The sequence below is a fragment of the Bos mutus genome, chromosome 8, assembly GCF_027580195.1.
Source record: "Bos mutus isolate GX-2022 chromosome 8, NWIPB_WYAK_1.1, whole genome shotgun sequence".
Lineage (NCBI taxonomy): Eukaryota > Metazoa > Chordata > Mammalia > Artiodactyla > Bovidae > Bos > Bos mutus.
Window position 1 is genome coordinate 25,480,722 of NC_091624.1, and position 72,089 is coordinate 25,552,810.

The window sequence follows — 72,089 nt, forward strand, 5'->3', positions numbered from 1 at the left end:
TGATGGACAGGGAAGCCTGACGTGCTGCAGTCTATGGGGTTGCAAAGAGTCGGACACGACTGAGTGACTGTATTGAACTGAACTGAACTGAACTGAGACTTTGGGTAACTGCTGAGGATGAGTGTAATGGGATAGCATTACCGCTCCCTTCTTTGTGTGTCCATTTGTGTGTGTATGTGTGTGTGTGTGTGTGTGTGTTGGGTGGGTGTGGATGGTGTGTCTTCAAATTTTTTGGTAGAGACATTTTGACAAGAATGGTAACAAAGCCAGGCTAGGGATGATGTTGTTTTCTATGATTCAGTCACCTTTAATCCTACTGTTCAAGTGTCTAACTGACAAATACAGTTGTGCGAGGTGACAGTATAAATAATAAAAGGACAGGGCAGGTGTGTCTTCTCTCCTTTCCTACCAGAATACCAACTTCACTGTGAGTGGCCAGGTTTACCAGTAACACCCTTGCTTCCTTTGTGGAAGAGTGGCCATGGAAGACATTGCTGGCTGTGAAATTCTAGCTAAGGCTATGAGGTAGGGATTCCAGAAAGCTCCATTAAAGTGTGGCTGCCGTGGCACCCTTGCTTCCCCTTTGCCCTTCCTCTTGCTTGCTGGGTGGGATGTGGCCCTGTTCTTGGTGATGAAGCAGCTATCTTTCGTGGAACCAAGATGGAGGCATCTAGAGAAATCTGAGGACCTCTGCAATGCGTCCCTTCAAGCTTCCTGGTTACCAAGAGGAAGGTCTTAGTAATCAAGCCAGTATTGAGGAAGTTCTAGTCATTGTCATTAAGGTTTCCCTTATACACAACTAAGTATAGGCCTTCAGAAGAAGGACAGCCGAGCTCCTCGCAGCCCTCTACTAATGCTGTGTGGGGAGGGTGGCGACCTATCACAAAGACGCTGACCCTCAGCAAGGTGTCCACTGACCCCAATTGGCCTGGAAGCTGGAGAAGGAGGCCCCAAGACATCAGGAGGGGACTCTGGGGTTTATATCAGGAAACGGAAGCAAATTCCTCCCCAATTCCCCAGGAAAACTTCCTCTCAGAGAACTCTCGAAGGGAATAGGATCTTGAAAGGAAGGATAAAACTAGCTCTTTCAGAGTACCTATATTTAGCACTTCCTGAAAGCAGCTATTTTGAGTTGTGTGTGAATGAAAGCAACAGAGGACTTTAAAAGAGGGGAGAGAGAGAGATCCTGTGAAAGGAAGCAGTATATATTTAACCTAGAAGAAGACGAATTCAGAGCACCACATATTTTGGTCCAATTCTAGTTGATTCGTGGAAAGCATGGTCTTACAATTAATGAAAGAAAGAGGAAGACAGAGGAAAATAATTCAAGATTGAAGGTAGAGTTCAAGATAAGAAATGAGATGCTATCTCATGTACCCTGCCTGGGAACAGCTCTCATTGATTGAGACAATCACTGCTGTGACATTTTGAGTGTTTACTATGTGAGAACATTATTCCAAGTCTTTTGCCCCTCGGATTTCATTTAGTCCTAAAAGATATTGCTTCCAGTTTCAGCTGAGGAAATGAAGGTGTCCATTTGCCCCCAATCACAGTACAAAGCAGTGGGTCAGGCTTTGACACTGTTATTTTCCGTCTAACAGCAGAAACAGCCCTACGCTAACAGACTCTGCAGAACTTCGTTTTAAATGTGATTGCAAAAAATCTCAATTAAGAAAGTCTTCAATTAATCGAGTGTTCCGGGTAACTTAATTTCCTGGTTTAATTGAGCACTAACCAGAAAAACTTTTCCAAATGTTTTTCCAAAGTATGTAAGACACATTTTCTTGACTTAGTGAACCCAATTTAATTTTTTTTAGATAACTAAGTCACTGATGGTGCCTCAGGCTGACTGTTCTTACCATCCAATAGCACACAGTCTGCTTGGTATTGTAGAGATGTTTTTAGGTGTTTTTTTTTTTTTCAATCTTCTACTAATTAAGGCTGACAAAGACATCTATGAGTGGAAGATTATTTCTTTTATATTTCAAATTAGTTTCAGATACGCCTAAAGTGCAATGTTAGGTCACTGGGTTAGATATTTCAGCTTTTTTTAATGCTTCCAAAAATGTTTCCAAAGCCTACAATAGTTTTCACCATCAGCCCTCAGTATTATAATTACAAAAAAAAATGTTAGAAAGTAATTGTTTGCAATGAATTTAACTGTAAATTGGTAACTGATGAGTTGAAAGATCACGGAAGATTCTCGTGAAAGTAGCATGAAGATGGATAGCAACCAGAAAGGAAGAAAATGCCTGGAGAACAAAGTCTCAGAGGGGAAAAGTGGTAACACACTTTCTTACATTGCAAGCAACAGTGTCCTGATGATTGTTTCACAACCAGTGCTCTTCCCAGGTGGCACTAGTGGTAAAAAACCTGCTGCCAATGCAGGAGACATAAGAATGTGGGTCCGATCCCTGGGTCAGGAAGATCCCCTGGAGAAGGGCATGGCAGCCCAGTCCGGTATTCTTGCCTGGAGAATCCCATGGACAGAGAAGCCTGGCAGGCTACAGTTCAGACGGTCGCAGGATTGGACACGACTGAAGTGATTTAGCCCACTTAGGCCACACATGCATGCTTCAGAAAAGGGAGAGAAGGAAAGGAAAGCCCTGATTTACAGTGTTTGTTACGATGTACACATTTCTCTTGTGGTTGTTCTCAAATCACTTAGCTCAGAGTTAGGAAAAAATGGGCTCAGTTGAATCTTGTGATCCAGCAGGAGCTGGCACCATCACACCACTGACTACAAGGGAACAAGGGGACGATTAGAAGGGGTAGTGAGGATAAGGATCTTCGGGTGTGGATCTATCACCACATCCTCCACACTCTCTGCCCAAATTTCTGGACACTTACAAATTAGGGACCTCTAAACAGAGGGCTGAGGGCTGGATGCTCTGTGTGGTCAGGAAAAAGTCACACCCCTTAACCCTGGCACAGCTGAAACCCACAGGAAATTTCCTATGTGTGAGATGGGTATCCCCTAGCAACCATCATGTCCCCTAATCTTTTCATGTGATAGTTTTCAGTCTAATGAGACAACAGATGTCTTGAATAATGCATCAGACTTCATTGCATAGGCAATATCTCTTACTGGTCATCTATTTCTACCAAATTAGAAAAAACTAACAACACAAAAATAGCTCATTATAAGTGACAGTAAGTGCTTGATTATGGCTAAGTATCAAGATTAAAAATGGACCCAGAAAAGAGAAGATATTTCTCAGTGGGCCCTATTTTCAGTGCTGTATCTAATTTTGGCTGCAAAGCATGTAACACCCTAAAGACAGAGGTTAGAAGTTTCAGCAGAGTGATCATAGCAAATGGATTCTTAATCTAGTCACTTATTTCATTTGACTTTAGGAAGTGCTTCTTCATTTTTTTAGCATTTGGATATGGTTTTGAAATATTCATTGCTTTATTTCTCCAGAAAAATTAGAAAAAAAAAGCATAAAATACTGGAGAAATGTTGATGATTGAGCCATCTCACAAAATCCTGGATTCCTATCCATGACAGAGATTGCCAGTGTATCTACCTTGCCTTTTATTTTCTGTATTTCTGATGCTTTGACATCTGGGGCCTTCCTGACCCTGGAAGGACTGTGCGTCCCAGAGTTAGCCAGCTCCCAGAGATAGTAAACTACTCACCTATGAGCACACCTTTTTTGTGCAAGTCAACCAATGCAGAGCTCACATCCAAACCACCTTCTTTCTGGGGCTGTCACATTCATGCTTTTCCCTAATCACCCTAGAACTAGGCACCAGACAATCAAAGACAGCACTTTTGCCCCAGAGTCTGCTGGAAGTATTCAAACTAGCCTATTACTCTGTCCTGCTCATTCTTTCCCAGAGAAACCATAATAAAGATTATTTTCCACATTTCCCCTCTCCCTCTGCCTCATGTTACTTCCCCACATGTTCCCCTACTCACCGCATAGCATGTCATGCCCCACATCTTAGGATCTATGAGTATAACAAACTATCTTTTTAGTGACAATTGTTTCCTGATCTGATGGTCTAACCATACCTGAAAAACAATAAAGTTTACATTTTAAAACAACCAATTGTCTTGCAATACCCATTTTTCCCTTCTTGATAACAGATCCTGAACTTCTAGATAAGCACGCTGCCTCCCAGATAAAAAGATAGTCATTTTTGAGTATCCCTGGCCACTAGCAGTGGCTATATGAATAAGTTCTACTCAGTGAGGGGAAAGAGGTGCTGTGTACTCGGCATGCTTTCCTTTATGTTCATCCTCTTGCTGTCAGCCTGCAGGGACTCTGATGGCTGGACCTCCAGCAGCCATTAGTATGTGTCCCATATCCCAGAGAAAGGGGAACTGACTCATTTGATAAATCTAGATCCCTCGTGATTTCATGAAGCTATTGGACTCCTTTCAGTGACAAAAAATAAAAATCTATCTTGCTTCAGTAACTATCACTTGAGATTTTGCTCTTACATTCATCCATATAAGGTCATATAAAATATTCTTTTTAATGTAAATAATCATAATATCTTGACCTGGAGTAACTCAAGGTACTCAATATGTTCCAAAAATAAATGACTTGATCCTGCTACTGACATTATCAGTATCAAAATGAAAATAGTTTAACTCATTTTTAATGTCAAAAACCCTGCGAGTGCCTTTTCTTTCAGCTGTCAATATACTCAGTGCTGCAAAGCAGCATACTACAATATATGCCCGCCTGCTCCACTTTTCCTAAATGTAGAAGACTGCCAAGGTGCTGGTGACCATGATTTGATCACATCCCCAAATTTCACTTTTCCTTTGAACAATAAATTAGGAGCAGGAGGCGAATCATTAACCACCAACTGCTTTGGAGAATAAAGAAGTGTTTGATCTGGCATTCAAGTAAAGCCTTTACCTACTCATACTGACCACAGTGTATCTTGTCCCGACGTGTTTCCTCCTACAAAATAATCACAAATGTAACGAATAACAATGACAAACACCTTCTTTTATAGTAGGAATTCTCTGTTGACCTCTCGTGTGTTCCACTGGTACACCATGGACTGATTCAAGTGTGGAACAGAATCAGCAAAAACACTAACACTTTGGTCACTGCTTTTCCACATGGTATGCCATTAATATTATATAATATCTAACAGTGAATAAAGGAATTTTAACAGAGAAAAACAGTTTCGGTTTTTCTCTCAGAGCATCTGTGATAAACATAGAGTCTGGTCTTATAGGACTTTCTGTGATAGTATGGCTTGTGTTTCTATAGTAAAATATTACTTGTGACTTATTAATTTTCTTTATCAACAATTCACTAACTTCACACTTTAAAATATTATTTTGTATTGATTCTGTTGAAAATGAGATCATAATTGCTTTTCTCATGATGGTAAAACTTTGAGGAACTGATAACCTTTCTGAACGAACAACTCATTGACATGAGGAGTGCAGACACATAATATTAACTTGTCAGATATTTTCTTCTCATTTTGTAAACACCTTTGTATAGAAGATCAGGGGAGGAGATTTCTGGCTTAGAAAATGATCATGCTCACAGATTAACAGGTTCACTGTCTGCACAGATTTCCAGTGCTTTATGACACTGCACACATGCTCAGTTGCTTCATTTGTGTCCAACTCTTTGTGACTCTATGGAGCCTGCCAGGCTCCTCTGTCTGTGGGATTCTCCAGGCAAGAATACTTCAGTGGGTTGCCATGCCCTCCTCCAGGGGATCTTCCCAACCCAGGGATCAAACACATGTCTCTTAAGTCTATTGCATTGGCAGTCAGGTTATTTACCACTAGCACCGCCTGGGAAGACCTTTATGACATTATATGTTTATTATTATATCTTGCCATTATGCTTCATTGAATCATGAATTAGACATTAAAAAATATAATTCAACAAGCCAAGAAAGTCCATGCAAAAAGTATGAAAGCACAGAGGCCAAGGTGAAATGCATAATACTAGCCCAAAGGACTAGCCCAAGTGGCTTAGGAACAGCTGCTGAGAACACAGCTATTAGGAACTCAATGTAATTTCTGTGAAAATCAATTCATTTTATAGCTCACATTAGTAAAATTTATAGACTGAACAAAAGTGCCTTTCCCTTGAAAACTATGAAACTGCCTACAGGCCATTCAGTTGACCATATTTTGAATTTTACTGGCTTATGGAGCAAAAGCAAGGCATTCTAGAATGCCTGAAGAGTCTGATTGACCAGCTTTTTGCATCATTTCTGTAAAGTAAATCACTTTTGATTGACATTTTTCAGCCTAAACTTGAAAATTTTTTTAATTGTCCAAGGAAAATAAAAATAAAAAAACCTTTTACAAATGTGACTCTGACATACTCTAAGAATTTCATCCTTTATAGTATTGTATTTATTTGTATTGCATAGGTTTATTTATTCACTATTATTTTAAAAGGAAAAGTTTGATGAGAAGGAAACACTAAATTTTGAGCTAGTAGACCAGGAATTAGTCAAGGAACTAATTAAGAGAGAGTGGATTATACTGCTGTAAGAAACAGCCCCCAAAATCTCAACAGTACCGAACAACAAAGGTTTATTTCTCTGCTGGGCTACATATATACTACAGGTTATCAGGTGGCTTTGCTCCCATCTCATCCTTGTCCTCACTCTGAGAGGCAGGCCAGTGGGTCAACCACTGTTTGGACCATTACCATCCCATAGGAGAAGTGAAGCAGACTCAGAGGGCTTCTTATTGAGGAATAAATGTCCCAGTCTAGATATGACAAGTATTTCTTCCATGCACACATCTTGGCCAGAAGTAATCAGATCCAACCTGACAATAAGGGCACCAGGAAATGTAATCTTACCTTTATCCAGAGTGGGAGGATGGGGATATTTGGAGAACTGCACAGAATCCCACCATGAGCAATTAGGTGGGGTTGGCTGCTCCTTCTAACAAGCATTTACAGGGCATTCCAGTTGCAAAGTACAGTTCAGGTTGCCAAGAGAGTTCAACAAAACTTCAGGCTAAATGAAAGTGAAAGTGTTAGTCGTGTCTGACCCTGCGACCACGTAGACTGTAGACTGCCAAGCTCCTCTGCCCATGGAATTCTCCAGGCAAGAATACTGTAGTGGGTTGCCATTCCCTTCTCCAGGGGATCTTCCTGACCCAGGGATCAAAGCCAGATCCCTCACATTGCAGGCCAATTCTTTATGAGCCACCTCAGGCTAAATAGTATAGAACAAATAAGGAGAGATGCAAAAGTCATTTTAGAGTAACAAACATGTCATAAGAGTCAGAAAGGATAAGAAAGCATGAATCAAGAGGAATTCTGAAGTGGGTGAATATCCTTTTTTGATTTAAATGACCAGGGAAGTCTTCACAGAATTCACTGGATGGCAGCTTTAATACAGGAAAATTTTAATATGACTGGATGGGACCAAGAGACAGAAAGAAGGGATTTCTGAGCAGGAAAAATATCATGGTCAAAGTATCACATTTTGACATACCCACTTTATAACAGTGTGTTGTCAGACTTAGAGTGGCAAGGATATCTTTCTTTTTTAATATTTACTTATTTTTTATTTGGCTGCACTGGATCTTCGCTGTGGCATACAGGATCTAGACAAGGATATCTTAAACAGAGTTCAATTCCTCACCCTCCATGGAGTTCCTGATATTTACCTTATGGTCATCTTACTTAGGTATTAGGTATACTTTATAGCATCTATTCTGAAAGCTGTTTTATTACTATGGTTGACTGTGGGCTATTCGGCACTTCTTTTCTTTCTTTTAGTCGCTGAATTGTGTCCAACTCTTTGCAACCCCATGGACTGTAGCCCGCCAGGCTCCTCTCTCTCCTCCCAACAAAGAATATTGGAATGGGTAGCCATTCCCTTCTCCAAGGGATCTCCCCAACCCAGGGGTGGAACCCAGGTCTCCTGCATTATAGGCAGATTCTTTACTGTCTGAGCTACCAGGGAAGCCCTTGGGCACTTGGAGTGGTATTAATACTTCCTGAAAGTTATGTGTCTTTGTTATGAGATGAACCACAAAGAATGTAACCTTGACTTTTGACAAGAGGGTAATAAAAATTTCACATCTACTTTATTTCACCTGTTGTCCCTAATAAACTGCAGAACTTTCATCATAAATGCATTATGACTGGTTTCATATGCACTTAGCTTTTTTTCTGATCCCTAAATCTCTCTTTTTATAGAAATTCGGCTGGAAGTTGGTAGTTTACATAAACTCCCTAAACCTAAGTGTTGCTTAGGGTAAAGGGAGTGTGAGGAGTTATAAGAGTAAACCAATAAAAACAAAATTAATAATGATATTATTATTATGACAATAGAAGTTACATCAAAATATCTGAGTCACAATGTCTTCCTTTCTGGGTCCACCAATAACTAGTGATATACTAGCATGGGGAAAGACTTCTTTCAGTTATGCAAAAGTAATGGAACGAGAAAGCAAATGAGAGAAACCCAAAAATGTGAAAATAAGACGACGTGTGTGGTCATGTCTCAGTCTGCAGCAGGACAGCTGTGGGGCAGAGCCATTGTCTTAGGTCAAAGGAACATAGCTACCTAATGTTGAATGTAAGAAGCACCGAGCACTGATCACATCTGTGGTACCAGAACCAGGACAACAGCAAATCAATGAAGTTAAGGCAGGATTGATAAGGCGGCCAGGGGACTTGGTATTTGCAGGCACTGAGGAAACATGAGGAGCTGTGAAGATTCCAAGCTGGGGTTGGGCCAGGCAAGGATGGGACACTCCAGGCCATTGCTGAGGTTCCAACTTAAGACCAGAGAGATCACTTCACACTTAGAGCTGACCAAATTTCTCTAGGTGGTATGGTGGGTGGGAGTGCTACCCCGGATCATAGTTTCCTCTTCAGGCCAATCGGGAGGGGCTGCACGTAGAAGAAGGAGATCATGACCCTCACGCCAATTTCACCAGTTTGCTCCCCGAAAAATATTTACTGAATGGGAACTTAATTTAATAAGCATCTCCCCTACCCCAGGAAATTTATGAAGCTGGCAGACCTTCCCAATTAAACCTGTCTAATAGCACTGGTTCTCAAACTTTATTCTCTATTCCAATTACAAGAACTTTTAAACATCCTAAAATCAAAGCCACGTTCCAGACCTACTAAATCATGATTTCTGGGTGGGGCATGGATATTGATGGGGTTCAAGGTAGGCTGTGATAAAATATGTCAAAGTGGCACATTAATTACTTTAAATTAAATTTTCTTAACAAACTGCCTGTGCAAGAAGGATGCTTTGACCCTCCCTTGTTCCCCTGAAAGTAGGAAATAAATCTTCCATGTGAAAGTACCCTTCCTTTCACAGAGAGATCTTTATCACCAGAAAAGGGAACTTAGGGCCCAGTATATAAAGAAACTCTGCTTATATTCTTCACTAATTAGTACCCAAATATATTTCTTTGTCATGTCCATTCTCCAAAAATGAAGTTTCTTTGTCTAAAAGGTGTAAGAGCTGTCTGCTTCGGGGACTTCTCCGGGCCTCATAGTCTTATGGAGCCCCCATACGTACAGAATTACATTTGGTTTGCCCCCTGTTAAGCTCATATCAATTTAATTATTAGGCCAGAAGAACCTAGAAAGGAAATGTAGAAGAAAGTTCCTCCTTTCCAATTATTGGCTTAGTTGGCAGGATCCTCAGTGGCTGGAAACTGCTTTCTCTCAGGACTGGAGCAGATAAAGAGATTCTGGGAACTCTGACAAAAAGCCAAAGAAGGTAGGAATCCATATCACATCAGCATCCTGAATCTCTGTTTGCAAGATCCAATGGAAGCAAAAGTAGTGAGAGTCCTTTTTCTAAATATCCATAGACAGACGAATGGGTAGAGAAGGCATAGTGCGTATATAAATGGAATATTACTCAACCATGAAAAGGAACGTAATTGGGTCATTTGTAGTGACGTGGATGAAACTAGAGTCTGTCATAAAGAGTGAAGTAAATCAGAAAGAGAAAAGCAAATATATAGATTAGCAGAAATTAGTTGTGGAATTTGTTCCTTGGGGATAATAACTCTGGTAAAAATTTAGTAATGAGTACTCTTGACTTGTATTGATCCTTTTTTAAAAATTTTTCTAGAGATGGTCATGGTTTTTCTTTGTTCTGTTGTGTTTTTCATCAAAAGGAGGAAAACAAACAAGCAAATGTAGGGCAGAACGGTGGCATGCGCCCTTTAAGGCTCCTGTTCAGGCTTATCTCTGGTGAATTCAGGGGTCTCATCAGACCCACATCTGTTTAGATAAACTTTACTGTGGGTCTCCTAGGTAAAACCTAGATGAGGTTTTTCCTTTTATTTTTGCTTATGTTATGAGAGCTTGTCTTAGTGACCAGCAACAATATTTTCTCTGGCTTCTGCCATTTGGAAGGTGTACTTACTAGAGTGCATCTGGTGGCCAGTTGAGTAAATAGACTGGGATTCTGAGACAGGAGGTCACAAGCATCACTCTCTTTGGCTGTGCCAGCTCCCAGGGAAATTTGTCACAAAGGGTCACAATCCAGCAGGGCCTTTGTTGTTCCTCTGCTCATGTGTGCATGCTCAGTTGCTCAGTCGTATCTGACTCTTTGCAACCCTATGGACTGTAGCCCACCAGGCTCCTCTGTCCATGGAATTCTCCAGGCAAGAATACTGGAGTGGGTTGCCATTGCCTTCTCCAGGGGATCCTCCTGACCCAGGGATTGAACTCATATCTCCATTTTTGGACGGCAAGTGGAGTCTTTACCACTGCACCACCTGGGAAGGGCCCTGTTGCTTTTCTAGTGCTGAGAAATACCACTCCGTTACCACCTGCTTTGTGTCATACATCATCAGGTTTGTAACTAGAGGTTTCTTGAATACACCATTTTCACCACATCATCCTAACTTAACCACTTGTGCAATTAAAATCTTTGCTTTCTTAGGCCATCTTTGAGAATGAACTTGCTGAATCTTGTGAGGCCTACATTCTTTCACCTTTCCCAGAAAAGCCCTTAAACTCTCAGCTGCTTATTTTCTACTTCCCTTTCTCTACAAGATTTATAGAGGCACTCCAGCCTAATTTCTAGGGCCAGGGTCTACAGGTTACTCATGTTAAGACTCTAACCAGGAAATAAATTAAGCAGCACCATGGGAAATAAGGCTATTTAGCTGGGCCCTATAATCAGTTTCAAGCCTTCCTTACACAATGTCCTTTGCAGATATATCCTAGACTGCCCATCCAAATAAGTAACATCCTCTAGACAGCAGAACATAAAAAGCATAGAAATATTTTGATCCCCATCTTAGCTGGAAATTTGTTCTCTGATATAAAAAATCAAATTCAAAATACTGTGATTGAGTGAGCAATCAACCTCTAAACATTATGATGAAAAAGCCTGCCCAGGTCCTTGAAGATAGCTTCAGTTCAGTTCAGTTCAGTTCAGTCGCTCAGTCGTGTCCGACTCTTTGCGACCCCATGAATCACAGCACGCCAGGCCTCTGTCCATCACCATCTCCCGGAGTTCACTCAAACTCACGTCCATCAAGTCAGTGATGCCATCCAGCCATCTCTTCCTCTGTCATCCCCTTTTCTTCCTGCCCCTAATCCCTCCCAGCATCAGAGTCTTTTCCAATGAGTCAATTGTTCGCATGAGGTGGCCAAAGGATTGCAGTTTCAGCTTTAGCATTATTCCTTCCAAAGAACACCCAGGGCTGATCTCCTTTAGAATGGACTGGTTGGATCTCCAAGGGACTCTCAAGAGTCTTTTCCAACACCACAGTTCAAAAGCTTCAATTCTTCGGCACTCAGCTTTCTTCACAGTCCAACTCTGGCCTCCATACATGACCACTGGAAAAACCATAGCCTTGACTAAACGGGCCTCTGTTGGCAAAGTAATGTCTCTGCTTTTGAATATGCTATCTAGGTTGGTCATAACTTTCCTTCCAAGGAGTAAGCATCTTTTAATTTCATGGCTACAGTCACCATCTGTAGTGATTTTGGAGCCCAGAAAAATAAAGTCTGACACTGTTTCCACTGTTTCCCCATCTATTTCCCGTGAAGTGATGGGACCAGATGCCATGATCTTTGTTTTCTGAACGTTGAGCTTTAAGCCAACTTTTTCACTCTCCTCTTTCACTTTCATCAAGAAGCTTTTTAGTTCCTCTTCACTTTCTGCCATAAGGGTGGTGTCATCTGCATATCTGAGGTTATTGATATCTCTCCCAGCAATCTTGATTCCAGCTTGTGTTTCTTCCAGCCCAGCGTTTCTCATGATGTACTCTGCATATAAGTTAAATAAGCAGAAGAAGAGATGTGAAGAGATATCCCACATCCAGGGTAAGAGAAACCCAAGTAAGATGGTAGGTGTTGCAAGAGGGCATCAGAAGGCAGACACACCAAAACCATACTCACAGAAAACTAGTCAATCTAATCACACTAGAACCAGAGCCTTGTCTAACTCAATGAAGCTAAGCCACCCAAGACAGGCAGGTCATGGTGGAGAGGTCTGACAGAATGTGGTCCATTGGAGAAGGGAATAGCAAACCACTTCAGTATTCTTGCCTTGAGAACCCCATGAACAGTATGAAAAGGCAAAATGATAGGATACTGAAAGAGGTATTCCCCAGGTCAGTAGGTGCCCAATATGCTACTGGAGATCAGTGGAGAAATAACTCCAGAAAGAATGAAGGGATGGAGCCAAAGCAAAAACAATACCCAGTTGTGGGTGTGACTGGTGATAGAAGCAAGGACCGATGCTGTAAAGAGGAATATTGCATAGGAACCTGGAATGTTAGGTCCATGAATCAAGGCAAATTGGAAGTGGTCAAACAGGAGATGGCAAGAGTGAACATGGACATTCTAGGAATCAGCGAACTAAAATGGACTGGAACAGGTGAATCGAACTCAGATGACCATTATATCTACTATGGTGGGCAGGAATCCCTTAGAAGAAATGGAGTAGCCATCATGGTCAACAAAAGAGTCCAAAATGCAGTACTTGGATGCAATCTCAAAAACGACAGAATGATCTCTGTTCATTTCCAAGGCAAACCATTCAATATCACAGTAATCCAAGTCTATGCCCCAACCAGTAATGCTGAAGAAGCTGAAGTTGAACGGTTCTATGAAGACCTACAAGACCTTCTAGAACTAACATCCAAAAAAGATGTCTTTTTCATTATAGGGGACTGGAATGCAAAAGTAGGAAGTCAGGAAACACCTGGAGTAACAGGCAAATTTGGCCTTGGAATACGGAATGAAGCAGGGCAAAGACGAATAGAGTTTTGCCTAGAGAACACAACTGGTCATAGCAAACACCCTCTTCCAACAACACGAGAAGACTCTACACATGTACATCACCAGATGGTCAACACTAAATTCAGATTGATTATATTCTTTGCAGCCAAAGATGGAGAAGCCCTATACAGTCAGCAAAAACAAGACCAGGAGCTGACTGTGGCTCAGATCATGAACTCCTTATTGCCAAATTCAGACTGAAATTGAAGAAAGTAGGGAAAACCACTAGACCATTCAGGTATGACCTAAATCAAATCCCTTATGATTATACAGTGCAAGTGAGACATAGATTTAAGGGACTAGATCTGATAGATAGAGTGCCTGATGAAGATAGCTTACAGAAATGCAAACAAAGAAGTTAAAATCAGCAATACTTAACTCACTACTCCAGTCTTTATAAAAACAAAAGCATAATTCTGAAATGTCTCAAAATCCACTCAGACATTTTCCTATTTACCTTCGTACATTTTCAGATATTCCAAACACCAGAACACTGGAGATAAAATTGCTCTGTACTTACAAAACAAAGAAAAAGTTGAAATAGTAATTACCATAGACTTCTATTAATAGTTAAATACACCCCAAACTCCTAAGAGAAAACTTGCATTCTTTCTCTGTCTTTTGAAGTTATAAAATTCCCTGGGGCTTTGAAATGTAAACATCCTGGAAGGTAATTAAAACTTTGCCCAGACTGAAGGAAAAGGGGATGGAGTGGGGATGTTGATTTAAAAAAAAAAAAAAACACCGCTGAAAATCCTCTCTTGTCCAAAATCTAGTTTATAACCTTCTTAAAATTACATGTCAAAGACAAATGGAAATCTTAAAAGAGTACAAAGCTTTAGCCATCTGGACATATAAACTTAATTTATTCCAACTGTTATGTATAAACTAGTGAGTTTTATATCATTATATCTAATTCATGACTGAAATTTTAAGATGAAAACTATAAGATCTCTATTTATGTTTACATGTATGTTTATATATGTATACAATAGATATACATACAGATACCTTCAGATACAATTACCAAATTAATTTGAAAAAGAGCTCTATTTAGTTGGCTCAAAATTAAGTTGTTGTTCAGTATCTCAGTTGTTTCTGATTCCTTGAGACACCATGGACTGCAGCACACCAGGCTTCTTTGTCATTCACGATCTCCTGGAGCTTGATCAGACTCATGTCATATCCTTCTCCTGCCTTCTGTCCCATCATCAAGGTCTTTTCTAAACGAGTCAGCTCTTTGCATCTGGTGGCCAATGTATTGGAGGTTCAGCTGCAGTATCAGCCCTTCCAATGAATATTCAGGACTGATTTCCTTTAGGATTGACTGGTTTGATCTCCTTGCAGTCCAAGGCACTCTCAAGAGTCTTCTTCAATCATACCTCTGTGAATGTAAAATATCTTGTACCTGCTTTATGATATGTAGTAGTGACCGTGCTTTATCAAATCTGTTTTTAATGACGTTATTCTAGAATGTTTTCTTTCCAGATGATGATTGAGAAACGTGATTAAAAAATGGTGCCAGGTACCACAACAGTAACAGAACTTTGCTGTTTTCTGAGGTTTTGTTTTTTTACTTTTTTTTTTTTAATGGAGTGTGCTGGCTGTCTCTATAATTTTGTTCAGATGACTGCAGAACTTGGAAAAGCTGTTGCTGCTATTGATGCATAACATACTGCTATTGGTCTTTTATATAAATAAATAAATCTATATATATACATATATATATATAATTTGAATTTTGAAACTTCAGCTGTGCTGTCAACTTTGGAAAAAGTATCCCAGTTGTACCGTGTTGGGTTGGCATTGTACAGAAATTAACAGCCGTATTGGTCTAGAAACTTTAAACAATTTTTTCCATTTGTACAGGGGTAACACACTGTATTAAATATGTAAGGTCTTATCTACATGGGTTTGATTACAGAAACTAATGAAGTATTCTCTAAAAAAAAAAAAGAGTCTTCTCCAACACCTCAGTTCAAAAGTACCAGTTCTTAGGTGCTTAGCCTTCTTTACGGTTCAACTCTCACATTCATGCATGATTACTGGAAAAACCATAGTTTTGACTAAACAGACTTTTTGTCAACAAAGTAATGTCTCTGCTTTTTAATATGCTGTCTAGGTTTTTCATAGTTTGTCTTCCAAGGAGCAAGTATCTTTTAATTTCATGGCTGAAGTCACTACCTGCAGTGATTATGGAACCCAAGAAACTAAAATCTGTCACTATTTCCATTATTTTCCCATCTATTAGCCATGAAATGATGGGACCAGATGCCATAATCTTAGTTTTCTGAATGTTGAACTTTAAACCAACTTTTTCACTCACTCTCCTCTTTCACTTTCATCAAGGGGCTCTTTAATTCCTCTTTGCTTTCTGCCATAAGGGTGGTATCATCTGCATATCTGAGGTTATTGATATTTCTCCCAGCAATCTTGATTCCAGCTTGTGCTTCATCCAGTCTGGCATTTCACTTGATGTGCCCTGCATATAAGTTAAATAAGCAGGGTGACAATATACAGCCTTGATGCACTCCTTCACCAGTTTTGAACCAGTCCATTATTCCATGTCCAGTTCTAACTGTTGCTTCTTGACTTTTTTCAAATACAGGTTTCTCAGGAGGCAGGTAAGGTGGTCAGGTATTCCCATCTCTTGAAGAATTTTCCACGATTTCTTGTGATCCACACAATCAAGGACTTTAAAGTAGTTCAGTGAAGCAGAAGTAGATGTTTTTCTGGAATTCTCTTGCTTTGTCTATGATTCAATGGATGTTGTCAATTTGATCTATGGTTCCTCTGCCTATTGTAACTCTAACTTGAACATCTGGAAGTTATCATTAAAGTATTTCTAAATCTCATGAATAGAAAATAACCCATATGTTTCTCTATGTGATCTAGGATAATTTTTGGTAAATAAAAGCCAGTTTGTTCGTTTAATTAATACAGACATATCTTTAGAGTTATCATTAAGCGTAATATTTTTTTTCTACTTAGATTTACTAAAACTCAAATAAGCTTATCTCTGTTACAAAATTGTTAACAATAAAAATAACTTAAGATGATGGTTAGTTGCTTTAATGTCTCATTAAATCTTCACTCTTCAGGAGTAATCTATATACGATTGTTTTAAAAATGAATTAAAGAGATGTAAATAAGATAAGAGTTTTTAGATGAACTTTTTAAGTTGATTGTTTTATGATATATTCACTTACCCAAATCTCTTTGGCTTCCACCCTTAGAATTTTGCTGATTGAAATAAGGTACATTTCTTAAATGTTTGATAATTTCCAGATAAGATAAAACACTGAGACATTAATTGTTAGACAAGTTATCTACTTTTGATTTCTTATTATAGAATCTAAAGATATTTGTGTCTATTAATAAATATGGCATATGCCACTTTGAAAACTTGTGCTGTGCAAAAACGCATATATCTAGAAATTATGAAACACATTCCATAAATTTGCCAATCTAAAAACCACTGTGTAATAGTTCACAATTGTTTACTTCTTAATTTTCACTAGAAATTAAAGTTTCTAGGGGTTGAAAATTCTAATTAATACATATAATTAAAACTACTGGAAATTATAAGGGAAACAATTTTATTTGCAAGGAAAGTGGGATGTAGTTTCAGTTAGAAAATGGATAGGATGTGAAGATGTATTTCTGTTGAGGAAAAATAAAATAGTTTTGTCCTAAAATAAAGCTGAATGGAAAAAAAAAGGAATAAATTTAAATGGATGTAGAAAGTTGAAGAAGGTTTATACAAAAGGAATCTTAGGAAAGATCAGTGAGTTTGTTATAAAAATTTTTAAATGAGTTTGTTATAAAAATCTTAAAAAACAAGTTTTTCTATCAATAGTGTACTTAGATAAAACTAAAACTTAATTTTCCTTCATCTGTTCTCATGAAAGATTTCCCTGTATCTTTAATGTAATTTGCCTAGAAAAACAAAGGTTCTCTGTTTTGCCTTTATCAGGTTTTGATTACTTTTAAAAGTTAAATCTTTCCTATATTAAAATGACTTTTTACAACTATTTAACTTTTTACAACTATTTACCTTTCTGTATTTGCCTATGAAATTTTTAATTGTTGCCATTGTTAAATGAAGAAGTATTGTTTCACAATAACCTAAGATCCTAGGGTTTCCCAGGTGGCATTAGTGGTAAAGAACCTGCCCGCCAATGCAAGAGACATAAGAGACATGGGCTTGATCTCTGGGTTGAGATGATCCTCTGGAGGAGGGCATGGCAACCCTCTCCAGTATTCTTGCCTGGAGAATCCTATGGACAGAGCCTGGCGGGCTACAATCCGCAGGGTTGCAAAAAATCAGACAGGACTGAAGCAGCTTAGCATGCTTGCCTGCAAGCTATGATCCTATTTAATCAAATGTTCTATAATCTCTTTGATATTTTTGATAAACTTCCCCCAAATTCAAATTCTAAATGAAGCGTTTTAGATCAAAAACTAACTTTGAGAATTTCTAGAGGGCTTCTGGCTCCCCTGAAAGGATTTACTGTGTGTCCTTACAAAAAGAGAGAGATTAAACTAATTAGGTATATTTGATATGTTAAATTACATGGGAAACATTATCAAATAAGTGATAATAAACCTTCTTAGGTTATATTGCATGGGTAAATGTTATTAATGTAAGTGCTCTAGAAATTATATAAAATTCCTAAAAATCTGATGTTTCCAAGCATAGTGTTATTGTTTGTGATTCTAATTGCTATTTTTAAAGTGTATGTCACAGAAATAATGTGATGTCAATTACATCAATGAATTTTCATTTGATCCTTAATCGTGGTCATTTTTAAGTCTTTTTGCTCTTGCAACTATGTTTCATCTTCAGAAAAATTCATGGAAATGACTCTAAAGTTTTCTAAAATACAGTCTGATAACTTTCAGATCGTACCACTAAACTAGGTATGAAGTTATAATAGAGAAACCGATGGCATTGTAAAACTGCTAGCTAAAGATCAACAAGAATTAATCACATGGGATTGAATGAACAGGATGATTTTAACTTTTACGACTTTTTTGTTTGAAACATTGCTAATTTTTGTTAATGTTTTGTTTTCCAGATATAAGGAAACCTTTCCTCTTAAACTATGACTTACAGAGATTCGGTAAATTATTCCTTTGTAAGGAAATTGAAACACTTATCTTTTTCTCCCTACCTGATTCCCCTAGAACTGAAAACTCATTGAGTACTCTTTATGGCAATATAGTTATTCGCGTAAGTTCACTAAGAATCTGTTCTTATGCCAGGACACAATTGGAAGCAATGGCTATATGACCAAGGCTTTGACCAGAATGTCATGTTTCAGAGAGGCATGCATAAACTCAGATATGATTAAACAGATTTAAGAAACTAAGTGAAAGTCGCTCAGTCATGTCCAACTCTTTCCGACCCCTTGGACTATACAGTCCATGGAATTCTCCAGGCCACAATACTGGAGTGGGTAGCCTTTCCCTTCTCCAGGGGATCTTCCCAACCCAGGGATCGAACCCAGGTCTCCTGCATTGCAGGCAGATTCTTTACCAGCTGAACCACAGGGGAAGCCCAAGAATGGAGTTGGTAGCCTATCCCTTCTCCAGGGGATCTTCCCACCCCAGGGATCGAACCCAGGTCTCCTGCATTGCAGGCAGATTCTTTACCAGCTGAACCACAGGGGAAGCCCAAGAATGGAGTTGGTAGCCTATCCCTTCTCCAGGGGATCTTCCTGACCTAGGAATCAAACTGGGTCTCTTGAATTGCGGTGGATTTTTTTACCAACTGAGCTATGAGGGAAGCCCTTAAGAAATTAAAGTTGACTGAATACAGCTAATAAAACCCCTTGAAAAAAATCTGATACTTTGTGTCATGGTCTGTGCACGCACACACACACACACACACACACACACACAAGTCACTCAGTCGTGTCCGACTCTTTGCGACCCCATGGATTGTAGCCCACCAGGCTCCTCGGTCCATGGGATTTTCACAGGTTAGAAAAGAATTTTCAGACATGAGCAGGATTAGGGAAGAATAAAGTTTATTAGAGCAGGAGACGCTGCTGGAACAGTGGGCTGGCTGAACGAAGAGACAACTGAAGGGACAATAATGAAGGTGCCAAAAATGCAGCAGGTTGACTTCCTGGCAGACCAGGGAGAGCTGATGCCTTTCACAGCTGCTGCTGCTGCTAAGTTGCTTCAGTCGTGTCCAACTCTGTGCGACCCCATAGACTGCAGCCTACCAGGCTCCTCTGTCCCTGGGATTTTCCAGGCAAGAGTACTGGAGTGGGTTGCCATTGCCTTTCTCCAGCCTTTCTGAGGCTGGAGGCCAAATTTATAGCCTCAAGACAGAGAAAATTCCTATGGGAAGGGTGGCATTAGGTAATTGATTAGAAAGCTATAGGATGGGTAACAGGGTGGGTATTGTACTTAATATGAGGTCAGGGAGCTGGCCTGTTTAGATCAGGAGGCTTATGGCAGCAGTTGCTATGGGGCTTGGTTAATTCCAGAGATAAAAGTCCTGTGATCTTGGTATAAGACTCCCACTCCTGTGACATTGGCATAGAGCTTTATATAGGTTGCTTACACCTTTCCTGACAAACTAATCAGGTAAAAAAAAGTCACTTTCTGGCAAGTATAGGGACCTCAGAATATGATGGGAATTTCAAAATCAAAGGAATTAATCCAAATCTTTAGATCTTACAGGGGAAATCTGAAGACAAACAAGTCCTTGGCTAGCCTCCTAGCCTTGAGAAGCATTTAGAAGTTCAATCTGAGATTCCTTATGAAAAAAATCCAGCAAAGCAGATTTTAAAAGATTCTATATGGTCAATCACTATTCTTGCTGCACTCATGTAAATAACCAAGCCAAGTGTAATGAAGCTAAATTTTTCAAATAAACTAATGTGTCTATGTTTGGAAAAATGAGGGTGATGTTTAGAGAGAAAAATTATGTTTCAGTAATACTCTTTTGTGGGTATTAGATTCTGTTGCAGGAAAAAGGAGCACATGAGAATAGTCATGTCGCAGCTCTTGTAAGAGTTGAGTGAGTTTCTGGTGTGGGCTGCCAAATGAAGAAAGAACTCCAGAGCAAGCTATAGTAAAGTGGAAGCGAATTTAGACATATAAACACATTCCACAGACAGATGTGGATGTGGGCCATCTCAAGTGAGAGTGGCCCTGGGGTATGGGGGTGGTTAGTTTTTATGGGCTGCTAAGTCACTTCAGTCATGTCCGACTCTGTGCGACCCCATAGACAGCAGCCACCAGGCTCCTCCGTCCATGGGATTTTCCAGGCAAGAGTACTGGAGTGGGGTGCCATTGCCTTCTCCATTTTATGGGCTGGATAATGATATATGCTAACAAATGGGAGGAATAATCTAGCAATTTGGAAGAAGAGGTGAGGATTTCCAGGAATTGGACCACTTACTTTTTTATCTTTTTGATCAAACCCCGGGTCTCCTGCATTGCAGGTAGACTCTTTACCGTCTGAACCACTAGGCAATCCCATAATTAAATTTTGTTTTTCTGTTATTCTCATGTCCATTTAATTATTAGGCCAGCCAGAAGAACCTAGAAGTGTAGAAGAAAATTTTTCTTCTCCAACAGTAAGTTTCAAGACTCCTCCACACAGTTCCAGTGTGCAGCAACATTGGAGTATAAGTAGGTTACAGCCTTGCTACTCAGTGGCCAGAAGCATCCATATCACCTGAGAGCCTGTTAGAAATGCAGATTCTTAGGCCCCCACCCCAGCCTGCTGACTCAGACTCTGCAGAAGCACGTCTCAAGTGCTTTATTTGCACATGAAAGCTTGATAAGCACTCAATGGGATGCCCTTTAATGGGGCGTAATGGGGCCTGCCAGTTGTAATTATTTCTGTAAATGGAAAAATCCCTGAATAATGTAGCATTAATGACTTTGAGAGGGAAGCAGACGGCAGTACTCTGAGAGTCAGACTGGAGAATGCTGTTATAGACGCTTAAAGAAACTGAAAGGTTCTGGTTGATTGTTGTATCTGTATGGATTAATTTTCACAATGCTTACAGACCTTCCAAACAGTCATACATCGTCCAGGGATTTCATTTCGCTTGAAAGCTCGGTGTGTGACAAGACAGCTCCAAGTGCTTTGTGCTTATCGTTAATATAATTCTCAGGGCCACTCAGGCTGTGGATGTTAATGATTCCCAGTTTGCAGAAGCACAGAGTGGTTAAGAGCCTGCCCCCAGTCATCTAGCTATTCATTGGCTAAATGATGGTTCTGTTGTGTTGACAGCTATTGTCTTTCAAAATCAAAAGTAAGGTTTATTTCATAGTCAGTATTGCGAAGAAGAAGTAAGGACCAAGGATGTCAGACAGAAATTGTGCCCAGGAACAGCACTGGGCTTTTTATATCAACTCCACTTAATAGCCTGGCCTTTGAGAGGAGGCAAGAGTTTGGGGGAAACAAAATTAAAGAGGAGCTTTTCTTCACTTCACTAGGCCTATTCAAAGCCAAGGAGGGCCCTGCCTCAACTTCTTTCCTCTCACCTCACTCAGCTCAGAGCATCACATCAGCCCAGTGACAGGAACTAGTGGGGAAAATTCCTCAGCACACCGCGGGGCAGCTGCTGCTGCCAAGCCCAGACCTGCAGGGCCTGACAGTCTCCCATGTGGTCATCAGGTGCAAGAAAGCAACTGTTGAAGAACTAGGTCAAGATCATCACAGACGCGCAATGTCATGAAGAGTAAGAAATATCACCACCTTCCAGCTGTGTGTCAGAACCAAAGCTTTATTTTAATACGCCTATTGTTTTCAGAACATCACTGGCAACTAGAAACTCATATGCAAGAGTGATTTTTATAACTGTAGATAAAATAGATAATGGAATTGTAACAGTAAATACACCTTAAATATAAATATACACATTGCCATCCCACACGTATAAAAGTCATGCTTTGTAAATGCTCTGTCCTCACACTATCTTTGTGGGACACTGAATTTCAGGATGGATCTTCGAGGGTTTACATGTGTCCCATTAGTTATAGATACTTCCAGAGATCTTATGTAGGAGCAACACATTACAAATTTTGAAAAAAAAATTAAGTATCACAGAGCATTTTTTGAATATTTAATACTTTTGTTCTATAAAGAGTATTTCTTAAATATTACAAATGGTGAAACAAATATACTAGCTTACAGATATATACAATGTACTAATTTATACTTCAAAAAATGCAGGAAGAGAAATTATATATATATATTTTATATATATATATATAATTTTAGATCGAATGAACAATTCAATATTGCTCTTGAGTTGGTCTTGCTGTATTGCATGCATGCCTAGGGCACGCCCATGGCTTGTCACCAGATGGAAGAGGGATTGGCAGGGACAGAATGGGACCCATGGAGCCCCAAGCTTATTCCCAGAGAGCCATCTTTTAAGCAATACTTTGAGTTTTGTAACTTACTGAGGTGAGGTCAAAATCTGTTGTGTCCATACACAAGGTAGGATGTGTCCTCAAGAATCACAACTACTTATTCGAGGATGGGGCCACATAAATGCTAAAAACATCTGATTCAGTGGAACTAACTCCTCGAGCCCTGAGTGTCAGTTGGAGAGCTTTGAAAAGATTATTTTGAGATAATCATCTATACCCTCAGTGCAGTTCATAAAAAATGATCTCAGAACAAAGACCCATGATTGAGGCATCAATAGCCTTCCAGTAAACTCACAGGCAAAATACAAAGGAACAAAATGTGTCCTGAATGACATCAGATTTTCAATAATTATAAGCTTCTCACATTGATAAAATTGTAAACACTGAAAAATGTAGACATTGCCTTGAGAGGGCTAAATGAATTTCTAACTTGGATCAGGAGTAATGTGGCAGTCATGGGGAGCCTGCAAACTGGGAGCCTTGTGGACAGCTCATGGCAGACATCACATTTGACCATTAGCTTAACCCACCTAAGATCTCTACAGTTCATTTTGGCCATGAAGTCCCATTTCTTCTTCCACTTAACCCAAATCTAAATTACAAATGGATGGCATCTCTCTGAGAATGGAAATAGAACAAAAAATATATATATAGGGATAAGTTGAAAAGCAAATGTTCTAGAAAATTCAGCAATGAGATCTCACTGTGAAGGCTGTGCAACACTCACTTGGAACAGAAGGAGCCCAGCAGAGGGTGTGGCTGTTAGGACTTGGAGAGGGACTTGGTTCTGGACCAGGAGTTCTGGGTTTCCCTGATCCCCACTGGTGGCCAGGCCAGCCATCTCTACCCTCCCTGCCCAAGTTCTATTCTAGGAGGCCAGAGTGGTGGGCAGACTATCAAGCCAATGGCTTGCAAAGTGCCTCCCACACACAAAATACATCACAGAGATGAGTTATTAGCAGAGCAGAAGGGATGAGGGGAAGGCAAGAAAATCAAACCAAAAGGGGGAATTTAGGATCTGTTGAGAGCATAGAGCTGCCCAGAAGTGGCCACATCAGGAGGGGCAGGGAAAACACAGAAAGTACAGGAGAGAGTGGTGTCCATAAAGGTCCTGAACTTGACCACTCAGTACCAGCTAGCACTGCTGCCCAGCAGCCTGGAAGCATCCCTGTACTCTGCCTGCCAGGCAGGCAACAGGAAGGTGTTCTGCAAGGGAACATTCCAGAGGAAGCCAGAGTGGGATGCAGACTGGAACCAAGAGGAAAACTTATAGGCTCTGTCAGTGGGAACTTTCAGGAAGCAGCTCCAAAGCAGCCTTGATGCCAGCAGAAGAATTAGCTGAGTAGTCTGTGCTCTGCCCATGACAGAGGCCTGCCCGACCTGTCTCCAGCCAGCATGCAGCAACCAGCAGTGGTTTAAGGATGCACATGAGATTTATTCCAGAGTGAACCCAGCATAGGCCAGCTCTTAGAAGACATTTCTAAAGGAACGTGCACCATAATTGATTACTTGAACTGATTTTCCAGGAATATACTTGTTAGAGATAATAATCAAAAACACAGCAAACAACTTCTGTCTCAAAGTATTTCATTAAGGTGCAAAATATGGCACAGACGTGTCTACGTCTGTTAGAAAATGGATGTGCTTCTGGTCTTCAGAGGGCCTTTATTGGCTGTTACTCAGTTGGAGATAGAGCGAGTTATTGAAAAAAAAGATCATGTTGGAGGACAAAAAATGTCTAAAAAATAGCTACTTTGATTGCTTTTATTTAAAATCTAAGGGCTGTAAGAGTTATACCCCTCATGGGTCAAAGGAAGGAAACTTCACGTTTCTAAAACTCTCAAAATATAACACACAAAAATATTATTGTGATGTTTCAGTATTGTCACAATATCCTCACACAAACGTTTCAAATGGAAATTGAATTTTTGACAGAGTGGCATACTCTTAGTGAATTCACCACTGTATGTGAAAAGAAATACTCTAAAAGGTTAAAATGATACCTGCTAATAACTAGGCTAGTGAGGACATCCCCTCAGAGTGGCAAGGCTCACAGGTCAGCTGTATTACATTTAATTCAGTTAAAGAACCATAGAAGGGAACAGCTTTGGCCTGGTCTTCTCACCTCCTCCTGCCCCTCCCATCCCCCAGGGATGTCACTGGCTTCGGAGCAGAGGGGACGCCTGGTCTTGGGGGTTGGTGCCTGCAGCTCTGGGTTAATGTGTATAAATGCTCTCATATGTATCCAGATGGTACCTCCTGCTATCAGCAAAGCACATTCTCCTTCTGCCAGCACGAGCCTTCCTGCCTCCTGAGGGCCAAGGATGCCTCCAAAAATGGCTGATGTCCCTTGGGTTTCCTGCGATGCCAAGCGTGTTGGTTTTCATTTTAAGCATCTGTCAGATTCCCTGATTCTGGAGAGGGGGTGCTTATCGGTGGTGGTGTGAAATGCCCTCTGAGGACAGTTGGGCACATCTCAGTCAAAATGCAATATTTAACATGTGGGCGTCTGACATGCTACCCTGACGACTGCGGGTGTCACGTGGGAGGGGGAGGGGCAAAGAGGGGGGACACACAACCGTTGCTCCCACGGGAGGGTGGTTCACATGACCACGCACTTGCCCTTGAGCTTCTCTTTCCTTTTCTGCTGCTTGCTCTTTTTCCCGTCGATCTGGAGGCTCACGGTCCTGCGCTTCTCCAGGTTGAGCAGCTCCTGGAAGAGCTCCTTCACGTTGAGGTTGAGCTTGGCCGAGGTCTCCATGAAGGCGCACTTCCACTTGCGAGCCAGCACCTCGGCCTCACTGCTCTCCACTTCGCGGTTCGGGCTCTCGTCACACTTGTTCCCCACCAGCATGATGGGGATGCTCTCCACGTCCCCTTTGATCTCGCAGATTTGCTCATAGATGGGCTTGAGCTCCTCCAGAGACTGCCGGCTGGTGATGGAGTAAACCAGGATGAAAGCATGCCCTTTGGAGATGGAAAGCCGCTGCATGGCCGGGAACTGGTGACTGCCCGTGGTGTCCGTGATCTGCAGGGTGCAGATGCTCTTGTCACAGCTGATGACCTGCCGGTACGTGTCTTCCACAGTGGGGATGTAGCTCTCCCGAAACGTGCCTTTCACAAACCGCAAGACAAGAGAGCTCTTGCCAACACCACCTGCGCCGAACACGGCCACCCGGTAATCATTGCTTTGCTCCGGCATGTTGTTTGCAGGCTCCAACGATTAACTAGGAAGCACCTACCAAAGGAACCAGATGTTTGAGAGAATTAGTAAAAGAAAACCTAGGAAAAGACTGCTTTACCATTTCTTGATAGCTTAAAGAAAAAAAAAATTAAGTGGTATTATTTGCTTTCACTTTTCCTACATAACAATTCAAATTTCATTTTAAAATTCTCTAATTCTAAATCCAATTGTAGATAACCCTCAGTTTTCAACAGGGCTGTTGATCTACTGAGTGGCTACCTGAAGTCAGTCTGTTCCTCCTTATTGGACCATGGTTCTGAGCAGCTTTGCTCTCAAATCACCCAGCACCCAGGGAAAAGATGCAAAGTCAGTCCAAGGGAGAAAGAATCCAGGAAAGGTAATGGGGAGTTGGAAACTAGTCAGTCCTCAACACACACACACACACACAATCACAGCAGATCTTTACTGTTTAACCTAAAATGCTGCTGCTGCTAAGTCGATTCAGTTGTGTCCAACTCTGTGCGACCCCATAGACGGCAGCCCACCAGGCTCCCCTGTCCCTGGGATTCTCCAGGCAAGAACACTGGAGTGGGTTGCCATTTCCTTCTCCAATGCATGAAAGTGAAAAGTGAAAGTGAAGTCGCTCAGTCGTGTCTGACCCTCAGCGACCCCATGGACTGCAGCCTTCCAGGCTCCTCCATCCATGGGATTTTCCAGGCAAGAGTATTGGAGTGGGGTGCCACTGCCTTCTCCAACCTAAAGTGCTATGAACATTCAATATACCGGTCATAATACATAATTTTTACAAGTACAGAGAGGGAGTTAAAGGGGAGCAGAATGCAATTAATATTTACACAATGTTTATATTAACTCATGAAATCCTCACCACCCTGCAGAACTGGTGTCATTATCCCCTGCAAAATGAAGAACCTGAAAACACAAAAAGAATAGGATCATGGCATCTGGTCCCATCACTTCATGGCAAATAGATGGGGAAACAGTGGAAACAGTGTCAGACTTTATTTTGGGGGGCTCCAAAATCACTGCAGATGGTGACTGCAGCCATGAAATTAAAAGATGCTCATTCCTTGCAAGGAAAGTTATGACCAATCTAGATAGCATAGTCAAAAGCAGAGACATTACTTTGCCAACAAAGGTCCATCTAGTAAAGGCTATGGTTTTTCCAGTGGTCATGTATGGATGTAAGAGTTGGACTGTGAAGAAAGCTGAGCGCCAAAGAATGGATGTTTTTGAACTGGGGTGTTGGAGAAGACTCTTGAGAGTCCCTTGGACTGCAAGGAGATCCAACCAGTCCATTCTAAAGGAGATCAGTCTTGGGTGTTCATTGGAAGGACTGATGCTAAAGCTGAAACTCCAATACTTTGGCTACCTCATACGAAGAGTTGACTCATTGGAAAAGACTCTGATACTGGGAGGGATTGGGGGCAGGAGAAGAAGGGGATGACAGAGGATGAGATGGCTGGATGGCATCACCAACTTGATGGACATGAGTTTGGGTGAACTCCGGGAGTTGGTGATGGATAGGGAAGCCTAGCGTGCTGTGATTCATGGGGTTGCAGAGAGTCGGACACAACTGAGTGACTGAACTGAACTGAATGTCCCTGACTTCACACAGCCAGTGAGATGAGCTGTTGCTCAATTGCTCAGTTGTGTCCAACTCTTTGTGACACCATGGACTGCAGCATGCCAGGCTTCCTTGTCCTTCACCTCCCAGAGCTTGCTCACACTCATATCCATTGAGTCAGTGATGTCATCTATCCATCTCATCCTCTACCACCCCCTTCTCTTCCTGCCCTCAATCTTTCCCAGCATCAGGGTCTTTTCTAAGTGAAGTGAGACCAGGATGCAAACTGATGTGTCTCTGTCCCACAGGCTGCTGGAGTCACAGAGGGCCTGAGTGTGAACTCTCATTAAGCACCAAGTATTGACAATTCCAATCCCAAAGAAAGGCAACGCCAAAGAATGCTCAAACTACTGCACAATTGCACTCATCGCACACTCTAGTAAGGTAATGCTCAAAATTCTCCAAGCCAGGCTTCAGCAATATGTGAACCGTGAACTTCCTGATGTTCAAGCTGGTTTTAGAAAAGGCAGAGGAACCAGAGATCAAATTGCCAACATCCACTGGATCATGGAAAAAGCAAGAGAGTTCCAGAAAAACATCTATTTCTGCTTTACTGACTATGCCAAAGCCTTTTACTGTGTGGATCACAATAAACTGTGGAAAATTCTGAAAGAGAGGGGAATACCAGAACACCTGATCTGCCTCTTGAGAAACCTATATGCAGGTCAGGAAGCAACAGTTAGAACTGGACATGGAACAACAGACTGGTTCCAAATAGGAAAAGGAGATTGTCAAGGCTGTATATTGTAACCCTGTTTATTTAACTTATATGCAGAGTACATCATGAGAAACTCTGGACTGGAAGAAACACAAACTGGAATCAAGATTGCCGGGAGAAATATCAATAACCTCAGATATGCAGATGACACCACCCTTATGGCAGAAAGTGAAGAGGAACTAAAAAGCCTCTTGATGAAAGTGAAAGTGGAGAGTGAAAAAGTTGGCTTAAAGCTCAACATTGAGAAAACGAAGATCATGGCATCCAGTCCCACCACTTCATGGGAAATAGATGGGGAAACAGTGGAAACAGGGTCAGACTTTATTTTTCTGGGCTCCAAAATCACTGCAGATGTTGAGTGCAGCCATGAAATTAAAAGACGCTTACTCCTTGGAAGGAAAGTTATGACCAACCTAGATAGCATATTGAAAAGCAGAGACATTACTTTGCCAACAAAGGTTCGTCTAGTCAAGGCTATGGTTTTTCCAGTGGTCATGTATGGATGTGAGAGTTGGACTGTGAAGAAGGCTGAGCTCGGAAGAATTGATGCTTTTGAACTGGGGTGTTGGAGAAGACTCTTGAGAGTCCCTTGGACTGCAAGGAGATCCAACCAGTCCATTCTGAAGGAGATCAGCCCTGGGATTTCTTTGGAAGGAATGATGCTAAAGCTGGAACTCCAGTACTTTGGCCACCTCATGCGAAGAGTTGACTCATTGGAAAAGACTCTGATGCTGGGAGGGACTGGGGCAGGAGGAGAAGAGGACGCCAGAGGATGAGATGGCTGGATGGCATCACTGACTCGATGGACGTGAGTTTGGGTGAACTCCGGGAGTTGGTGATGGACAGGGAGGCCTGGCGTGCTGTGATTCATGGCGTTGCAAAGAGTCGGACATGACTGATCGACTGATCTGATCTGATCTGATTGACAATTAACTAAGAAGCTTGGAGCGGTTCTTTCATTCATCACAATTAAAATGATTATAGATGCTTTATTTTTAAGAATGATAAGAAGTGTTACTAAGATAATAGTATAAACCACTATTAATGGTCATAAAATGGAGTAGAATGGGGTTTCCCTTCAATACAAATACCACCTCTTTCCTGACATATAGATTATTAAATATCTTTCATATTGCCCCTTTTTTGGTAAGAAAGGATACAAAAACATCCAAAAAATAGAGAATCAAGCAATATCCAACATTTTTAAAATGAAGTAGACAAGTAATATGGTAATGTGAAATATGGAACCCATTTTCTCTAGGCAACATTTGCTTTCACTTTTCACTTTCACTTTTTTTGGAGTAACTGAGGGACAATAATAAAAGGCACTCCTCAAAATCATTTTCAGAGACCAGTAAAAATTAGATATAATTAGCCATGGAAGAAAATGGGTATGTGCAGCGAATGTCTACTGGCAGACAAATCAGGTCAAAGCCCAGGACAGTGATATCTCATCTCATGATTTCTTTCTGAGTTCACTATGTACACTGGCCAGCAAATATGCTCAATTAAATACTCAGCTGTTCTCGTATGCGCTTTGGAACCCCTAACCTATCGAGAAGGCAATGGCACCCCACTCCAGTACTCTTGCCTGGAGAATCCCATGGATGGAGGAGCCTGGTGGGCTGCAGTCCATGGGGTCGTGAAGAGTCGGAGACGACTGAGAAACTTCACTTTCACTTTTCAGTTTCATGCATTGGAGGAGGAAATGGCAACCCACTCCAGTGTTCTTGCCTGGAGAATCCCAGGGACGGGGGAGCCTGGTGGGCTGCCGTCTATGGGGTCGCACAGAGTCGGACACGACTCAAGTGACTTAGCAGCAGCAGCAGCAACCTATCGAGAAACTTGAAGAAGCATTTATATACATATATATGCACACAAACAACTGAATCTCTTTGCTGTACACCTGAAACTAACATAGCATTGTAAATTAACTGTACTTCGAGTTACATGGTTACATGTTACATGGTTAGTTACATTGTTACAACTTTTTAAGAAAAGAACAAAGTGAACCCAGAGAAAGAAAAAAGAAAGATTAGAGTAGAAATTAATAAAGAATAGAAAACTAATAGAAAATAATTAATGGAACCAAAATTTGGTTTTTTGAAAATATCAACAATAATAATATTTGCATTAGATTGAAGAAAAAAAGACTCAAATTATTGAAATCACGAATGAAAGAAAAAACACTACAGATCTTATAGAAATAAAGGTTATAAGGGTATGACCAACTCCAAGATGACATGTTAGATAACTACGATGAAACAGATGCAAACTACTCAAGCCGACTCAAGAAGAAATACCAAATCTGAATAGAACTGTAATGGGATAATAATCAAAATATTATTTACAAAGAAAATGCCCAGGTCCAGATAGCTTCACTGGTGAATTCCAGGGAAGATCCCCTGAAGGAGGAAATGGCACCCCACTTCAGTATTCCTGCTGAGAGAATCTTACGGACAAAGGAGCCTGGTGGGCTACAGTCCATAGCGTTGCAAAGAGTCCAACATGACTGAGCATCTGAGTACATACACATATATACGTAAACATATATATGTGTACATATGTGTGTAATATATATGTATATATAACATAACAGAATATATCAATGAAAGACAAAATCCACAATACCTCAGTAGATACAAAAAATTGACAACATTCAGCACTCAATTATGTTAAAATAAAAACAGTTGAAAGAAAAAGTATAGTCACTGAATCGTGTCTGACTCTGTGACCCCATGGACTATAGTCTCTGTCCATGGAATTCTCTAGGCAAGAATACTGGAGTGGATTGCCATTTCCTTCTCCAGGGGATCTTCCTGACTCAGGGGTGGAATCTGGGTCTCACCCATTGCAAGCAGATTCTTTACCTTAAGCCAGCAATAAAAGTGAACTTCCTCAACCAGATAATGGGCATATAATGAACAATACCAAACTAACACAATACTTCATGGTAAAAGACTGAATGACTTCTCACTAAGATCCAGAAAAAGAGTATTCACTTTTATAGTTTCTACTCAACATGTTACTAGAGGTTTTAACCATAATTAGGCAAGAAAATGAAATAAAAGGCATTTAGACTGGGAAGGAATGAAGCAAAACTATCTCTATTGCAGGTGGCATAACTTGGTATTGCTAAGTCGATTCAGTCGTGTTCGACTCTGTGTGACCCCAGAGACGGCAGCCCACCAGGCTCCCCTGTCCCTGGGATTCTCCAGGCAAGAACACTGGAGTGGGTTGCCATTTCCTTCTCCAATGCATGAAAGTGAAAAGTGAAAGGGAAGTCGCTCAGTTGTGTCCGACTCCTAGCAACCCCATGGACTGCAGCCTACTAGGCTCCTCCATCCATGGGATTTTCCAGGCAAGAGTACTGGAGTGGGGTGCCATTGCCTTCTCCGTAACTTTGTATCAATAGATAGGAAATCCTAGGGAATCCACTAAAAACTGTTAGAACTAATAAATTAGATCAACGTTTTCAGAATACAACACCATTTAAAAATAAACTATTTCCACATACTTGAACAATCTAAAATGAAGAAACCAATTCCATTTACAATATCATCAACAAGTATAAGATACTTGGGAATACCTTTAACAGAGAAGTAAAAGTACACCTCTGAAAATTATAAAATACTGTTGAAAGGAACTGAAGACCTACATTTTTGGAAAGATACACACGTTTATGTATCAGAGGACAATGTTGTTAAAACAGCAATAGTCCCTTGAATCATCTACAAATTCAGTGCAATCCTTTAGAAAATCCCAACTGACGACATAAATTGACAAGCTGATCCCAGTATCCACAGGAAAATTGAAGAGACCCAGAATACTGAACCAATGGTAACTGAAGAAAAAAAGAAGTTGGAGGACACACACTGTTTGATTTCAAACTTATTACAAAGCTACAATAATCAAGACAGTGTGATATTGCACAGGGCAGCAAACAGATGAATGAAAAACTTCAGAGTCAAGAAATAAATTCTGACTTTTACAGTCAAATTATTTTTGACAAGGATATCAAGATAATTCAAGAAAGAATATCTTTTCAACAAATGGTGCTGGTACAACTGATATTCATATGAAAAAGAAAGAAGCCTCCCTTATACCATATACAAAAATTAACTCAAAATGGATTGAAGACCTAAATGTAAGCCCCAAAACTAAAAAAATCCTAAAAGAAAATACAGGCATAAGTTTATGATCTTTGATTTGGCATTGATTTCTTAGTAGTGATCCCAAAAACATGAACAAGATTAAAAAATAGGTAAATTTTATTTCATCAAAATCAAAGTCTGTTTATTAAATAACACTATTAAGAAAGTGTAAGGCAACCCACAGAAAGGGAGAAAATTTCTACAAATCATATATCTGACAAGTGATTAATTCCAGAATATATAATAAATTCCTGGCATTCAATAACAACAGATCAGATCAGTCGCTCAGTAGTGTCCGACTCTTTGTGACCCCATGGACTGCAGCATGCTAGGATTCCTTGTCCTTCACTATCTCCCTGAGTTTGCTTAAATGCCTGTCCACTGAGTCAGTGATATACCTAAACACCTCACCCTCTCTCATCCTCTTCTCTTCAATTTTTCCCAGCATCAAGGTCTTTACCATTGAGTTGGCTCTGACTCTTTGCATCAGATGGCTGAAGTATTCAGATGGCTTCAGCTTCAGCATCAGTCCTTTCAATGAATATTCAGGGTTGATTTCCTTTAGGATTGACTGATTTGATCTCCTTGCTATCCAAGAGGCCTCTCAAGAGTCTTCTCCAGAACCAGTTTGAAAACATCAATTCTTCAGCACTCAGCCTTCTTTATGGTCCAACTCTCACATCTGTACATGACTACTGGAAAAACTATAGCTTTGACTATCTGGACCTTTGATGGTAAAGTGATTGTCTCTGCTTTTTAATACACTATCTAGGTTTGTCAAAGCTTACCTTCCAAGGACCAAGTGTCTTTTAATTTCATGTCTTCAGTCAAATCCACAGTGATTTTGGAGCCCAAGAAAATAAAATCTGTCACTGCTTCCACATTTGCCCCTTCTGTTTGCCATGAAGTGATGGGAAATGCAAATCAAAACCACAAGGTAAAGCAGTTCACAGACACTTGGAAGACTTTAACAAAATTCAAAATTAAAAACAAAACAAAACAGAAAATAGCAAATGTTGACAATGCTGTAGGGAAACTGGAACCACTGTGCTTTGCTGATCTGAATGTAAACTAGTATAGCTGCTTTGGAAAGCAATCCATCACTTCCTTAAAAAAGTAAACAGAATTACCATAAGACCCAGTGATTTCCCTAATCCTACACCCATGAGAAATGAAAACACAGCCACACAAATAATTGTATGTGAATGTTCTTAGCAACACTACTCATAGTAGTCAAAAAGCAGGAGAATATCCAAATGGTCACCATCTAATTAAAGCATAAGTAAAAATATGGTATATCCATACAATGAAGTATTATTTAGCAATAAAATGATATGAAGTATTGAAAGGTGATCTAGCAAGGATGAACCTTGAAAACATGATGCTAAATGAAAGAAGCCAATGACAAAAGACCACACATATTGTCTATTTATATGAAATATGCAGAATTGCAGATCTATAGACACAGAAAGGATATTTGTAATTGCCTAGGGATGGAGTGAAGTGGATATTGGGGAAAACTGGGAAGTGACTGGACAGAGTTTCCTTTTCAGTGATGAAGTGTTTTAAAACTTGCTGTAGCAATGATTGGACAACCCTGTGAATATACTAAAAACTACTAAGTTGCATACTTCAGTTGGATGAATTATATCTCAACAATGCTATCATTTTAAAAAAGACTGCATAGGATAACACTCCACTGTATATGATGATATTGTCTACTGATTCAGTGAACATTCTAAAGTTAATAGGCTCAGCTTTATTTGTAACAGCCAGATGATGGAAACAACACACATCTTCACAGTAGAAATGACAAGCAAAGAATGGAATATTCATACCATAAAAAGCAATATACTGAATTACTTTATCCATACAATAAGAAAAAGCTATGAAAAGAACAAAGAATAATACATGCAACAACACAGTCGAATCTGACAGTTGAGCTCTGCTAAGCAGCCTGCTGAGCACTAGAGATGTTGCATATTTTCATTGGGCAGTGGTTACAAAGGTGTTAACACCATTTATAAGATGGTTATATGATTATTCTGAATGATTTCATTCTTTTAAATTTATCACAGCGGGAGTTCCTTGGTGGTTCAGTGGTTATGACTTCGCCTTCTAATGGAGGGGGTGCAGGTTTGATCCTTGGTCAGGAAGTTAAGATCCTACATGCCTCATGGCCAAAAAGCCAAAAGATGTGGATACTGAATAATATTACACAAACTGAGAAGGAACTTTGAGATTAAGAAATGAAGCAGGCAACTCCATGAAGTACAATTATGAAGTTTATTGAAGGTAACTTACATATGGGTTGGATGAGGCAGATGGCAATCCAGAAGCATTCATAGCAGCACTCCACCCTGTTGAAAGGGCTACAGGGGAGTTTAAAGGGGCCAATGTGAAATATAGATTCTGATGACCAAGTGAGAAGCATGTATGCACCCATTGGGAACCAATGGTTTTTCCTCCTGGAGGTTGGTTGGTGTGTCTGTAGGGGGTTGCGGAGGCGGGGGGTGTCTCATGACCATCTGTGCCAGCAAAGGCATTCATTCCACTTTTCATGTCAGGTGAAGGCTAGTGTAAAAGTTGATAGGAAACATATTCAACTTGTGAGTATTCCTTGTGAGTTAGGCAGAAGGGTCAGGAAGATTACCTGGAGAAGGGCATGGCTACCCACTGCAAGATTCTTGCCTGGAGAATCCCATGTACAGAGGAGCCTGGTAGGCTACAGTCCACGGGGTCACAGAGTCGGACACGACTGAGCAGCTCGCACTTTCACTTTCAGTTATACAGAGAAGGAAAGGGGTAGGACTGAGAACTATGACGGAGCTGCCAACAAGGACTCAGTGTGGTTCAGCCACACAGAAGGAGATGAAGACCAGCAAAGTTTCAGGTAAGTGGTGTAGGGGAGCGAAAGTCACTCTGCAGTGGACAGGAGAGTAATGGGAATTGATGAGCTGGTTGGAAAGAAAAGAAGTACAGATTCTATTTAAGGAAATTCAGGGATTAAGGAAAGGAGAGGGATAATTGGCAAAGGCTAAGATAAGGGTTAGACAAGTGCGGAAGAATATCTACATAGGTCTGCTTCTGGGTGTCCGATGGAACAAATCTGAAAGAAAACAGGAGCCAATGGGATTCAGAATGCACACACAGCAAGTTATTCTTCAAGGAGAGAAAGAAGGGCAGGTGACGGCAGAGGAAGCCCCAATTAAACCTGACAGGCCATTCCCAACTGCTCCTGTTATCTCAGCTTAAAAACTTTAAAAACAAACAAATGAAAAATAATATAATGCATGTACTTGGTTAAAGAAAAATTAAAATATTATAAAATACTCTTATCTACTCCTAGACCCCTTCCTTCAGCAGCTCTAGTCTCTAAGAGTGGAAGCTCAATTATTTCCTGGTGTTCACCTTTAAATTTTAAATAATGCATTCATTGCTTGAATAATACATCTTAATGTCCTGAGTTACTGATTTTTGGACCATCTCTCTCTCTCTCTGTCTGTAAAATTAGCACTATTATCTTCCTCCATTGCCTAATTGTATCACTTATGCTCTATTTTTAAAGCAAATATCAGTATTTAAATTTTCCAGTTATAATATTTATAATTTGTTCCAAAACTTATATTGTCTTCTGTGGTTCTTCTGCAGGTTGTTTCTAAATGCTATTAATAAACAGCATTAAAAGGACTTTGTAAAGATTTTTTACTGAGGAAGTAGACAAAATTGGACCCACTGAGAGAGAAAGGTCATTTTCACCAAACTGCTGATTGCATAATTTTCTGTGTCAGAAACACTGGGGTCTTACTTTTCCAGCTTTTTGTCTGTTTTTTGCCTAAATATTAATAATATAATTTTTGTATTTCAATTGATCATCTTAGGATTTATTTTATACTTCAGTATAAACATTACTGATAATTTCTTTTAGATGACATTAAAATTTCTGAGCTCACAGTCTTTCACTTGATTGATAGAATCCTGCAGCCAAATTAAGTTCAAATTCTTTTTTCTTTTCAGACTTTAAAAATCATTTAACTTTATCATCCAGGGTTACTGACACAAAATTCAAAGCCAGTATGATATTCTTTCCTTTGTAGGAAAGTTGTGTTTTCCCCTTCTCTTGGCAGGGTTAGGGTATTCTCTTTATTCTGGGAGTTATGACATTTCAGGATATATCTAGAACTGCTTCTTAATTGTGGTGCCTTTTTCCAGGGGCGGGGGGGGGGGTTGGAGGGGGCTGGTGTGCAGCATGTTGCTGGTTAAAAACTTAACCCTTTATGCAACTTGGGAAATTTTTCATTTGCTTTTTAAAATTACATCATCTTAATCCTTCTATCTTTTTTCTCTTTCTGAAACTTCTGTTAGATGATGAACCAAGTATACCTGTTCTTGATTTCTCTAAAATCTTTTCATTTATGTTGTAAATAAACTTTCTTGTACTCTGATTTTTTTCTTTCTCAAAGAAGCATTTTGTTATCAGGAAAGGTGATACCAGGCAGAATTTCAGTAAGACTATTAATTGAGATTTGTTGCTATTGTTCTTATCTGAAATTGCAGCCATGAAATTAAAAGATGCTTACTCCTTGGAAGGAAAGTTATGACCAACCTAGATAGCATATTAAAAAGCAGAGACATTACTGTGGCAACAAAGGTCCATCTAGTCAAGGCTATGGTTTTTCCAGTGGTCATGTATGGATGTGAGAGGTGGACTATAAAGAAAGCTGAGCACAGAAGAATTGATGCTTTTGAACTGTGGTGTTGGAGACGACTCTTGAGAGTCCCTTGGACTGCAAGGAGATCCAACCAGTCCATCCTAAAGGAGATCAGTCCTGGGTGTTCCTTGAAAGGACTGATGTTGAAGCTGAAAATTCCAATATTTTGGCCACCTGATGCAGAGAGCTGACTCATTTGAAAAGACCCTGATGCTGAGAAGGATTGAGGGCAGGAGGAGAAGGGGATGACAGAGGATGAGATGGTTGGATGGCATCTCCGACTTAATGGACATGGGTTTGGGTGGACTCTGGGAGTTGGTGATGGACAGGGAGGCCTGGTGTGCTGCAGTTCATGGGGTCACAAAGAGTCAGACACGACTGAGCAACTGAACTGAACTGAGATACTTCTGGTTCCGTTTCTTCACTGTGGTCCTTCTCTTTCACATGGTTGGTTTCACCAAATGTCTATTGGTCTCTTGTTGGCCACTGATATACAGAAGAATCATACTGGCTGGAGAGGCAGCTAGACTGGGTTCTCTTGATGCACAGATCTGTTCACCAGCAGCCTAGTCCCTGAATAGGAAGGCTATCTGGCATGACTTTACAGACAACCTTCAGCTTTTCTTGAACTTTTTTAGACTAAACTATCTCTACCGTCTCTTATACTTCTAAAAAGCTTATACATAAACAGAAAATGAAGGAAAGAATCAAGAAAACAGGGTATCCTTTCCATTGCAAAGTGTCATAAAATATAAACATGTGTGTTTTATAATAAAAAAATTTTAATGGGACATTTTAAATACTGACAGTTAAGTTAGAGGTGCAAAATTTTGGTTTATAAGAAATACATATTTGGTCTTTATCTATAGTTCTTAGCTCACAGCTTCCCAAACTCTTGAAATTTCCTGAGAGGTAAGAGCAGTGAGGGCATCTTTTATTACAGTATTTGGCCTATTGTCCTTAGTTCCTAAAAACATTTCAGAACCATAAAGATGTAATGAGTGTTTTATTATTCATAAAAAGCCCCTTTCCATCAACTGGGTTGATGCTAATAAGGTGACTTTTGGAAAAGACCTAAGACTAGAGTTTGGTTGCCAGGATAATTAAACAACCAGGAACAGAGGGATGGAAATTTCAGCCCCACCTCACATCTCTAGGAAGGAGAAAGGAAAGAGTAGGGGAAGCCTGTAGGTTGAATCAATCGCAAATAGCCAACTATTTAATCAATCACACCTCTGTAATGAAGGCTCTGCAAAAACTCAAAAGGACGGGATTAGGAGAGCTTCCAGGTTGGTTAACACATGGAGCCATGGGGAGAACTGTGAACCCAGAGAGGAAATGAAACCTTCGTGCCCTTTCCCCATATTTCCCTAGACAGCTTTTTTATCTGGCTGTTCCTTTTATCATAAACCAGTAACCTAGTCCGTAAAACATTTTTCTGAGTTCTGGGAGCCACTCTAGCAGACTAAACAAACCTAAGGAGGGACTACTGGGAACCTCCAACTTATAACAAGTTAGTCAGAAGCACAGGTAATAACCTAGACTTGCAGTTGGCATCTGAAACAGAGGTCAGTCTTGTAGGTTATCCTGTAGAGTCTGATGCTCTCTATGGATGTGTCAGAACTGAGTCAAATGGTAGGACATCCACCTGGTATCTGGAGAATCACTGGACATGTGGGGAAACCTCCTCCACACTGTAACTGGGTGAAGAATTATCAGAGGCTTATCCGCAGCCTACAGAGTCCAGGACTGTAGGGAAAATACTGATTCCCTGAGTCACAAGAGGTGCCCATTCATGGATCCTTTGGAAGACATGTTAGATTCACGTGAATAAAATGTTAAAAAAAGAAGAAATATCTCATGTAAAACCACAATCTTTATCTACATTATACCCTGAATTAAGCCTGCTTCAAAAAAAACATATAATTGAATCCAGAGAAAAATCATAGATTACAAGAATTCAGCTGTCAGTATTTGGAAAAGCCAGACAATTTAGTGTACTATCCTGCCAAAAATGTCCCATTAACAGTCTGAGATCAAGGGCACCGGCATTTCTTAAAGTTTATACAGGCTGTCTCAGATCAATTTTTGCCTTGGTTTTCCAAAATGCTTTCTCCTTGAGTAGATATGTCTTTATTACAATATTTAAACTTTATTAACTTTAGGCAAATTTCATATTTAAAGTGGGTACTTAAGAGCTTATATTTAAAACTACTAGTAATAAAAAGTAAATGGGTCATTTAAGTAAAAGTAACTGGTTCCAAATAAGAAAAGGAGTACATCAAGGCTATATATTGTCACTCTGCTTATTTAACTTCTATGCAGAGTACATCATGAGAAGCGCTGGGCTGAAAGAAGCACAGACTGGAATCAAGATTGCTGGAAGAAATATCAATAACCTCAGATATGCAGATGACACCACTCTTATGGCAAAAAGTGAGAACTAAAGAGCCTCTTGATGAAAGTGAAAGAGGAGAGTGAAAAGTTGGCTTAGAGCTCAACATTCAGAAAACTAAGATCATGGCATCTGGTCCCATCAATTTATGGCAAATAGATGGAGAAACAGTGGAAACAGTGGCTGATTTTATTTTGGGGGGCTCCAAAATCACTGCAGATGGTGATTGCAGCCATGAAATTAAAAGACACTTACTCCATGGAATAAAAGCTATGACCAACCTAGACAGCATATTAAAAAGCAGAGACATTACTTTGCCAACAAAGGTCCGTCTAGTCAAGGCTATGGTTTTTCCAGTAGTCATGTACAGATGTGAGAGTTAGACTTTAAAGGAAGCTGAGTGCCGAAGAATTGATGCTTTTGAACTGTGGTGTTGGAGAAGACTCTTGAGAATCCCTTGGACTGCAAGGAGATCCAACCAGTCCATCCTAAAGGAGATCAGTCCTGGTTGTTCATTGGAATGACTGATGTTGAAGCTGAAACTCCAATACTTTGGCCACCTGATGCAGAGAGCCAACTCATTTGAAAAGACCCTGATACTGGGAAAGATTGAGGGCAGGAGGAGAAGGGAAAGACAGAGTATAAGATGGTAGGATGGCATCACCGACTCAATGAACATGAGTTTGGGTGGACTCTGGGAGTTGGTGATGGACAGGGAGGCCTGGCGTGCTGCAGTTCATGGGGCTGCAAAGAGTCGGAAACGACTCAGTGAATGAACTGAAGGATTGTTATTGATATTACAACATAAATAAGGATATCTTTAAGAAATTAACTATTCTCAATAGAGCATATATTCTCTAGGTAAGAGAGTGTACTTTTAACAATTTTTAGAATTTCAATTTAATTAAGAATTCATTTCATGTACCTTCTTAGCTGAACATAAAAAATGAAAGATTTGTTAGTGAGAAATAGCTGCCTGATCATAAAGAAGAGTTAAACATCCCTGGCTCACCTTTATCCAAAGATGTAGAATCCTTTTTGAGTAATCTTGTTTCCTAGTGTTGTGGAGACACCCACCATGGCAATATTTCTGCAGGTGCTAAAGCAGGTGACTCATTTGCACTCAGGTAATGGAGCTCCCATCCCATAATATGGGGTCAGGGTCGGTGGGGGAGGGGGGTTCCGTAGGCACTCATCACAAGACTTGTGATAACAGCAACAGTGAAATAAGTGGAGAAAAGTTGGGACATTTCTTGGAATGGAAAGGATAGAATAAATTATTCTTTAAGAGTTTTGTTACTGAGAGCCAAATAAGCCCACAGCTTAGGCACAGAAATAAGATTCACTGATGTCTGTCTAAAACTATTTCATTCAGGAAAAACATGATGGCTAGGAATCCAAACAGCCAAATAAAATGCGCTTAGTTACACTTTTCAGCCTGACTATGTTTGGGGAATTTTCAGCTTTAATGGCTTTTCCATGTGGGTAAGAGAAATAAAAAAGCACACCATGTGAATAAGAGATAGTACCATTGTCCTGGTCAAAGGATCAGTTACCAAATTTGATCCTGAATGACCAATGCAGTATGATAACCTTGCAGGGAAATTAACACCAAAAGATGAAGACAACTGGAGGGCAAAAACTCTGCCAGCAAGGAGAAGAAAGTGCTCAATATCAGGAGTGATGGCTTAAGGTGCTACTACATGTAGCCTGGCATCCTTCCTTCACTGTCCACTTACTGGAACATGGCTCTTTGTATATGTACTTGGTTAGGTAGATTTCTATTTTTAGTCAAATGAAAGTTTACAAAATTGGCAAGTGGATAAAAAAAAATTCCATCACACAATCATGAACTAGTTTATTACTCATGCTTTAGGTATTTTAGCTAAGAATCCATTGCCATCATGAAGACATACCTCTACATTTTCTTCTAAGAGTTTTGTATCTTTAGTTTTTATATTAAGGCCATTGCTCCATTTTGAGTTAATTTTTGAACATAGTGTGATAGAATCCAACTTCATTCCTTTATCTATGTATATCCAGTATCCTGAAACTATTTGTTATGATCTTGACCCCTTATCAAAATTCAGTTAATTACAAATGTAAATTAGGTTTATTTCTGGACTCTCAATTTTAATCCATGGTCTGTGTCCATTCCCATGCCAGTACCACACAACTGGTCTACTGCATCTTTTTTTTTTATTTTTTTTATTTTTAAACTTTACAAATTGTATTAGTTTTGCCAAATATCAAAATGAATCTGCCACAGGTATACATGTGTTCCCCATCCTGAACCCTCCTCCCTCCTCCCCCCCATACCATCCCTCTGGGTCATCACAGTGCACTAGCCCCAAGCATCCAGTATCGTGCATTGAACCTGGACTGGCAACTCATTTTGAAATCTGTAAGTATGAAGCCTTGAACTTTGTTCTTTCTCAAGATTGTTTTGGCTCTTTGGGGCCCATTGTGGCTTCACATGAATAAATAAATTGGACTTGATCAAAATTAGAAACTTTTGTGCAACAAATAACAGTGTCAGGAAAGTTAAAAGAGTACCTACACCATGGAAGATATCATGTATCTGGTGTACCAGATACCATATATCACACCAGATATCATATATCTGGTAAGAATCTAATATCCAGAATACAGAGGAAACACAACGGAATAACAAAAAGAAAAAACAACTTAAAATAGATAAAGAACTTGAATAAACATTCTCTAAATAATATACAAATGGCCAATAAGCACATGAAAAGATGCTTAACATCACAAAGAATCAGGGAAATGAAGATCAAAACCACAATGAGAAATTACCTCACACCCACCAGAATGTCTACTATCAAAAATCAAAGCAAAAAAAACAAACAAAACAAAATAACAAGTGTTAAGGAAGATGTGGAGAAGTTAGAACCCTCCTGCTGCTGCTGCTGTTGCTGCTGCTGCTGCTGCTATCGCTGCTATCATGTCCGACTCTGTGCGACCCCAGAGACAGCAGCCCACTAGGCTCCTCTGTCCCTGGGATTCTCAAGGCAAGAACACTGGAGTGAGTTGCCATTTCCTTCTCTAATGCATGAAAGTGAAAAGCGAAAGTGAACTCGCTCAGTCATGTCCGACTCTTAGCGACCCCATGGGCTATAGCCCACCAGGCTCCTCCATCCATGGGATTTTCCAGGCAAGAGCACTGGAGTGGGGTGCTATTGCCTTCTCCAGAATCCTTCTAGTAGGAATGTAAAATAATGCAAAATTCAACAGTTACCATGTAATCCAGCAATTTGCTTCTGGGTATATACTCAAAATAATTTAAACATATAATATATTATTCAAACAGTTGAAAAGATATTTGTGTACCCATGTTTCTAGTTCTTAGCAGCATTATTCACAACAACCATAGCAACCTAAATGTCCATCACCAGATGAATGGATAAACAAAATAGCACATATACTAAACGGAACATTATATAGCCTAAAAGGAAAAAAATTCTGGTACATGCCACAACATGGATGAACCATGTGAAGTGAAATAAGCCAGTCATGGAAGAACAAATATCATATGACTCCACTTTCATAAAACATCCCTAGAACAGTCAAGTTTATTGAGACAGAAAATAGAATGGTGGTCTAGCAGGGCTTGGGGGGAGGGAAGAATGGGGAGTAATCGTTAATGGGAATAGAGTTTCAGTTTTGCAAGATGAATAGTTTTGGAGATGGATGGTGATACAACAATGTACATGTATTAAATGCCACTAAATGCAATTGCAATGGTAAATTATATGTTACATATATTTTACCATGATAAAAATACATGATTATAAAAATAATATTTTCAGCAAAAATAAAACTATGAATTAAAAATTGCACCCATAGTACAATTGGCATTGGCACAGCAGATAGCCCTTCTCCTTTGTCATCCACATTACAAATTAAGAGCAATAAGAATCTACTCTGATCTCACCAGGCCAAAAAAATACCTAATTTCTTGCTGCTGCTGCTGCTAAGTCGCATCAGTTGTGGCCGACTCTGTGCGACCCCATAGATGGCAGCCTACCAGGCTCCTCTGTCCCTGGGATTCTCCAGGCAAGAATACTGGAGTGGGTTGCCATTTTTTTCTTCAGCTAATTTCTTGAGACCGGATGAAATCTACACCTACTTCTAGGCCCTGATTTTATACTGTTTCAGTGCTCCTGTTACACATCACTATTAGCCACTGCTTTTAAAACTAAGCCCACAGAACTGCATTGTCCAATATAGTAGTCACTTGCCACTTGAAATTCAGCTAGACCAAACTGAGATGTCCTGCCCTGGATTTTGAACACATATAAAAAAGAGTGTTAAATATCTCATTCATAATTTTGACACTGATTCCAAGTTGAAATGATATTTCATATACATTGGGTAAAATAAAATATATTATTTGAATTAACTTCAATTGGGTCTTTACTTTTTTAGATGTGATTACAAGAAAATGCATGTGTGCTAAGTTACTTCACTTGTGTCTGACTCTTTTCAACCCAGTGGACTGTAGCCTACCAAGCTCGTTTGTCCATGGAATTCTCCAGGCAAGAATATTGGAGTAGGTTGCCGTGCCCATCTCCAGGGGATCTTCCCACTCCGGGGATTGAACCTAAGTCTCTTAAGTCTCTTGCATTGGCAGGTGGGTTGTTTTTTCTTCTCTCTTTTTTTTTTTTAACCACTAGTACCACCTGGGAAGCTCTACTAGAAAATACACAATTATAGATTGGCTCACAGTGTTTATCTATTGGGCTGCACCACTCAAACAAATTATACTTTTTAAGCAAAGTTTAACACAGTATACTTAAACCAGTATGTTACAAAATTTACACTTGATTTTTTAAATGCTTAGAATCTTTTTAATATTAAAAGGCAAAATGTCGCAAATCATTGGGAAAATACTTATTTTCCATCTATAATATATAAAATAATACACCAAAACTCTTAATAACAAACTAAAATGCAGTCCTTTCTCAGAGTCCTATAGGAAGATAATTAGAAAACAATTACGAAGGTATCAAGAACCAGTATTAGAAGTTTCACAGGGGACATGTTTACTAAACAGAGCAAAGTAGAAACATTTCAAACATACTTCAGCACATCTATTATTTACTAGAATGATTCTCTTTCAATAATAAGATGCTTTAGTCCATATCTTGTTCTTTCACAGGGCTACCCAGGTGATGCCATGGTAAAGAATCTGCCTGCCAGTGCAGGAGACTCAGGGGACACGAGTCCGAACCCTGAGTCAGAAAGACTCCTGTGGAAGAGGAAATGGCAACCCACTCCAGGATTCTTTCCTGGAGAATCCTATGGACAGAGGAGTCGGTGGGCTACAGTCCAGGGGGTCGCAAAGCTTGGATGTATGAGCTCACATGCAGCAGTACCATCCTTCTTTCAGTATTTATTATTTTGTGTTCTCTCTCTTCCTCTCCCTCCAATACCAGTATCATAAAGGCAGGATCCCTGTGGGATTCACCCAGAAGCATGTAATTTTATTTAACCTAATGCTGACACATCAGAAACACTTAGCGCATGTTGATTACCTGCTGTTGAAATACATTTTTGTGAGCTGACCAAGGAAAATTGTATGAGAGAAGATCAATGAACTCTTTAAAGAAGCAAAATCAAGTTTTGAAAAAAATCTAAGTAAGAGTAACTGCTCATAGGCTGGCAATGTCAAGAGAAATTAAAAAAATTACATGAGGATGTATGATGACATTATAGAGACAGAAGCAGAGGTGAACGAATTTACTGCACTGTTCATCAGTCAGTTCTTGCAGCAAAGAAGCTGAAGCCAAAAAGGAGCTTCTGGGTACTTTATTTCTTAATATATAAGAATAAGACCTTTACAATATTCCATATGAAGATGGTGAGCCACGATGAAATTTTTTTTTTAACCACAGGATGGTTCACTAGTCATCTTGTAGCAAGGCAAATATATGTGTTGCAGAACTAAAAGGCAAATTGCGTGTTTTTCTATTACACAAAAAGCTACTGTTCTATATTCATAACCATTTTCTGGGTGGCAGGCAGCTTTTAGCAATATGACATACAGCAGGTATTTTGCAAAAATAAGCACATTTTCTCCATCCCTGTAATAGAAAGGTGACATTTTAAAACATAAGAGAGGGATCAGTACCTACTTTGGAAAAACAACTGTCCTATGGAGAGGGCACTTTGAAAAGAGATATAACAGAGGAAACATTTTTATACATGATTTTGCCAAATGCAATGCAAATATGTCCCTTAAAAGCTCTCTTACTTGTACAATTACAAACTTGAAGAGAGATGTTTTTATCATTTTAAGTCTTCCAAATGAAGGGTTTCTGTGGGTATGGGTACATTTGGTAAGAGCATGTCAATGCAGTATCTTTCAGTTACACTTTGAGGATGTACAGTGGACATCAGAGGTGGCCAGAAGCCAGAGAAAGGCTCCCTGGAAAGTTCTTATTGGAGCAAAGATTTGAGAACAATGATGGTGTGAATTCTGAATATCTGGGAGAAGAACTTCCCTGGTTGAGGGAAGGGACAAACACAGATGCTAGCATGATATGTTCTAGGAAAAGGGAGGATTCTAGAATGGAAGAAGGGGTGGAGAGAAGTAGATGGAGCCAGCAAGGTAATAGGCAGGGAATGTGTGGGTGGGTAGAGGCAGCTGTTACTGTGGTGAGGTCCAGCTGGAGCCAGGATGGTGGCAGGGGAGGTGGGTCAGTGTCATCACTCCTAATTAACTTGCCGGTTAAACAAGCTCCCAATGGCTTAGTGTGTAAAAAATCCACCTGTAATTCAGGAGCCGCAGGAGATGTGGTTCGATCCCTAGATCAGGAAGATCCCCTGGAAGAAGAAACAGCAACTCACTCCAGTATTCTTGCCTGAAAACTCCCATGGACAGAGAGGCCTGGCAGGCTACAGTCCACGGGGTTACAAAGAGTCAGACACAACTGAGCACACATGCGTGCAAGACAAGCTCACACCTCCACCCTTGTTCCCCTCAGCCCTCACCCTCACTATGCTCACCCCCTCAACAGTGTCACCGGGTTTCACGTCTTTAGATGTCATCCATGTCCCAGCAGCAACAACCTGTACAGGCTAGGCTTCTTTCTTAAACTGCAGACTCACACTGCAGAATCATATGTCTCCCTCTCTCACCTGAACACCTCTGCTCTGACATGTTGGAGACGTCTCAAATATAGTACGTGCAAAACACAAAAACCCTCTAAATCCACCCTAAACTGCTCCCTTTATTATCTGCATCATCTTAAGCGACGCCTACAGTCTCCTTCTGGGTGTCCAGGACAAACCCCTTGGAATCCTCCCAAACCCCTCGGGTTCTCTTGGACCTCTTGCCCATTCCATCAGCAAAGTGTGCCAGTGATATCTTCACATCCAGACTTCCCCAGTGCCCTCACGATCTCCCGGCAATCATCACCTCTTAACTGGATCACTACCACAGCCTCCTAAGTGGTCATTTGCTTCAAGCCTTGAGCCACTCCAACCAGCGCCTCCCCCAGGCACTAGATTACATCATTCCTGTGCTTGAAGCCCACTGGTCCCCCTGTCTCCCTGAGAGTGAAAGGTAAAGGGTTCTGCCCCAACCTGTGCTCTCAGTTGCTGCCATTCTGCCCCCTGCTCGCTTCATTCCAGCCATCTTTGTCTCCCCATTGCAACCTGGACACACCTGTCACGGTCCTGCCTCAGGGCCTCTGAACTGGCTGTCCCCCTACCTGGACCACTCTTTCACCCACCACCTCCTGCAGGCCTGTGTTCACACGTCACCTTCTCAGTGAGAAGTTCCTTGACCCTTCAACTGGATTTACAGTAACAGCCTCAATTTCAGCAGTCTTAGGCCTCTTCTTGCTTAATTTTCTTCCATTGCATGTATCCCTTTCTGAATACAATTTGCCTTTTTACAACTGTGTTTATTTCCACCATATTATAAGCTCCAAGAGAGGTCTTTTCTGTTTCTTACACTGCTGTCTCTACAGTGTTTGAACACTGCCTGGCCCATAAAGAGTGCACAATTAAAAAAAAAAAAAAGGAAACAGAAAAAAAATGAATGAGATTTGCCAGTAGGTTGGCCAGCACTTTAAAAAAATAAATAAAATTAAAAAAAAAAAAAGAATCTGTTCAGTGTGTGAATGAATCTGCAATTGAGTTCTAATGAACAGACTGGAAAGGACAGGCCAAGAAATGCGCCTCAGGCAAGAGCAACATGAGCAGAGACCTTGGCTTCGTCTCTACCTGGCCATCACTACCTGTGTCAATTACCCTTGCTTTGGTGGTGGGCTGAGTGGGATCTCAGACATGGCTTTGAGGCTACGGTGACAGAGGACTAGTGTGGACCATACCATTATGTCAATGGCAGGGCATTTCTATCTCTGGAGAGGACTCATCCATGGCCATCTACTACAGGAGTGTATTGACAAAGTCAGGCCAAGACTGTTTGCAGGCCCCTTGGAGAGAGAGAGCCCTCCACATTTGATGCTCCATATCTGGAGCCCTCCAAACACTGGAAGGAGGGTGGCATGACCATCAGTTAGTGACATCAACAGCAAAGAGTGATGGCTGGTGGATGAAAGGGTTAAGACACAAAGAGATAATAAAGTGTCAAGAAAAACTCCTAAGGTTTCCAAGTGGTGAAACTGGAGAGATGGGATGAGATCAAAGGCCAGGTTTTAGGGGGGAAGTCATGAGTTTGATTTTCAGCAGATAGAGCACAGGTGGAGGATGTATCCAGAGCAGCTGCAGCATCAGGGATCAGATTGCAGACACGGAAGTCATCTGTGCTGTGGTAGGGACTGAAGCCAAGTCTGTGGATGAGATGACTTGTAAGAACAAAGAGACAATAGTATAGGACCTAGATAGAACCTCAGGAGACTGCAAAATGTACTGTTTGAAAAGGCAGTGGGTATGCAAAGAATTATGAGAAGGAGAGACCAGATTGTGGAAATAAAAACAACTGCACTGAAGGGCATGTTGTGGAAGCCGAGGAAAGGGAGGACTTCAAAAATAAAGAGAGGGCTTGACTACGTGAACTGGCGGTGAGCTGTGAAGTACAGTGAGAAATTGAAAACACCCACTGGTTGAGAAGCAATGAACATCATCAGTGACCTTAGTGAGAGATGTTCTTAAAGCACCCTGGGTGGAAGCTGGATTGCTGTAGGTTGAGGAGTGAGCATGGAAAAGTGAAGCGTTAGTCACTCAGTTGTGTCTGACTATTTGTGATCCCATGGGCTTTAGCCCACTAGGCTTCTCCGTCCATGAAATTCTTCAGGCAATAATACTAGAGTGGATTACCATTCCCTTCTCCAGGGGATCTTCCAGATTCAGGGATTGAATCCAGGTCTCCTGCATTACAGGCAGATTCTTTACCATCTGAGCCACCAGGGAAACTCAGAGTGAGCACAAGACACACACATTAATACATGAAATACAGACATTGATACAGGCAGCTCTGAAGTATTTCCTGAGATTGATCATAAATTGGAGCAAAGCTTGTGAATTGAAGGCTGAATGCTACTCAGTTTTGATTAAAGAGACATGAATATGTTTAAATGTTAATGGGAAGGAAACAGAATATACTAGCAAGATAAATTGTAGTTCTGGGAGAGGCTCAAGGAGAAATTGAGCAAGGATGCTGTAGAATCAGGATGCTGTGGTCAGGAAGCGCATGCTCCACTGTTCCTCTGGAAGTGGGAAAGCCTCTTGCATTGATGAGATCCCCTGTGGCTGCAGGTGTTGAATTTAAGCAGGGTGGAGGGAAAACATGAAGTCACTTGGATGACATTTGAGCATAAGGTGAGGGAGAAGACTAAACCAGAGGGAACACCCTTGGTGAGAGTGGAATATCCAGGAAGTCTGAAGTTGATGGACTGACAAAAGGCAAGGGCATGCAGTCAGGAGCTGAGAACCATTAATCAATGAATACATACTTGTGTCTGTTCTCTGGTCACTAGGCAGGGCAGCAAAATTTGCTGTAAAAGGCTACAGCTACTGATGTGTCTAGAATCCAGTGACAATCAACATCAGACAACATGTAGTACTACCTGCCCTCAGCAGGCTTCCAATCAAGGCCAGGACCACTGGAATCATTACCGAGATAAATATCTCAAAACCAGAATAACAAAATATCAAGCAAGGTCTATTCTTGCAAAACTGTGACTTCAGTTACAGGACTGTCTGTGGGGAAATGAGCTCAGTCGAAGACCAGAAGAAAAGAGTGCTCCGGAAAGAGAAAACATGGATTTAACCAGATACAAAATAGGGAGTCCTGTAGGTCCAGCTTAAAGACAAAGCTGTAAAGGAAACAAAATCAATATTTTAGGATGAACTGGAGAGTGCACATACTAGGTAAATTACGAGAAGCTAAAACTGAAGGCCAGAATTCCATCCAGAACCAAAGTGCAACTATGAGACAATGGGCTTCAGGCCAGGCCGTGTAAGAGAATAAATCTGAGATAGTGAGAGAGAAGAATCATTAAGACGCTGATAAGATAGCGACCACCAGCATAACCCAGGAGTCCTGACGATCTAGCCAGTGTTGAGAGGTCCCAGGAAAGTCTGATCTTTGAAATGTCTCTGATTTAGTTATCAGCAGCCCCATTTACAGAGAAAGGAGCTGAGACCTTAGGCAGTTACGGTAACAGTGCACTGATGCGAAGCTAGTAAATAGCAGAACCTGCATTTCAACTCAAGTTTAGCAAACCCTTAAAGAATTCTGGCCAATTCAAATTAGAACCAAGTGAACAAGGATCTCTGCATTATGAAATGCTGGAGGACGTTTTTCTACACTAACATGTAGTTATTGTCAAGCAACTTTCAGAACATCTCATATTTACTTAAAAATAATAATAATGGTGTTGTTTAGTCACTAAGTCTGACTCTTTGGCAACCCCATGGACTGTAGCCCATCAGGTTCCTCTGTCCATGGGACTTCCCAGGCACGAATACTGGAGTTGGTTGCCATTTCCTTCTCCAGGGGATCTTCCTGACCCAGGAAGGGATCAAACTCACGTCTTAGCAGACAGATTCTTTACCACTGAACCACCTGGGAAGCCCAATAACCATGTTAGGCAATGAATAATGGATACTGTGTATGTTTTCTGATTCACCAAAAAAGTTAGAGATGCATTATCAGAAGCTGAGCACTAAGCAACCACGTGCTGTGCTGTGCTTAGTTGCTCAGTCATATCCTACTCTTTGTGACCCCATGGACTGTTGCCCATCAGGCTCCTCTGTCCACAGGGATTCTCCAGGCAAGAATACTGGAATAGGTTGCCATGCCCTCCTCTGAGCAATGATACCAGTGGTTAATATCACACCTGCTTGTATAACATCAGTTATACTTACACCATGCATATTTGAATCAATATTTTAACTAAGCCCTAATGCCAGGGACAAAAGTATCCTGATACAGCTGACCAGTGAAGGGCCAGGACACAGGAGACTGGAGTCAGAGTAAGAACTCTGATCTTCCTGGTCTTCACGGGTCTTAAGGGAAAGCAGTGGGATGATACAAAATGTTTAGGACTCACATACCTTTCAATGCTGCATTAAAATAAAGATTTACAGTTCCTAATTAGTACCAGTCCTAAAATTAAGGTTTGCGTCACCTTGGCTGTCTCAGGGTTGTAGAGCAAGATCCCTGTGCCCAAAATATGGCTCGTATTTCTGTAATAGAAGTAGAACAGCTTCAGTGGAACCTGGAATTGTCCTAAAAGATAGAATTGAGTAATTGCATTGTCATCCACAAATTGGTACTTGCCATGGGTGCTTGCCATCTACCTCTACAAGGATTAAGCCATGTGCTGCTGCAGCTGCTGACCTCCAACACTCCTGAAGGAGTTCAGGGCAGAAAGCAGAAATGAGGCACTCTCTGCTCTGGGAAAACTGACAAGTCAAGTCTTCAGATAGTTAGATATTCTCAGGAGCTGATTTTATGAGCCCAATTCCTATATCTCCTCATATCTAGAAAAGCAGTAACATCCTTCATGGTGATGACTGTTTCTCATGATTAGCAGAAGTTTCACAAGACCAGTAGAAACTTTCTTAAAAAACACGTGCTTGATTGCATGTATTCCCCCTTTAGCAAAATTACATATATACTCTCCTTTCCCCCCACTGCCTCTTAGGAACAGTTTAGACTCTGGCTACTTAGAACTACATACCAGCTACATAGAACTCACTAAATGGCCTATCATTTATCACTATATTTCTCACTGATTGCTTTTTTTTTTTCCAACAAACTCTCATCACATTTTTGAGTTGACTAACCTCCTATAAATCAAAATACTGTATCAAACTGTATGTGCATTTTAAATTTGGTAGAGACTGCCAGTTGCTCTCCAAAATTACTACCAAATTGTCCTAGTAATGTGTGACGGTGCTAGTTCCTTGGCCTGGCATAGCCCAGTGTGGGTGTATTATCAAAGTTGTAGCTACTCCCCATGTAACAAGAAGTCTATTTCTCATGATTGATTTAATTGTATTTGATTTGTGTGAGACTGAGGATCAGACTTCTTTGGAGAAGGCAATGGCAACCCACGCCAGTACTCTTGCCTGGCAAATCCCATGGACGGAGGAGCCTGGTAGTCTGCAGTCCATGGGGTTGCTAGGAGTCGGACACGACTGAGTGACTTCACTTTCACTTTTATGCACTGGAGAAGGAAATGGCAACCCACTCCAGTGTTCTTGCCTGGAGAATCCAGGGACGGGGGAGCCTGGTGGGCTGCCATCTATGGGGTCGCACAGAGTCGGACTCAACTGAAGTGACTTAGCAGCAGCAGCAGAGGATTTCTTCATATGTTCCAAGTAATTTGTATCTGAGGCCTGCATGTTCCTGCCCTCTGCTCAGATTTCTATTCGTTTGCAAGGATGGTATTTACCCTACTTCAAGGTGGTCATTCTCAAACTCGTCTCAGCAGACCAGAGCTATCCTGCTCATCTGGGACCACGTTCCACCTGCTCTGGCCCCACTGAATCACAGTCTCTGGGGATCTGCAGGTATAACTATCTCATCAGGTGATTTGGGTGCTTAACATTTGAGACCTACCATACTAAGATAATTAGACCTCATCTGAAATATTTTTCAAATGTTTATTCCCAGCTGCCATTCATCCTTTGCTATTGTTTCTTCTTCCTAGAGAGAAATTTAAAATTTCTGTGAAGCCCAATTTAAGAAACTTTTCCTCTTTAGGATCCCAGTTTGGCACCATCCTTAGAAAATTCTTCCCTGCTCTGAGATCACTAAACATTCTCTCTATCCACATTTTCATTCTTTATGTTTAAATATTGGCTCCAACAACATGGAGCACTTTGAAACGGATGGTATATTTAGAGGAATTTAAACTATCATTTTTAAAAAAGGAAAGAACAAAGAGGAGGTACATAGAGTGCCATTTGTAAATCCACCTGAAATGATAGAAAATATATAAACACATGGTTATCATGATATCCTGGAAAATTTAGATTCTTCTAAAAATGTAGGTCACCTAGTCATTTCTATCATTCAACATTCCCAGCCCCATTTTGCTTGCATGTAGCTTGCCCAGACTTTACACAGATGTACACTTACATAAACCTTAAAAAAAAAAAGTAAGGTCAGATGTACATTTTGTGGTGCCCTCTTGACCACCATTCTGTGGTCAGGAACCCACAAAGTCTAAAGGGGCCTCCAAAGAGAAGCACAATCTTTAAGTGTCAGAGACTATTCCACAAAGGCCTTTCTTAAAATCTCAGGGGACTATTTCAAGAATGCAATGAGATAATCCACTGCTCTTATAGGTGTGCGTGTAATGACAGGGTGGCAGCTGGGCATGGGGTTTGGGGAGGTACATTCAAGTTCATACCAAAAGGAAAATGCCTTTGTGCTGGATTTTTAAAGTGACAGAGACCTGAGAGAACTGGCTTTGCTCTGGATGCAAAGACCGGGTACTGATCATTTTTCCTCTTTGCTCAGTATCATTCAAAGATAAAGTCCAAATTCAAAAATCATAGAGGTGCTCCAATAAAACAATCTGAGTGTAAAGAGGACATAGGAAGGAAAGTTTACCCCTGCAAAGGCTTCTCTGTCTAAATACTGGTAAGTAGCTAGACCTTTCTGGAGCCCAGCTTCAGAAACTGAGGGGGTAGGAGCAAGGGGAAAGAAAGAGACAGAGTTCCTCTGTTCTCTTATTTCTTCAGAAAACATTCACTTTCCAGACATTCATTAGCTTTAGAAAAATAGCATATAAACTCCTTTCACACAAAACATAGTTCTCTTTAAATGTCCTACAATCCTTTCCAAGGCAGAGTCATATGATAGAAATTGTACCCAGGCCCCCACCAGCACTCATTGATCACAGAAGCTATCCAGAGACTGGGGGAAGAAACTGACATCTTTTCATAAGGACATTCATATCAATGTGTCAAGAAGTCTCTGTGCTATGCTGTGCTTAGTCACTCAGTCGTGTCCGACTCTTTGCGACCCCATGGACTGTAGCCCACCAGGCTCCTCTGTCCATAGGATTCTATAAGCAGGAATACTGGAGTGGGTTGCCATGCCCTCCTCCAGCGGATCTTCCCCACCCAGGGATTGAACCCCAGTCTCCCACACTGCAGGCAGATTCTTTACCATCTGAGCCACCAAGGAAGCCAAAGACTGGGTAGCCTATCACTTCTCCAGGGGAACTTCCTGACCAGGAATCAAACTGGGGTCTCCTACATTGCAGGAGGATTCTCTACCAGCTGAACTACCAGGAAGTCACTACTAAAGCAAATATTATATATTAATGCATATATGTGAAGTCTAGAAAAATGAAAGATGATTTTATTTGCAAAACAGAAATAGAGACACAGACATAGAGAACAAACGTACAACACAAGGAGAGAAATGGAGAGGGGATAAATTGGGAGATTGGGATTGTCATGTATACACTGTTGATACTATGTACAAAATAGATACCTAATGAGAACCTACTATATATAATAGTTCAGGAAACTATTCAGTGCTCTGTGGTGACCTAAATGGGGAGGAAATCCAAAAAAAAAGGAGGTACATGTATACATATAGCTGATTTGTTTTGCTATATGCAGGAACTAATACAACATTTTAAAGCAACTCTACTCCAATAAAAATTAATTAAAAATTTTCAACACCCCTACCCCAAACCAGAAGTCACTACTCATGGATCAGTCAATTATAAAGTATTACAATTAACCAAACTTTATTTAATGGTGTTGACACAAATAGATAACAACATTGAAGATATGTATGCCAGTGAAGGATAATATAAAAAGACCTAAACGCTAGCTTACTATTTCTTGATTTTCCAATAGGCTTGCTGCTACTCGTCCAGTAATTTAAATTTAAATATGAGGCATGGTACCTCACATGCTGACATCTGTCATCAGGAACTGGACCAAAGCAAACTCGTGCAAAACAGCAATGTCCAGCATAAGGTCTGCTCCCTTTGTTTCTGCTACAGTAGCTCGTTAAGCTGCATGTGGGCTGAATTCATATCTACTGGTTATTTTTCATAAAATCAAGGGAAGTGTTTGACCCAATCCTCTTGTTTTACTGATAAAGTAGTAAAAATAAGTTCAAGACCGCACAACTAGTTAATGGCAAGGAAGGATAGGACACAGGTCTTATAGCAATTTAAGATCATTCGTATATTTATTTTTGATAGTGTTTAACCAGTTTAATTTAATAGCTCCTAATATTTCAGTTTTTAAATTGCTTTGCCAAAAGGTTAACATTCTATATTTGTGCTGGTTAATTCAACAGCCACTAGCCATGCAGGCTATCGAAATCTGGAAGCATAGCTAATCTGAATCAAGGTACTCTGTAAGTATAAGACTTAGCCAAAAAAAAAAACAGCAAAATGTCTCAGTAGTATTTTGTATTGACTACATCTTTAAATGGTCATTTTTTAATATACTGGGTTAAAGAATATATATTATTAAAATTAATTTTACCTGTTTATTTTTACTTTTCTAACATGACTACTAGGGCATATTAAACTATGCATGTGGCTTACACACTTGAGTTCTATTGGACGGTACTGATTTATGGGAAGACACTTAACTGCACTAAGGAGAGAGCTACAAGCAATCTTCCTTTCCTGAATTTGCCCATAACAAAAGCAAAGGAAGAGAGGATGAGATGGCATTTGTTCCAAATATTTTAAAAAATACTTACCTGGTCAACAAACACAGACTTGCAAGCCACATAATAAAAATAAAAACTAAAACATAATTTGAAATTAAACTAATTTCAAAATGATTGAAATAAAACATAATTTTATGTTAAATGTTAAATGTACATGCATGCATCAATTTAATGTGTAAAAGAATATTAGCAATCATGACATGAAAATCATCAGCTCCCCTTTTAAGAGTGGCTATTTTCCTAGAAAAATCATACCTAACACCAATTAGTGTCCTAGAAATCAGTCTGCCTTTAAAGAGACATCTATCCATTATAAACATCCATACCAAGTAGATAAATAGATGGTTGATAGCTGGATGATAAATAGATAATGGGCAGACCAACAAAACAGACAAACTCAATTCAACATAGAAGTGCTAATGGGGCATCATGGTCTTCTGAATTGAAAGTTACAGGTCAGCACCGAGTCCATTTTAACTTAAAACAGCTGGCAGGCAACCTCCTCACCCAGATAGCCAAACATTCCTCTTTGTAACAAAGAAATTCTCCTGTGCAAAAACTGATTGCCTTTATCTTGGGGAAAAATAATGATTTTGTCTAAATTAATAGATTAATTTCCAATATACTAATATATATCAAGTATGGCCACAAAATTAGAAAAGTGAACATATGATTTTGTTTTCACAGCTATACTCTCTTTTTGATAAGAGAACCTTGTTAGTTTTCAAAGGTTTTAATTTTTCACTAAGATACGTAGATTTCAGTGTAGAGACAGTATTTACTTCTGAAATAATATATTTCTAATAGAGTCAGGTGTGGTTCCTTGGAGATGTACAGCATGAAATGAATAAAGTCTTCTCTGTTCTTCCCGTGGTGAGATGGCACTGTTGATTGCTGAGAGTGTTACTTGCTAGCCACAAGCTGAAAAGGGACTTCCACAACTTGGAATTCAATTTGAGTGTTTTCTGAGTCTCTTCTTTGGAAAAACTCTACTAAAGCTGTAACAAGAAAAGGATTCTGGAGATTTCTGCAATAGCTGTGCATATATATTTGCCATCTGCAGAGATAATTGAGCAGCAGTTCTGTGCAATGGTGGAAACAATCACCTCTCCCCACCCCCCTTCCTGAGTTCACTGGGCACTGGAGTCCCTATTACCAAATTAAATGCCATGTGTTAAATAGGATGAAAATGCTTCCCTGCTTTGTCTCTTCTGTTTCTATAAAATGAACTATGGATTTTCCTTCATCTCAGCCCATAGGATCTCCTGCATTTCCAAAGATAGAATTGTTGATAATTTGAAATTTCAGGCAATGACCCCCCCCAAAATATTATTCCCTTACAAATTTGTTAAATTTATTCTAATTTTATCCTCCCCTTTTCTCTCCCTCCCACTCCACCTCCTCAAATCCAAATGTCACTGGGAAAGAAGCACATTTGGACTGATTTGGAATGTAAAATGCTCCAACCTTTTACTGTTACCTAGAAAATCTTCCTTAAAAAGAAATTTTTCCTCAAGTTTTTAGTTCAAAACAGAAAAGGTCCCCTATGCTAGGACTAGCTTCTCACATGGAAGAGGGTCATTCAAAAAATAATGTGGGCAAATATGTAGAATAAATTCCTAAGGAAGGCAAGTTGTGTCACTGCACAGTGGGAAGAAACTGAATTCCACCACAGCCATGTAGATAACCATTCAATGGATATAATATGATTCACAGAGCTTCTAGTTCAAAAGTCTCCCAAACCCCCATACGAAGGTGAACTGGAGTTTTAAAGGGGAAAACCAGCATTTTTCAGGACAGAAGACTCAGGCAGGTTCCCACCAGGCGGAAAGCCGACAATGCTTTGCAGGCGAGCCTGGGAGCAGTCAGCAGTCATTGTCATCTTATGGGAACCACAATCTTACAACTAAAGATGGGGTGCGGCGCCTTTCCCATCTTCTTTTCTTACAGCAACAAAACAGGAAGAAACACATGTAGACATCATGAAATGCATTATTTAAAAGGAGAATTAAAACATTTAGCCAAGTCTCAGCCAAGCCCGCGAAGAGCTCCGGTCTAGTACGAAAACACGCTGAAACACAACAGCAGCCTCTAACGTGCTCTCACTTTGGACCAGATCTTTTCAGGACTCCCGTAAAACCATTAAATCAACTTCTACATAATAGAAACACCTGCACCGTATAATTTTCTAAAACACAAACTCCTGCTTCGGAATTCCAAATAATGTGTAAGATTCAAATGTTTTTAAAAGGATATTTTTATAAAAGTATCAGGATGCTCACTCTCTCTGACAAGGATACAGAAATGCAGTTTTTTTACTCTCTCATCTACTCCAATCTTTATATTGCTGACTCGCCCTCCCAGATAGCGTTAAGCTCTTTTAAGGGACTAGCAGACAAGAATGCCAAAGCCGTCAATGCTCCAGTGCAGAAGCAGCGAGGCCACAGCAAAGGAAGAAAAATCTCGGTTACCTGAGGATGAACACAACTCTTCGCAGAGCTGCTTCTGAGCTCGCCTCGAATAGGACCGGGCAGCGCAGGCTGTGCGGATACGGGCTCCTCCCGCAGGTAGGCGGGGCGCGAGCTCCCTTGCGCTGCCGTGACGGGCTGTCAGCTGTGTGCCCGCCCGTGCGCCCGGCGCCCCGCGCCCCCGCGCACCTGCGGCCGGGCTCGTGTGCCCCGCGCCCCCAGCGCACCTGCGCCGCCCAGCCCGGGCGGGCCCGGAGCTGTCACTGCCACTCCACCATCCTGCAGCCTCCCCCGCCTCCTCCCCTCTTCAATCTCGGACTTCTCAGCTGTGCCAACTGCTGCAGCGGTGGATGCTCCTGCTTAAATGGCGCCTGCTCGCCTCCAAAGAGCGTTTAGGTGCCACCTACTGCATGCTCCTGGAATAGATGGTCAATACTGGAATTCTCAGCGAATTCAATGAATTAAAATAATTTCATTGAAAGTGCACCAGATTCTTTTGTTTCAGATTGTTCACATAACCGACTGTAGTTACTACTGGGTGCCTAAGGCTTTCTTGCAGTGTCCAGATTCTAAATTAAAAACCTCATTTATAAAGCAGATAAAATCGGGCCATGATGGACAGGCAACCACACATTGCAGATTAATACATTCTAATTTAACAGGCTCCTCTAGCAAAACCATCATAGGCAATCCGGGGCTAAAATTGTCTTTACACCAAGTAGTTTCACATTAGTATTTCAGGGAGATAACCAAGTATATTTTCTGAATTGGTAAACCGTGTTGTCAAAGAAGCATTGATCAAAAACAGGTGAATCAGCAAGAATTAGGTTTATGGCTAGCAATTCTGTGCTGAAACTTTTAAAGAAATGCTCTCCTATAACATGATCCATATTAAATGTAAATTACACTTAAGGAAGATTTCTTCTCGCTATTGTAACCCGCTCTTTTTTAATACCAAAATTTTCTAAAAGAATTGGATATTTTCATATTCTTTAAACTTGATTTAGCTTAAATAATCCCATTTATCAGTACTAAGACTGTTTAGAATTTACAGTTTCAGTCAGCATTACCCTATGATGCTTATTTCCAAAGTAAATTTCTACCTTGCTACTCACAGGAAATATATGGGTTTTTTAAATCTTACTTTAGTGTGATAAATATAATCAGGAAATTTTTTTCAGCTTGCCAGTCCACCCTAATTCTGATCTTAAAGCTATGGTCACTGGATTATGAATAAAATACCATTTTTGTCATGTAAGGCCACTATCAGCAAATCAACTCCTATATTAAAGGTATAAGGATATAACTCTCTTCCCAGTTTCCTCTTCATTACAAAGGAGTGGATAGCTATTAGGAAAGCCATCCTAAACCTGGAGGAGGGCTCAGAGACCCAGAGACCCTGTGTGTCTGCCTCCATTTCTAGAATCTGCAAGAACCATTAAATCAAGGTGTTTTCCGTGACAATTCCGAAATGTAGGTTATCAATTAAATGAAAAAAAAAATGGAAGTTGAGGGCTGAATAGAGAAGGGTGAAAGATATAAAAAGGTAAAAATACTGAAGGCAAAAAGCCAATTCTGGCACCAAACTAGTAGGGAGAAAGAATCTGGAGGTGGTGAAGGAAGCCAATTTGATTCTGCAAACTCCACACTGCGGTGGAATCCTGCATTTCGCCACATATAATCATTATTTGTTTTGAGAATGTGAAGCAAGGGTCCCAGAGGGCCCATTTAAACAAGGAACAATACACTTCGAATGATGGCCCTGCTGTCTTGTCACTCTCCACAACCCCTGACTTTTCATCAGCCAGAAGAAACAGATTGCTCCCAGGATTACAGCCTCAGGATCTGATGTAATAAGATCCTTAGAGTTCTAGGCCTGTTGGAGGTGGGATGCTCTAAGCCAGTTTCTCTCAAACTCTAACACACATCAGAATCATCTGGTTGGGGGGAGCTTGTTAAACAGCCAGCTGGTCCACACCCCAGGTTTTCTGATTCAGCACTGCTGGGTTGGGTTCCAAAATGCATGATTCTAACAAGTTCCCTGGTGTCCCTGAGGCTGCTTACAACTGGGACCCACTGAGCTCAGCCACCCATCAGGTAATGCAGAGACTGATAACAAGTGGTAATGTGCTCAGGGACAAGAAGTGTAACATTCCTCTATTTTCTAAAGCACATCGAAACTCACTCAACCCAATGTCCCTTACTCTGAGGAAACCTGGTTCTTCTCTACAGAGTCACACATGCACCCAAGGATCTTTTGGGGGTTTTAAAAAAAACCTTTCCAGCTGTGTTCCCACTTTGCCCTTCTATGTAGGACTCAGCACAGGTAAACTAGGCCTCTATGCAAATTAGAAAAAAGACCCTGCTCTGGGCAGACTTCATCACTGTCCCCCTAAGACAGTACGTAGCTTGAGGGACAGAGGATGCTTTGTGCAAAGAATGTGCCGGGGACAGGTGCAACCCACTCCAGGTCCCCAGCTGAATGAGTGCGTCACCTGTTGAACCCTAGCCCCACTCTTGCCACCTATTGGTCAGTTTAGTACATTACTCAAACTGCACAAGCAATCACATCAATTTTACTTCCCTGGAGCCAGCATGGTCCAGGTGAGGGCTGGCAGCTCCGTTTAGGACCTGGGTCTACAGATCCAGAGTGCCAGATGCCATCAAGGAAGAGGTAGAGCCACATTCTAACAATGGGGTCCTGAGCTGAGGGATAAGGTGGGAGGCACTTCAGCTTGCAGTTGAGCAAGCAAATGGACTGAAAAGACAGCTTTGGGCTATGTTATGTGTCTTGTCTCACTTTCAATCTGTTTTCTCTAACACAATGGTTCTGGACAGCAGCATCAGAATCACCTGGGAAGTTTTTAGAAATGGACATTTTAGCTCCCTTTACTGTATCAAACTCTGAAGGTGGGGCCCAGCAACCTGTGTCTTAGCAAACAATCCAGGTGATCTGGTGATTTTGATGATGCAGACTTTGAAACACATCAAACTAAAGTGTTGCATTTGTGTGTGTGTGTGTATTTTTAACAAATGCCATGTCAACATATCTCCTTAAAATTTGTTGAAAGGGGAGCAATGCGCCCCCTCCCCAGATATTTCTGCTTCTTCAGATTCCCCCAGAAACCCACATAAGAGTGGGCTACAGGACTCCACTGACCAGAAGACACCCCCTTTCCCAGCAATCTTACCAGCAGTTGGGACGTCCATCTCTAAGGCTGGCTCTCTTCACCTCAAACTCCTGCCTCTATCTTCTCCCCTATAAAGTCAGGCAAACTAGCCACTGAAAATGCCAGGCCCTCCAAACTGTGACCTTAGCACTGAAATGCAAAAAGCTTTGCACATCTATGTGGAGAAAAGAAACACAGGCCCATGAACATAAGGAAGAAGAAAATAAATTTGACTTTGATTTTTGTTCATGAGTCCCCTAGCCTCAAAATAAGACTTTTGAAATTTGAAAAAAGGTCCCCCATTGAGAGCCACCCTGGATTAGTCATTGTATGTATGCTATCCTCCCTCCAGACCCTTTTGGGGGAAAGTCACAGGAAGGAAATCAGCTGACAGCCTTCAATGGCAACACTCCAGCCACAGGGGAAGGAGGCTTCAGTCTCGAGTGGTGGTCATGGTGGTGGGTGGCAACACCCTCTTCAGAAGCCGAGGATGATCTGGAGAGAATGAAATCAATTTGTCATGAATGAAGAATTTCAGAGGCAGAACTTTTTACAGAGAATAAAAGTTCTATATTATTCTACTAGTTTTAATTATACTTCTGCATTTTTACTCATCCCTTCAGGCTCTGTACAACTGTATAAGATGCTTTTCAAGTGTAGGGAGATTTTGTCCCTCTCTTTCCTTGCCTCCCTCCATACTGTGTACAACCCAGTAAGGACAAGGCACCATGCTTGCTATCTGTTATTAATCTTTTCAGCTTACCCAGGCTACACAGATACTAATGCTGACATCTGTTTTCTGTAATCTCAGAGAATTTCACATCCCTGCCTTATCTAAGGTTGACCTAGTTCTCTTGGTCTACTAAAATATTAGTGAACACATACAGATGATTCTGTCCACAAAATGCAACCCTGTGCAGTGCTCTGCACATACCAGGATCCAGGCCATCAAACCCCTTGCCTTCCCTCCTCCCTAATCTTCCATTCTAGCTGATGGAACATTTGTGTCTTCTTCATCAAGTTCCTCTAAATCCTACACTGCTTTGTGGAAGAGTCTGCCACCCCCTTTTCCCTGTTTAAAAACTGGTTGTTCTCCAGTCTCTACTTTTCCTGTAGCATCTCAAAAAGAGACTGTTTTCTTTTTTCTCTCTGCTCCATTATCTCCTTGATTTCAGTACATCATATCTTCTGAGCCTATCTCCCTATCTGGCTGCAAAACCCTGCCTTCTTTTACACGGTACCATCTTCACTTCATCTTGCTGTGCTTTGGGTCTGATGGCCTTTCTCTTTACCCGATCCAGTGCCACTAAAAAGATTCATCCTGCTCTCTGCTCTCTTCTTTCCATGGTCTCTTTGTTCCCAGTGACTCCCCTCCCACCCCATCCCAGTCATCTCCACTGATGGCCACAGCCTGCTCTCTGCGATCATGATACATTACAGGACAGTGAGATATTGGTTTCAAACATCCCCTTTTCTAGCCACTCCTCCTCCTGAACAGGCCAGTTTCTGTACTGTGCTCAGGATTACTTTCTTCCTAAGCATTTGTCTCTTTCATATCATCATTTCTCTCTTTTCTATCTATATAATACATAGTAGAAATATGTATTTTGTCCCTCTCACTTTTGTCCCCTTTGAAAAGTCAAAAAGACTGAAGATATCATTGAATGAGTCTGAGCTTCTAAGCTGTCTCCCCTCATCTATGCTTTTGATCTCTAGTCTGTTCCACAAGCAGCCAGGAAGATTGGAGCAAATACAGCCTAGAGGGGCATCCCAGAGTTTTTAGAATCAAGCCCAACATTTATGTTGGCTCATGAGGCTCTCATGATCCAGCTGCTTGCTGCGTTTCCAATTTCATTTCATGCCCTATGTCCCGCTGCTGTGAAGTACCAGCCAAACTGGCCTTCTTTCAATTTCTCAAATACACTGAGGCTTTCCTCCCATGAAGGCTGCTGCATGTATTCTGCACATCAGCTCCGTGAGCTTATTTTTCCATGGTCATTCCACTATATTCATTGCCTCAAATCTAGTCCTAAATACGTTGTCTGGAGAGAGATCTTCCTTGCCTCCTCTGTTTAAACTTGCATCACCTCCTATTGTGTGTTGAATTGTGCCCCTCCAAAAAGATACATGAAGTTCTAATTTCCAGTAACTCAAAATGTGACTTTTTTTGGAAATAGGTTTGTTGCCAAAATAACTGGTTAGGTTAAAATGAGGTCATACAAGAGTAGAGATCAAACCAGTCAATCTTAAAGGACATCAACCCTGAATACTCATTGGTAGGACTGATGCTGAAGCTGAAGTTCCAATACTTTGGCCACCAGATGCAAACAGCCAACTTATTGGAAAAGACCCTGGTGCTGGGGAAAATTTCAGGTAGAATGAGAAGAGAGTGACAGAGGATGAGATGGTTGGATGGCACCATAGATTCAATGGGCATGAACTTAGGTAAACTTCAGGAGATGGAGAGGGACAGGGAAACCTGGCGTGCTGCAGTCCATGGGGTCGTGAAGAATTGGACACAACAACCAGAGTAGAATGGCCCTTACTTTAATATGGTTGGCATCCTTCTAAGAAGAGAAGAGATATACAGGGAGAAAATAGCTATGCGATGATGGAGATAGAGATTGGAGAGACACATATACAAGTCAAGGAATGCCAAGGGTCACCAGAAAACACCAGATGCTAGAAAAGGCAAGAAGAGATTCTCCCTGAGAACAACTTGAAGCTTCTAGAACTGTGAACTGTAGCTTCTAGTCTTCTAGCCTCCAGAATTCTGAGACAACAAATCACTGTTTCTTTAAGCCCCTCAGTATGTGGTACCTTGTGGCCACCGCAGCAAACTAATACACTTCCCATCATCCAGTCCTTAGATTCTGCTTCCTGTAGAGTCTAGATCATGATTAATTCACATTTTCTATTTGTTTATTTATTAGCTCTTTATATACTTACTTATTTTTGTCTTCCCTTTCTATAAAATGTAAATGAATGCAGGCATCATAATTGCCTCATCCATCATTGTCCCAGTAACATTGGGTTAAAAAAATCTGAGGGTGAAGTACATAAAAACTACCCCCTCCCCACCCAAGTTCTAAACCAAGTAAGATTATATAGGAGTCAAAAAACGAGCAAAATGGTAAACTGGGAAGCTTCAGACCTTTGTTCACCCAGGGAAATATCAAGTAAAAGCCAACAGACCGAGTGAAGTAGCTCTCTTGGAGCTCTAAAAACCAGTCAAGAATATGCAGCAACCAAGTGAATACCCAATCAAGAAAAAGTCACATTCAAATTGGTAGGAAATTATCTTGGTGTTTCTGCTTACTCTGTCCCAGTCTGGAGTCAGAAGAAGGCACAGTGTGGTCCAATGGAAGGCCAATTCCTAGTCCCTCACTTGAGTCAAAGGAAAAAAAGTGAAATGTATTTGCAACATTCTATCTCATCTGGCAGCTACCCAAAGGACAAGGTTTGCCTTGTCTGATTCAGAAATCACACAGGACTGATGATGAAGGCATTCACAGTATGCCACCCCTAAGTATGCCACTTTTGTATATGAATTATTTTGAGCTGAAGGCAATAAGGAACCAAGAAACTCAGGAAAACCTCTTTACCTCCCCCTTACCTGCCTAAAGTAGGTAACCTAAAGTAGACAGAAAGTCTAAATTTCCTTATTGGAAAGGAAATCCGCAAAGGAAATTTCCGTTAGAAAAGATATCTATACCAGATAGAGAGCTATTTCCAAAAATAGCTTTATTATCCTTAGAGAATCTTATCAGCATAATAAAACAACATTAATTTTAAATACATTTTCTTTCCTTATCTTCCTAAAATTTGCCTTCCTTACACCTAGAAGTTCCAAACCCTTACTCTTCTTATCTTAGGATGGTATGTTAACCTCAGTCATCTGGCTGCCTCTTTGAGTCTCATATTTTTGTGAGACTCCTATTCATATATAGGTAATTAAAGTTGTTTTTCCTCCTTTAAATCTGCCTAATATCAATTTAACTTTTAGATACAGAACCTAATAGAGTAGAAAGAAAACCTCTTCTTTCTCTATAGTGGCAATATTTGTATATCAGGTGCCAAAACATGTGGAAACCTCAGGAAGACCATAGATTACAGATAGAAGAACACAACAGAATGTCTAATGCAATGAGAAGAAGCAGGGGTGACACTCTTTAGGACATTAAGACATTTAAAAACAGTCATGTATATGGGGAAACAATGGGGGAAAGCACAGAGAGGGAAAGTTCCAGAGAAGGTGCATGCCCACAAAAGCCTAGGAAGACTTTATGCCTTTATGTCAGGCTGATTAGTAAAGGCCTTCCCCTGCATAGAATCAGTCTGCAAAGACAGGGAAATTGGCTGTTTTTTTTTTTTTTTTCCCAAATGTCCAATTTTCAAAAAGAAATATACAAACCACAATAAGAAATAGGTAAATGTGGCCCATTCAGAGGAATAAAATGAATCTCCAAAAATGAACCCTAAAGAAATTTAGGCTTTAGACTTACTAGACAAAGACTTTAAAACTCCTACCTTAAAATTCTCAAAGAACTAAACTATAATGTGGACAAAGAACAAAAGGAAATCAGAAAATGATATATGAACAAAGTAAAAATATCAAACCCTTGACAATTTATGAACAAACTCAACAAAGTTATAGGATACAAAATCAATATGCAAAATTAAGTTGCATTTCTATTCAGTAACAGTAAACAACCTATTAAGGAAATGAAAAAAATTATATTTACAATAATGTCTGAAAGAATAAATTATATATGAATACTCTTATCCAAGGAAACAAATATCTGTAGATGGAAAACTATGAAATATTTCTGACAGAAATTAAAGAAGACACAAATAAAATAGAAAGACATCATATGTTCATGGATTGGAAGACAATATTAAGATGCCAATACTACTCAAAGGGATTCATGAATTTAATGTACTTCTAATAAAATTATAGCAATGCTTTTACAGAAATAGAGAAATCATTTTAAAAATTCAAGTGGATCTCAAGATACCCTGAATAGATAAATCAATCTTGAAGGTCTCATACTTCTTAAATTCAAAACTTACTACAAAGCTATGATAATCAGAACAGTATGATACTGGCATAAATAGAGACATAGCAATGAAATAGAACAGAGAGCCCAAAGTAAACCCTCATATATATGATCAAATGATTTTAAACAAAAATAACAAGATCATTTGATGGATAAAGACAGTCTTTTTAACAAATGATATTTTGTTGTACATATTGAAAACTATGTACAACATAGTTGTACATTGAAAATTTGTACATACATATTGAAAACTATGAAGTTTGACCCTGGCCTTAATACAAAAAATTAACTCAAAAAGGACTTTAAAAGTCTAAGCATGAGAGGTAAAACATATAAAATTTTAGGAGAAAATATAAGGGGAGAGTGTCATGACACTGGATTTGTCAATGACACCAATAGATATGACATCAAAAGCATAGATAAAAAGTTAAAAATAGACAAGTTGATCATATGAGAATTAAAATTTCCTGGGCATAAAACAAATAATCAATAGGGTGAAAGGCAACTCAATGAATGGGAGAAAATATTTTGCAAGTAATATTATCTGATAAGGAGTTAATACCCAGAATGCTAACAAACAAACCAACAACAACAACAACAAAAAACTCCTACAAGTCAATAACAATAAGAAAATATGTGAGGAATATATGGAGAACAATTTGTGGGACTATAAAGCCCATAGCAACTGCTAGAGGAAACAGTATTATGGAACCTTAAACAATTTAGTACAATTCCAAATTGGCAAAGGAGTACGTCAAGGCTGTATATTGTCACCCTGCTTATTTAACTTATATACAGAGTACATCATGAGAAATGCTGGGCTGGATGAAGCACAAGCTGGAATCAAGATTGCTGGGAGAAACATCAATAACCTCAGATATGCAGATGACACCACCCTTAAGGCAGAAAGTGAAGAGGAACTAAAAAGCCTCTTGATGAAAGTGAAAGAGGAGAATGAAAAACTTGGCTTAAAGCTCAACATTCAGAAAACAAAGATCATGGCATCTGGTCCCATCACTTCATGGGAAATAGATGGGGAAACAGTGGAAACAGTGACAGACTTTATTTTTGAGGGCTCCAAAATCACTGCAGATGGTGATTGCAGCCATGAAATTAAAAGATTCTTGCTCCTTGGAAGGAAAGTTATGACCAACCTAGACAGCATATTAAAAAGCAGAGACATTACTTTGCCAACAAATGTCCATCTAGACAAGGCTATGGTCTTTCCAGTAGTCATGTATGGATGTGAGAGTTGGACTATAAGAAAGCTGAGTGCCAAAGACTTGATGCTTTTGAACTGGGTGTTGGAGAAGACTCTTGAGAGTCTCTTGGACTGCAAGGAGATCCAAGCAGTCCATCCTAAAGGAGATCAGTCTTGGGTATTCATTGGAAGGACTGATGTTGAAGCTGAAACTCCAATACTTTGGCCACCTAATGCGAAGAGCTGACCCATTTGAAAAGACCCTGATGCTGGGAAAGATTGAGGGCAGGAGGAAAAAGGGATGGCAGAGGATGAGATGGCTGGATGGCATCACCAACTCAATGGACATGGGTTTGAGTAGACTCTGGGAGTTGGTGATAGACAGGGAGGCCTGGCGTGCTGTGGTCCATGGGGTCGCAAAGAGTTGGACATGACTGAGTGACTAAACTGAACTGAACTGAATATAGAATTATTGTATGACCCCACAATTCCACTTCTGGATAAATATCCAAAATATTTGAAAGCAGGGTCTCATACAAATATTTGTACATCAATGTTCACAGAAACATTATTCATAATAGCTGAAGGAGCAAGTACCAAAATGTCAATGATGAATTATTGGATAAACAAAATATGATATACACATAACATGTAATATTATTCATTCCTAAAGAGTAATACATTCTGACACATGTTATAGCATTGGTAAATCTCGAGGATATTGCATTAAGTGGAATAAGTCAGACACAAATATACAAATTATATAATTCTAATTATATGAAGTACCTGGGGATCATCAAATTCATAGAAATGGGGACTGATAGCATCAAAATGATGTCATGGGACATTTTCAACTTCAGTTCTCATCACAAGAAAATCAACTAGAAACTGCCCACCAATAGGACCCTGATGTGAAAATCCTGGGAACCCAGGCATGAGGCTGGAATACCCCACTGTAAAACAGAGGCCAAGACAAAGCCAGTTAGAAAAGTTAAAGGGATAGTCTACACTCTGACTGAGTCACCAGCCTGGGTATAGTAAAGAAGCTCCCATGGGCCAACAGTTTCTCCAGTGGAAAACAGAGTACCCACTGTGGACATTCAGCATTGTAGGATGCTCCCCAGGAGTTCCATTTAGATTTCATCTCATGACAATTACTGGGAAAACTTACCAAGCTTGGCCTCTGAGGATCATATAGAAATGTAGAAAGGGGCAGTGCTTATAGCAATGAATGCACTCAGATCTTGGCTTCTGCTTTCAGTGACACCCAATTAGAGATCTCATCTGGTGGCCAGTGGCTTTATCTTGATATGGAACTTAGTTCAGATTTCTGCCTGATTTGGATCCTCAGCCAGTGAGATGTACTGGCATGGAGCTTATTTCATGGTCTCATCCAGGTAGGGAGGCACATTTGTACTCCCACCCAATGCCTCATCATTGCCTCCTGTTGCACTATGGCAATGCACCATAAAACATAGCTACAGAGTCTCGGCAGCTGTAGAGCACATCCTAAGGCCTGCCTAGGCAGAGGAGCATATTTGCACTCCTACCCAACTGCTGAGTCTAGCCAGCAATCCTGCCCCTCCAGGATATCTGACAGCCACAGAGTCCATCCTACTGTCCACCTGTAGAGAGGCAAATTAGCAGCCCTACCCAAGTGCCCAACTGTTAAGCATACCCCCAGATCCTACATAACCAGGAAACTTAATGAGTGACTCTGAGCAGCATCAGATCTTAGTCTTTGGTATCATCGGGCATGGAGCCCAGCTCTTCTTGATTGCTCAACACAGCCTGTGTTCTTACCTACAAAATAGTTTGGGACTTTAATACTGTAGTCTCAACAATGGAAAGCTCATCCAGACAGAGAATCAATAAAGAAATAGTCAATTTGACCAAGACTATGGGCTTCCCAAGTAATGCTAGTGGTGAAGAAACAACCTTCCAATGCAGGAGATGTAAGACATGCAAATTTGCTCCATGGGTCAGAACGATCTGGAGAAGGAAATGGCAACTGGCTCCAGTATTCTTGCCTAGAAAATTCAATGGGCAGAGAAGCCTTGTGAGCTACAGTATACGGGGCTGCAGAGTCAGACACGACTAAGCAAATGCGCACACACACACACGCACATACACAGATCACATGATCCTAAAAGACATACACTGAGCATTCCATCCAGCAACAAAGACACACACATTTTCCTCAAGCACGCATGAAACATTTTCTAAAAGTGATCATATATTTGGTCACAAACCAAATCTCAACAAATTCAAGAAGATATAAATATCTTTTTCTGAACACATTGTCATGAAACTAGAAATCAGTAAGAAGAGGAAAGCAAAAAAAATCACAAATATGTGGAAATTAACACATTCCTGAATATCCAATGGACCCAGAACAAAAGGAAAAGAATATATTAAAATATATATCTTGAGACATATGAAAATGAAACACACCACAAGTTGTGGTATAAAACAAAACCACTTATAAGAGGAAAGTTTAGAGTTGATAAATGTAAACACCAAGAAAAAAGAAAAATCTCGAGTAAGCAACTTAACTGTACACCTTAAGGAACTAGAAAAAGAACAAAGCATGAGCAAAGTTCAAAGAAGGAAGAGATAATAATTAGAGAAGAAATAAATAAAATAGATGATAGAAAAACAATAGACAAGATTAATATACTAAAATTTGATTCTTTGTGAAGATAAACAAAAATGACCAATCTTAACTAGAATAACCAAGAAAAAAGAAAAGACTCAATAGGAAAAAATTATAAATGAAAATAGAAACATTATAATAGATAACACAGAAATACAAAAGGCCATAAAATACTACTACAAGCAATTAAAAGATGGCAAATTAGACCTAGAAAAAAATGGATAAATTCCTAGAAACATATAGCCTACCAAGACTGAATCATGAAGAAAGAGAAAATCTGAACAGACCAGTAATCAGTTAAGAGTATTGAATCAATAATCAAAAACCTTCCAAAAGTTCAGGACTGGATGGTTTCATTGGCGAACTGTGCCAAAAATTTAAAGAAGAATCAATACCACCCCTCTAACTCTTCAAAAATTGAAGAGAAGGTAACACTCCTAAACTCATTTCATAAGGACATTACTTTAATACCAAAGCCAGATAAAAACATTATGAGAAAACTACAGGCCAATACTTCCAATGAATTTACATACAAAAATTCTCAACAAAATACAAAAAGACCAAATTCAGCACATTCAAAGGATCATATACTATGATCTTGTGGGATTCATCCTGTGATGAATGAATTATTCAGTATACCCAAATCAATAAATGTAATATGTCACATTAGTAGAATAAAAAATAAAAATCATATGATGATATCAATATATACATTAAAAATTTAACAAATCCAATATCCTTTCTTGATTAAAAAAAAAAAAGCTCAACAAAATTGGTATAAAAGGAATGTACCTTGACATAATAAGGTCATATTTGACAAGCCTACAGCTGTCATCCTCAACAGTGAATGGTTGGAAGATTTCCCTTCAAAGTCAGGAACAAGACCAAGACCAGAGTGCTCACTCTCACTTCTATTAAATATAGAACTGGTATAATACCTAACTAAAGAAATTAGGCAAGAAAAATAATTTAAAGGTGCTCAAATAAAAAAGGAAAAAGTAGAATTATCTGTTTGCAGATTAACATGAACTTATATATAGAAAACCCTAACAACTACATGAAAAAAAAACTATTAAAAGTAATAAATTCAGAAAAGTTAAAACAAAATCAACATAAAAAAAGTCAAGTGCATTCCTGTTGCTGTTGTTGTTCAGTCTCTAAGTCACGTCTAAGTCTTTGCAGCCCCATGAACTGCAACATGACCGGCTTCCCCACTCTTCACTATCTCCTGGAGTTTTCTCAAACCCATGTTTGTTGATTTGGTGATACCATCCAACCATCTCATCCTCTGTCACCCTCTTCTCATCCTGCCCTCAATCTTTCCAGCACCAAGGTCGTTTCCAAGGAGTCGACTTCAGTACTTTGGTCACCTCACATCTGTTGGAAGGGCAATTATCAAAGAGAAGTAACAAGTCCAGGCAAAGATGTGGAAGAAACAGAACCCTAGTGCACTGTAGTACTGTAACGAATGTAAATTTCTATAGTCACTGTAGAAAGTAGTGTGCTCTTTTCTAAAAAAGTTAATAGAACTACTATACAATACAGCAATTTCACTTCTGGGTGTATACATGAAGGAAATTAAATCACTATCTTGAAGAAATATCTGCACCCCCCTGTACTCTGCAGTATTATTTACAATAGTCAATACATGAAAACAAGAATTCACCAATGGATAAATGATAAAGAAATCTTTAAAAGAAAAGTTACAGAAGATAAAGACCCACTCTTTAACATAGTCTTTGGCAAAGCAAAAGTTTTTAATTTTTGTTAACTTCAATTTACCAAATTTTCTTTTATGGATTAGGCTTTCGGTATTAAGTTTAGGAATTCTTTGCCTACTATTACATCTTAGAGATTTCCTCCTGTTTCTTGAAAAAGTTTTAATTGTTTTACATCT

The 72,089-nt window shown here is 40.2% G+C and overlaps 1 protein-coding gene across 1 annotated transcript; it reads right to left on the reverse strand.

Moving 5' to 3' along the window:
• Positions 1–22,033: 22,033 nt before the first annotated feature.
• On the reverse strand, positions 22,034–58,362 carry DIRAS2 (DIRAS family GTPase 2). The gene is made up of 2 exons (XM_005911533.3): positions 58,109–58,362; positions 22,034–25,902 (listed from the first exon to the last, which is right to left on the reverse strand). The coding sequence occupies exon 2, from the start codon at positions 25,864–25,866 to the stop codon at positions 25,267–25,269; it is 600 nt and encodes a 199-aa protein (XP_005911595.1). The 5' UTR covers positions 25,867–25,902; positions 58,109–58,362; the 3' UTR covers positions 22,034–25,266.
• Between the last annotated feature and the right edge of the window lie 13,727 nt (positions 58,363–72,089).

Bases quoted from the DNA above. Each gene is read 5' to 3' on its own strand.
- DIRAS2 (XM_005911533.3), bottom strand. From the start codon at position 25,866: ATGCCGGAGCAAAGCAATGATTACCGGGTGGCCGTGTTCGGCGCAGGT.